Source organism: Poecilia mexicana, unplaced genomic scaffold, assembly GCF_051168715.1.
Source record: "Poecilia mexicana isolate PSO_F unplaced genomic scaffold, ASM5116871v1 scaffold_23, whole genome shotgun sequence".
Taxonomy (NCBI): Eukaryota; Metazoa; Chordata; class Actinopteri; order Cyprinodontiformes; family Poeciliidae; genus Poecilia; species Poecilia mexicana.
Genome location: NW_028263392.1, coordinates 17,660,088 through 17,731,856, shown reverse-complemented (window position 1 = coordinate 17,731,856; position 71,769 = coordinate 17,660,088). Strand labels below are relative to the sequence as shown.

General features: G+C 42.9%; 1 protein-coding gene and 2 long non-coding RNA genes across 10 annotated transcripts; 1 reads left to right on the top strand and 2 right to left on the bottom strand.

The window, feature by feature from the left end:
* Positions 1-38,691: 38,691 nt before the first annotated feature.
* On the bottom strand, positions 38,692-42,161 carry LOC148152552 (uncharacterized). The gene is made up of 2 exons (XR_015762077.1): positions 39,830-42,161; positions 38,692-39,309 (listed from the first exon to the last, which is right to left on the bottom strand). It is a non-coding gene; the product is annotated as an uncharacterized LOC148152552 (long non-coding RNA).
* Positions 42,162-42,519: 358 nt separating this feature from the next.
* On the bottom strand, positions 42,520-47,994 carry LOC148152551 (uncharacterized). The gene is made up of 2 exons (XR_015762078.1): positions 47,718-47,994; positions 42,520-42,969 (listed from the first exon to the last, which is right to left on the bottom strand). It is a non-coding gene; the product is annotated as an uncharacterized LOC148152551 (long non-coding RNA).
* On the top strand, positions 47,287-59,222 carry gata3 (GATA binding protein 3). Of its 8 annotated transcripts, none has more exons than XM_088002983.1 (6): positions 47,287-47,423; positions 51,405-51,786; positions 52,325-52,795; positions 54,580-54,626; positions 55,962-56,087; positions 57,816-59,222. In XM_088002983.1, the coding sequence occupies exons 2-6, from the start codon at positions 51,552-51,554 to the stop codon at positions 58,104-58,106; spliced, it is 1,170 nt and encodes a 389-aa protein (XP_087859109.1). In that variant the 5' UTR covers positions 47,287-47,423; positions 51,405-51,551; the 3' UTR covers positions 58,107-59,222. The 8 variants fall into 8 exon arrangements, with proteins under 8 accessions (XP_087859109.1, XP_087859106.1, XP_087859104.1 ...); XM_088002980.1 differs by lacking the exon at positions 54,580-54,626 and adding an exon at positions 54,355-54,500; XM_088002978.1 differs by having other exon boundaries at positions 54,355-54,626.
* The last annotated feature ends 12,547 nt before the right edge of the window (positions 59,223-71,769 follow it).

Sequence of the window (71,769 nt, the reverse complement as noted above, 5' to 3'; positions counted from 1 at the left end):
ACCAGAACCAGAGCAGAACCTCACCAGAACCACAGCAGAACCTCACCAGAACCAGAGCAGAACCTCACCAGAACCAGAGCAGAACCACAGTAGAACCTCACCAGAACCAGAGCAGAACCTCACAGAACCTCACCAGAACCAGAGCAGAACCTCACCAGAACCACAGCAGAACCACAGCAGAACCTCACCAGAACCACAGCAGAACCTCACCAGAACCTCAGGCTGGAGCCCAGAACTGTAGGAAAATGTTTCTGCTTTAAAAATTAATTTAGTAACTAAATCAGCAACTTGAAGGCTAATTTACATAAATAATAATTTTCTTTATTTAAATCTCAGAAATAATTTTTCTATGCGGAAAATTCACCTGCAGGATTTCAGGTTAAAACAGCCGTGATAATATTTCATTAATGTAGTTCTCTAAATAATTTTATGGTTTTTCTTTTTCCTCTTGAAATATAAAATAAACCTTCATGTCTGACCTCTGACCTCCTGAACTGGTTTCCATGGTGATCATATGCAGCTACTCACCTTTACCTGTGTGTGTGTGTGTGTGTGTGTTTCTATCAGACATCGTTTTTCCGGTCGTGTGTTTTTGCTCCATATTTCATCATCTCTGCAGCTTATCGCCTGTTTTCATGCAGCTGCTCTGACTCCCAGTGTGCAGCTCTGACTGGGGAAGCTGGTTGTTCTGGAGGAAGAGCAGCTTCCAGTGAGTCGGTGATGCTGATGTTGGCGACCGTCAGCGATGAGGAATGAAACCTCTGATCGTTTCTGCAGATTGCTTTGTGTGGAGAGGCAGAGCGTCTCCTCCTGCATGCTCCACATGCTGCTGTTTTGTCTCTGGCGACGCGGCCGCCGTGTTCGCCGTGTTCGCCGTGTTCGCCGTGTTCGCCGTGTTCGTCGTGTTCGCCGTGTTTGGATATTTGTTGCTTGTTTGAGGTCACGGCCGGGTCAGGAAGCTTCAGATCGAACCAGGCAGACGATGCCAACAGGCTGAAACTCTGACCTCAGTCACACTGGGAGAACGGAAGGAAGCCCCCAAAAAATAATCAGGAATACCAGATTTAATCAAATAAGACAAGGAGCTCCATCATTCTGATTATTATTATTATATTATTATTATTATTATTATTATTGATCGGTCCATTTTCACTTTAGCTGATTCTGAGTTGAAAAAACATAAATTATAATCATATTAGTGAGACACAGAAAGTTAACTCATAAATGAAATTATGTTGCATGACAATATTACATACTTTATGTAGAATATTATTATTTTTATTTTAAGCATTTTAAATCAGATTTTTTAAACTTTACTGAGGTTATCTTTAGTTTTAAAGTTCAAATGATTAAAATTAAATGTGACAAAAGAGCAAAGATCTTCTTGGGGAAACATTTTTCACATGAAGTCACTTTTACAGATTTATTGAATTTTGACTTCACTGTAATTTTAGTTAAATCCAGGATGGAATAATTACTAAAACTCTGGGAATCATTTTAGTTTCTGTCTCAAATCTGAATAATTGAGATAAACAAACAGCAAAAACCATGACCAGTGTCTCTGCCGGACAGGAAGTAGCCTTTGCTTCCACTTCCTGTGTCCTCTGCCCCAGCCTGACTCCCTGGAGCTTTTCCTTCCCGTCCTGCAGCTCGGCAGCTGATTGGTCCGTGTTCCTAACCGTGGATATTTCTCAGCGGAGGGGGCGCGGAGTGTGGGGGCGCATAATGGCTTCCGATTCGGAGGAGGAAACGAGATGTAAATGAGGTCATTATGTGTCTTAACCAGGACAAACAGCGTTGACATTCTAGCCTGGAAACAGGCGTATTTATAGCTGCTAATAACCTTAAGTGGGGCCGGCTGGACGGCCGCGCCGCCAGGGGAATAAAGAGCCGACTGACCGCTCTGCTTTCACTGCAGGACGGCCATGTTTGACTTGGATCCCACCGTCAAACCTAAAAACACACCGAAGAGGTTTCTGTGCCTCCAGGTTGTCCAAGTATGAAGAAGTATTTACGCCCTTTGGCTCTGTTTTTGTTCCAACCTCAAAATCTGTTTTTATTGGATCATTTAATGCATGGAGACAAAAAGTTTCTGTCGAGACGAGACGAGGATTCTGGTAAACGATTAAGACAGTGCTGCAGTCGGTCTGCCAGACCAGTTGGTGGCGCTGTAACATCGACAGACGAAACGAAACAAAAAACTCCAGGTGGCGCCATGTTTGTTATTTTAAGGGTTTGCGAGAGGGAGAGAGAGAGATGGATCTGATGTCACATGGAAACATGAAACCTGAAATTTATCCAAAAACGATCGAGTCGCCTGAACGCATCGTTTAAACGAATAAAAACTTTGGAGGATGAATCTAAAATCGTCTCCGTGTGGGCGGAGCCTAAAACTATCAGAGCCAAACAGGCTCTATGTGTGGAGAAGTATTAATTAGTGTTTATTAAACTTATGTATTGAAACACTTTCCAGAACTGAGGAAATGATTTTACTAGAACTGGTCAGGCAACATGAAGTAGGCAGAAAGATCTGAAGCAGAAACTCTTCATGACCTGATCTAAAGAAATTCAGGATGAAGAACAAAGTCTGACATCATCAGATGAAACAGATCATCCATAAAACCCCTCAAACAGCCAATCAGAGCAAGGAGGCGGGACTTAGCACTGCCAATCACTCCCTTTGCTCTCCTCTACTCTGCAGCTAGCATAGCCTGTCATTAATGCTAATGTTAGTTAGCGTAGCCATCAATGACGGCGGATAAACAGTTTTCCTGCAGCAGTGAATTATTTCTCTGCCACTAACATTTAGCAGCGAGTACACAAGAATGATTGACAGCGATAAGCCCCGCCTTCTGGCTCTGATTGGTTGTTTTTGGTGTATTTGAGTTCAATCAGTCCACAGATTACCTGTCTGTAACGACATGGAGACATTTTGAACAAATAAAAACTGATTTGTGTAAAAGTTACTGCGGCTTTAAGGCAAGAATCAGAACCAGAATCAAGACCAGAACCATTCCCGACCCAAAAGAACCCAAAGTCAGTTCCTTTATTTACCAAAAACATCTTGATAAAAAAGTCTGGTGATGTTTTTGCTGATCTGTAGCAGAAACAAAATGGCCTAGTCAAAGTCTGATGTGTCTGATGCTGCTGAGGAGGAATGGGTTTTCCCTGCAGGCTGGTTCGGATTTATGGATTTTTATGGTAAAACATTTTTCCTTCCTCTTCCTCCAGTTGGTCCAGAATAAACCACCAGCCAGAGAAAACACATCCGGCTCAGAACCTGATTGGGTTTCAGTGATTTTTGGCAGAACCGGCTCTGGTCCGGTTCTGGTTCCTTTGTTTTTAAAACACGACGTTAAAATGTTGGATTCTAAACGCTGAGCAGAGGCCGGCGGGGGAATGAAAGCAGCATAAACGGCATTTTTATTTATTTTCTGATGAAGTCGGCAGAACCGCTGTTCACATTCACTCCGTTCAATTTCCTCCTGAAAAGATTAAAAAGCGGATTAGTGGAGGCGTCCAGAGGCAGAGTGGAGGTTCCTGCAGGTGATGCTGGAGGTGTGAGCCGGGCTGAGTCACCTGGACGCTCCCCGCCTCCACCGCCTCCACCCGGCTCTCTTTCCAGCACCACTCAGCCGTTACGTTCTCAAGGGAAGGGCAGACTGCTGGCGCCGCACTGTTTGGGCTGGAGCTACACACACACTCGCAGCCACACACACACCTCTGCAGGTATTCACACAGCAAATTAAGTGTATTGTTGCGTTGCCTCCACCGTCAGGGGTCGGGGGTCATTCAGAGGTTTGGCTCTGAGGCCACCAGGAGTTTACGCTTTGTTCTCAGAAAATGTTTGGTTTGCTCCACAGCGACTCTTCAGACGGTGATGCTGTGGCTGGAAATGGACTCACAATGTTGTGGTGTTATTGTGATTATGACAAAAATACTTTTTCAGGTAACTACGGTACAACGTTCACAATGTCACAAACACAAATAAAATGAAAAATGATTCCCATCTTCAGCAGCAGGCTCTTCAGGACGACACTTAAAACATGATTTATATCAACAAACTGATCAGTTTCAGCATTTAATCACATTTTTGAATTTACTGATATTTATTGATTCTCTCATTCATGGTCAGACTGTCAGTTTATTTAAATTTACCATGACAACAAATCAAATTCTTATGGGCAGAAAACTTTCACCATAAACGATGTGCCTCTAATCTCCAGTAGCAGTCAGTTCTGCAGCTGATCTACAGAGGCCTCTGACTGAAGACTGTTGCTGTCTTCAGTCCTGACATGCTAACAGCTTAGCATCCAGACAGTAGAAACGATATTCCTGGATGACTGTTAGCTGTTCTGCTAATCCTCCTCCTTTGCTTTTGCTACTCCACTTTTACTCTGAAAGACGCTGGAGGAGAGGATGTGGAAGAGATGGTTGAACTTCCTCCTCCTCTGTTTGCTCATTTCTTTTCTTTTTCAACTACAATAAAAAACTAATTTCTTATAGATTAATTGATCTCATCTTTAAAATGATCAATAGAACAGAAGAACATTTTGCTCCAATCAGATTAAAAACAAACATTTTGTATTTTACCTCATATTCAGCAGCAAAAAGGTTTTGATTTGAAAATATTACGTATTTTTAAACGTGTAGTTTTTGATTAAAATGTGATTAATTATGGACCCTGAAATTCAAAAACTACTTTATTATTGACTCCAAAGGGAATTTAAATAATCAACCCAAATGTAAGCGACCGTCAGCCAGGATGCAGGAATCAGAAAAATGTCCTAATTTCTTCTCTTCTTGTTGGATTCCAACAATCAAACACGGAGAGTTTTAGTTTTTTAGTGTTTGTTGCATTTATGCAGCTCTTTCACCAAGGAACTTTATTATATTAATAAAAATAAAACCAGAGAAGAAAAAATGAACTGGAGCAGAAGTGAAAATATTCACTGTTCGGACTGACTGGAGTTAAAATATCTTTTATAAATCCTGTTTCCATTCAGTTTCACACAGTTTCCTTCTTTCTTTTTACACATTTGCATAAAATAAAGTAGATTTTTATCAGAACTAGTCCTAAAAAAGCAAAAACATTAAACATGATGATTAAACTAAAACTGGCTGAGATTATTTACATTGTTAAAATTATTTTTTTATAAAATGCATTAAAAGTTGGACTTTTTCAGCTTTTGAAACTATTAATGCTTTTCTTTTGCTGCTGATTGAAACTTCTTTATGTTTCTTTTTAATGTAAATTATTTAACTTTCTCCTGAGAAAAGCTGCAGGAGATCTGAACATTTACTCTGAGCGCAGCAGGAAAACATTCGAGGTTCTGGATGTGACCCGGCAGCGAGTCGCAGCCGGCCGGCCGCGTCTGCTGGGTTTGTGCAGCTTATTTGACTTCGGACAATAAGTTTAAACGACGATGTTTAGTCGAGGTGAGGATTATTTTTCCAGCCTAATTTGAAGCAGTAGGCTCTCTGCTCCTCCATTTTCCCTCCAATAATCGGCGGCCATCTTGATCAGAGGCAGACACGGAAAATTAAACAAATAAACTCTGATGCCTCGGATAACATTCCCTTCTGATTGACCCGACCCCGTGACCCGGGAGACACTGTGGCTGGGGTCGTGACCCCGCGGTGGCCCTAGCCCTGAGTCACAGGGGCCTCGGCGTGCCGGCTGGGTCTGCGAGTCGTGACCTGCAGGAAAACATGCGATGAAGTAAAGTTCACCTCATTCCACTTTGTGTTCCTGAGAAATTTACATTAAACTCTTTTCTCATCACTTCAGGCTCTGAAATGATTCCTCCTTTAGAGTTTTTTATATTTCATAATCAATCTCAGTCTTTGGCTCTTGTTCCCTTGTGAGAATTACTTTGCATTTCTGCAGCAGAAAACAGATTATAACTTTTATTTTAATGAAATATTTATTCAGCTACTAAATTTGATTTTATCAACTAATTTGTCAAATATATTCCCTCCTCACCAGAACTCAAACCCTCAGTTTGTTTTGATCAAAGTTTCATAAGTTTTCCGGCGTATTTGGGTCTCATCCAGGAAAATCTGAGCCAAATGTTTTGTTCAAAATGTTGCAATTGAATGTCAGGCAGTGAATGTACAATCCTTCAAAACATTAATTTAAAAAATATCACTTTTGACATAAAGCAACAGCAAAATAATAATTATCAAAAATACAAAACTAGTTGAGAAAAATAACATAATTTGCTTTTATGTGTCCCAAAGTTTTATGCATCATGTAACAAAACTTTTATAGTTTCCATGATAAAAAATATTTGATTGAAAATAATTCATTTGCCTTGCAGCTCAACAGCTCAGTCTTTCTTAAAAAAACACGTCACCATAACGTTTCCTGTCAAATTTAAAAGTTTCCTCTCTTTTTGGGGGCTCGTCCGGGACATGACCAGCAGAATGGGAATAACTTCAGTCACAACCCACATCAGTTTTATTCTTCCATAAATAAATATCTGCTGAGAGAAAATAACACATTTATATTTTTAGCTACCTTTAAGTTTCTGTTTCATTTCAAGGAGGTTCATTATTTGAAATGTTAGTTTGTTTTGGAAGAGAAAGTTTTTCAACCTGAACATCAAAACTGAAATCCAATTTTAATTTTCTTATTTGTCATTATCACTTTTATAAATTCAGCAACTGCAAAAAGATGCAAAAATAACTGAAAATATAAATGTATCCTTAGAAAAAATACAATAATAAAAGGTAATGTTTTAAAATAAATTATGCTTTGTTTTCAGTATGATTGTCACAATTTATCTCCAAATGAATCAGTTTTTTAAGATCTCAAACTAAGAAACAACCGTCTCTGAATGAAAAAAATTGTTAGTTATTGAGTTTAAATGAAAGTTTTGATTACAGGGAAGATAAATCTAAAATAACTTCTGTGACGCATGCGGGACTTTTAGCTTCTTCACATACCATCCTGGATGCAGCAGGCATGCATGTCTGCAATGCAGTATTTCAGGATTAGGACTCGGCAGGTAAAGTTCGTGACCTGGACGGAGACCTGAAGAACTCGATCTGACTCGCCGATAAGCGGCATAAAGGAGCAGCAGCGGTGAAAATATGAGCGTCTTCTCGCCTTGCTGTCTGCAAAGATAACACCAGTTTCATCTTTCAACATGTCAGGAATTACGAACCAAAATTTACTCATTCACAAACTGGAGTCAGTCAAATCCGTTTTGCTCTGTTGTAGAAACGTTGTTACTCATCTGAGCTAATGATGGGATTAAAAAGCAGCGATGACTCACCGCAGGTGAAAACAGGGTTAACACTTTTCTACAGAAAATAAGTTCATAAGTGTGTTAAAGTTCAGGAGCATTCTGAAGAAATATAAAAGAAAATACAGATTAAATAATGGGGAACATTAGCCTGAACAGAACAGCTTGATTTTACATTTATTATTTTTTTAGGCCATCAAGTTTTAATCTTAATAAACCAACATTTACATTATCTTAAAAATCAAAGAAAAGTTTTGTTTCAGTTTGTAAGCAGACCAGGTTTCTCTGCTGCTGGGATGCTGCAGTTTTCCGTTTCCGGCTGCAGATCCGTCGCAGAGGGATCGGAGTCGGTGGCGCTCCAGGAAACCTTCTCCCTCAGAAAACAAAGCGAAGGTTGGATGCGATACGTGTTCCCTGCTTATCTTGTTTACGTGACGGAGTTTTTCAAACGCAAACATTTTCTTTAGATGGCACAGTGCGGCTCTGCTGGGAGATAACCATCCAACGCAGCCCTAATGGCCTCAGATAGAAGCTCATTATTCCCATTAAAACGGCGTCCAGGCCTCGCTCCCGGGGTCTGCGCACTGCCAGGGTCTCCGCTGCTTTCATCCCACCTTCCTCCTCCTCCTGCTGCTTGTTGGTCTGTTTGAAGTGAAGATGAAGGGTGGAGGGTTCTGGATCAGTTTGGTGTTAAAGCTAGAGAATCTGGTAACAATTGAAACGTAATTTTAAAGTCTGGACGATCCTGAAGTCACTCAGCATCCAGCTGAACATTTCACCTGCAGGCCAGGCAAAGTTTTCACACCCTTTATTCTGTTTCTGTTCTTAACAGCCAGATTACCATGAGCGGCTTAGGTTCAAACACATTCTTAAGTAAAAAGGGTCTAGTCAAAGTCCAGACCAACTGTGAACCTGTGGTTGGACTTGAAAATGTTCTCCGTCCGTCTAACTCAGTAAAACCTGCAGCCAGAGGTGACAGGCTCAATAAAATGCATATATAAAAGTTGAGTCTGAAAGGTGATAAAATGTGTGGATATTTTGGTATTTTTTCTGTTTCCGTCACTTCAGAGACGTTCAAGTTACTGAACATCAGATTTACGGTAAAAACTTTCTGCTAATTTCACTCATTCTCTGAAATCTTTCCTTCTTTACAGGTTTTATGTTTTACATTCTTTCTATCTGTGTTTCTTCTTTCCTGCAGGAATTATTTTCTCCTTTTAATTTGCATTTCTGCATTTCAGCAAAAACTCTTGTTGCTGAAATATTTCCTCCCACTTCTTCAGCTGTTTTCAAGTTGATGGGGATAAAAACTCCTGATGTTAGCAGAGCTGCTGGTTTATGTTCAGCTTCTTCCTTTTCTTTCTTATCTCCAGTTCTCAGTTGTGACTCCGGGGGTTGAATACGACCGCGGCGCGTCGGGAAAGTTATAGACAGAAAAGAAGAGAGTAAATTTTAGAATAATCTCTTAAATGATCTGGAATTTTTTTATTTCTTGGCTCCAAAAGTAAGAAATTTGTCAGAAAAAAGATCATAAATTGTGGAAATTAATTTCAGATGTTTTCTAGAAAAACAAGAACATTTCTGAGCTCCAAGAGTTGAAAGTTTGCAAGAAAAAAACAGAAAATTTTAGATTGATCTCAAAAACTTTCTAGAAAAAAGCAAATGTCAAAAAATTTGACTGTTGAAACAGAAAAAAAGTTGTTTGTAGAAAATTTCTGCAACTAACCTGAAAATTCTGATGTTTTTGAATTTTTAAGCTCAGAAATGTTTTTGTGTTCTGCAGATTTCTGAGAATTTGAACATTTCTGAGTTTCTCTTACATCTACAAGCTGAATACAAATGCCTGCCACACTTTTCAGATTATTTTTGCATTAAAAGCAGTGCACTAGTTTCTGTTGGTTTGTCCCTGAAGTTTTCAGAAATGGGATCAAAGTTCAGACTGAAAAGTGATAAGTATGAGAACTAGTGAAGTGTTTCTCTGACGTCTGCAGGTTTTTTGCTCCAGTTTTCTGTTGTATCTAAACTGTCCAGTTTTTAACCTCTGCAGGTTTTTTCTCAGTTCTTTCTGACCTCTGCAGGTTTTTTCTCGGCCCTGTCTAACCTCTCCAGTTTCTAACTTCTCCAGTTTTCCTCCGCTCCTCCTTCCTGCCTCTCCTCCCTGACTTCGGCCCTCGGCGCTCTGTGTCTCTGGCGGCGCTTTCCCTCGTCCATCGGCACCGAGCCGGCATTCCTTCATGGGTTCACTGGCAATGCTCAAGTGGCTCCCTCTTAACAGCCCCCCTAATCACTCAGGGACATAATCACAGCCCACTTTGAAGTAATAGTCAATTTGCTGCGAGTCCACCGTTTAACAGAACCGCTGCGACGCAAGCCGGGGCTGCGAGCCGGCCACAGTAGATGTTCAGATAGGACGGCACCATTTAAGGCAGCAGACTCGGTGAAAAACTAGAGAAAATATATATTTGCAGAGTGTTTATGTGCTGCAGAAGCCCTGCAGAGCGGAGCAGGTTGAACTAGACGAGCTGCAGCAAAGCGAGACGCGGGACGTGTGAGTTCTGCTGGAGTTCACGGGAAGTGCGCGGCCCGCCGTTCGTCCTGCATGGTCCATCTGCTGCTCACAATGACGCGCTGTACCTGCCGCGATGAGTGGCGTGAGTCAGGTGTGTGTACGTGTGTGTAGCCGGGCCCTGGCCTCTGTTTATTGTTTACGGAGCTCCGGGTGGCGCCAGGCCCTGAAAAAACAGCAGCTGAAAAACACTTTGTTTTGGTGGGGAGCTGCTCCTGTGGTTCTGTAATCACCATCACTATCAGAGGCCTGATCGCTTTACAAAGAGCCGGGGAGGGAGTGTGTGTGTGTGTGTGTGTGTGTGTGTAGGGGGGAGGTATGTTATTCCACACGGTACACAAAGCCGTGGAATAGAGATGTGGGTACTTGGCAGCGTGTCTGTCTGCCCTTTTCCCTCCTTTCTTCCATTCCCACCAACTTCTTCTTTCATTTGGTCTTCAGCATCCAGTTCACAGCTGAACACTACCTGAGGGGTCAGTGTAGGGGTCAGCTTAGGGGTCAGTTTAGGGGTCAAATCCAGCCAGAAGTCAGTGGTTCAAATATGAGTTTAGTTTCTAACTCCTTGTTTTTCTTTTTTGTTTATTTCTTATAAAACCAGTTTGTTCTGTTTGAACTGGAACTGAACTAGTTCTGTAAATAATCACCTCTGTAAAAATATGAAAAGTGGGTTTAATATTTTGCACAGTGGCACAGCTGGTAGAGCTGTTGCCTTGCAGGAAGAAGGTTCTGGGTTCGATTCCCGGTTTGCATGTTCGCCCTGTGCATGATGGGTTTCTCCGGTTTCCTCCCAATGTCCAAAAACACGACTGTCAGGTTAACTGGTCTCTCCAAATTGTCCCTAGATGTGTGTGTGTGTGTGTGTGTGTGCGTGTCTCTGTGTTGCCCTGCGACAGACTGGTGACCTGTCCAGGTGACCCCGCCTCTCACCCATTAAGGGACCAGGGTGTAAAGAAAATGGATGGATGTAATAAAATAGGAAACAAAGTTATATACAAAGAAATTAAATGTAAAACAAAATGATAACAGTAGTGAAATATATTTATTTCTGTAGAATCATCCAATAAATAATATTCTTTCTGTTTTCTACACAGAAAGCATCATGTAAACATGTTAAACTTCTTCCTAAATCAATTTCCCATAATGCAGTAATATTTGATGACTTCATTAATGGTAACATAAATAACAGCAGTTTGATTTGATTCCACCGGTTTCCGATGAGGGGCGGCCATTTTGCTCCTGTATGATGTCAAACTTTCTGTTTCCAGCCTCTGATTGTTGCTCTCTCTTTTATACTGAGGGCAGTTGTTATGATGCGTAACCGTGGCAACAAGCTGTTGCCTTCACAGCTGGAGGCAGCGACACTCTGTTCAAAACTCAAATACTGCTTGAACTTTGACCCCAGCTCCCAGAGGAGGGGAAAGGAGTAAAGCATTTTACTGCCTGGATGTTGATCTGTTAGCGTCAGAGACGTTAGCATTAGCTCCTGATCCCAGACTGGAAACATCAAGGGTTAAATATCTGAACATCATGGAGACAAAATCAGAACAAAACAAACTTGATGACTTTTATTTTACAAAGTTTTAATCACAACTGCTGATGTAAATTCACTCATTCACAAATATTCACTCTTCCACAAATCTGACCAATCAGCTCAAAGTTTTCTGTTTCCTTCTTTTCTGACTAATCACTGAAACCCAGCTGAATTTTGACCAACCCCCTGACCCTCCTTCTGATGTAACTTCCTGTTACTTGGTGTCTCCTGACAGCTGAACGGTGAAATGATGTGATGCTAAAAGGCAACATTTCCCACATTATGGCAAAAGAAAAGCTGAAAAAATCCACAACTTTTCCAAAACGTTGCTGCAAAATCAGTCATTGTAATTCAGCTGAAAAGTCAATAATTTTCTTGAAAATTTCAGATTTAAGTCTCATCATTTCTGAGATTTTGGCAGATCTTTTGTCTCTCTGTGATGCGTTCAGGTTCTGCTGTGATGCGTTCAGGTTCCGCTGTGATGCGTTCAGGTTCTATGGTGATGGGTTCAGGTTCTGCTGTGATGCATTCAGGTTCTACGGTGATTCGTTCAGGTTCCGCTGTGATGCGTTCAGGTTCCGCTGTGATGCGCTCAGTTTCTGCTGTGATGCGTTCAGGTTCTGCTGTGATGCGTTCAGGTTCCGCTGTGATGCGCTCAGTTTCTGCTGTGATGCGTTCAGGTTCCGCTGTGATGCGCTCAGTTTCTGCTGTGATGCGTTCAGGTTCCGCTGTGATGCGCTCAGTTTCTGCTGTGATGCGTTCAGGTTCCGCTGTGATGCGCTCAGTTTCTGCTGTGATGCGTTCAGGTTCTGCTGTGATGCGTTCAGGTTCCGCTGTGATGCGCTCAGTTTCTGCTGTGATGCGTTCAGGTTCCGCTGTGATGCGTTCAGGTTCCGCTGTGATGCGCTCAGTTTCTGCTGTGATGCGTTCAGGTTCCGCTGTGATGCGTTCAGGTTCCGCTGTGATGCGTTCAGGTTCTGCTGCGTTCAGGTTCCGCTGTGATGGGTTCAGGTTCAGCTGTGATGCGTTCAGGTTCAGCTGTGATGCGCTCAGTTTCCGCTGTGATGCGTTCAGGTTCCGCTGTGATGCGTTCAGGTTCCGCTGTGATGCGTTCAGGTTCTATGGTGATGGGTTCAGGTTCTACGGTGATGCGTTCAGGTTCTGCTGTGATGCGTTCAGGTACTGCTGTGATGCGTTCAGGTTCTGCTATTCTGCGTTCAGGTTCCGCTGTGATGCGTTCAGGTTCAGCTGTGATGCGTTGAGGTTCCGCTGTGATGCGTTCAGGTTCCGCTGTGATGTGTTCAGGTTCCGCTGTGATGCGTTCGGGTTCCGCTGTGATGCGTTCGGGTTCCGCTGTGATGCGTTCGGGTTCCGCTGTGATGCGTTCGGGTTCCGCTGTGAGGCGTTCGGGTTCCGCTGTGATGCGTTCAGGTTCCGCTGTGATGCGTTCAGGTTCCGCTGTGATGCGTTGAGGTTCCGCTGTGATGCGTTGAGGTTCCGCTGTGATGCGTTCAGGATCCGCTGTGATGCGCTCAGTTTCTGCTGTGATGCGTTCAGGTTCCGCTGTGATGCGTTCAGGTTCCGCTGTGATGCGCTCAGTTTCCGCTGTGATGCGTTCAGGTTCCGCTGTGATGCGTTCATGTTCCGCTGTGATGCGTTCAGGTTCTGCTGCGTTCAGGTTCCGCTGTGATGGGTTCAGGTTCAGCTGTGATGCGTTCAGGTTCAGCTGTGATGCGCTCAGTTTCCGCTGTGATGCGTTCAGGTTCCGCTGTGATGCGTTCAGGTTCCGCTGTGATGCGTTGAGGTTCCGCTGTGATGCGTTGAGGTTCCGCTGTGATGCGTTCAGGTTCCGCTGTGATGCGTTCAGGTTCCGCTGTGATGCGTTGAGGTTCCGCTGTGATGCGTTCAGGTTCTGCTGTGATGCGTTCAGGTTCTGCTGCGTTCAGGTTCCGCTGTGATGCGTTCAGGTTCAGCTGTGATGCGTTCAGGTTCCGCTGTGATGCGTTCAGGTTCCGCTGTGAGGCGTTCGGGTTCTGCTGTGAGGCGTTCAGGTTCTGCTGCGTTCAGGTTCCGCTGTGATGCATTCAGGTTCAGCTGTGATGCGTTCAGGTTCTGCTGTGATGCGTTCAGGTTCCGCTGTGATGCGTTCGGGTTCCGCTGTGAGGCGTTCGGGTTCCGCTGTGATGCGTTCAGGTTCCGCTGTGATGCGTTCAGGTGACGGTTGTTGGATAAATAAACTGAATTACAGTTTCGATGTAAACAGCAGATAAATGTTGCTCTTGTGTGACATGAAGAAAACATTTAGTGAAGTCATGAATCATTTAATCATCTCTGATTGTGACGAGGTGGTGAGTTTGGCGGGCGGAGAGCAGAGCATTCTGGGTAAACTGGGCTGGAGCAGCTGGTAACGCTGTTGCCTGGGTCTGAATCCCTGGATGCTTAAAGATGGAAACCTACCTTTATAAAATATCACTGAGACGTTTCCACGACGTCCAACGAGGTTCAGAAAAACAAAAACTGAGCGACAGAAACGGAGTGAGATTCCCATCACGGTTCTCTCTGGGGCACGGTGGAGGAGGTATCATGGGGTGTTGGACCTGTTTATCAGTGATCAGAGGCAGGGAGTCAGTAACGCCTTAGTAACTAAAAGTTATAAAGTTACTCTAATCGACCCCCTTTGTTGTGTAACAGGTAATCTAACACGTTACTAGTTACAGTAATCAGATTACAGTTACTTATTCAACGTGTTACGATTTGTGTAATTTTTCTCATTTATTGTTACGTTTCTGTTCATCTCCATTGACGAAAGCCGCCTAGTGGGAGCTGGAGGCACTACCAGTCGATCCCAGAACAGGATGACCAGCTGACTGACGATGACCACAAGTTCTCTAAAATAAAAGACAAACATATACAACATGAAAAATAACTTTTAAACTATTTTCTTACCGTATCATCATAGTTTTTAGGGTTATGTGTCAACTAACATTAATTCATATTCATGGTAACGTTTTTTTACTGTCAGCTGGTGTAAAATGAAATCATTTTATAATGAATTTAAAGAATCTCTCAGTTCTGTAATGATAGTCTTCTAACCAATAAAAATATGTTGTTTCAAAAATAAAACATGAAATTAGAAGCTGCCAGTGAAACACAGGAAGTCCTCCACCGCCCAGACAGAGAAGAAGAAGAAGACAGGAAGTAGTTTAGGAAATGAAATGCTGCTGACGCGCTCCGGTCGGCTTGCTGATGCCAAATGTAGCCAATAAAGTAACTTGAAATCTAACTCAGGTACTTTTAAAATCAAGTAATCAGAAAAGTAACTAAGTTACTTTTTCAAAGTAACTATTCCATCACAAGCTGAGTTTCCATTCACTGTAAAACTATGCAAATTAGAATTACGAAATAAATTTGCTCAATTAAAACAATTTTGAAAGAAACTAATTTTTGGTGAAAAGTTTTTATGATGAGTTTTTTTCCAGCCATATTTTGATTAGTTTATTTCACAAACCTGCAATGGAAACAATTATCACACATCAAACGAGTCACATGACCAACAGCTGGATGTTGCTACTGGTAGAAACCATGAAGAAGAAGACAGGAAGTGGAGGGGAATCATGTGATTTTTAATGATTTATCAGGTGATGAAACTTATTCGTGTGATTTTAAATAATGTTCCTTAGCTAACGGAACAACCATAATATGAACATTATGATTTATAAAAAATCTTTGATCAGTTTGAGCGTTCAGAGTTTCAACAAAGAATAAAGTTCTGGATCAGTCCGACGTCGATCCAACAGGACACAGGAAGTGTGGTTTGGTGAAGCTGGACTCCATGCAGCTCTGACGGGTGTATGTGTGTGTGTGCGTGTGTGCGTGTGTGTGCGTGTGTGTGTGTGTGTGTGCGTGTGTGTGTGTAATTCACGGGGCCTGCTCCGTCTCTATTCTCGGGGCCACATTAGGGCGTAATGAATCATGAAGCAGCCGTATTGTTCCTGCTGCAGCTCACTTAGCGCGCGCTCCGTCTCTCAGGTGTAGAACATCATTATCGCTCCGGTCCGATTGATGGAGAGCATTATGCCGCCAAATTGATTTTCCCCGTCTCTGCGATCGTCGTGACACCAGAAAGGAGAAGACGGAGAATGAGACGTAATCATCAACAACTTTCTTCTGTGATCAGCACATCTGAGCAGGAAGAAAGAGGAATGAAGGCAGGGCTGGTAAAACGTAGCCATTATCATAAAACATCCAAATTGAATTCTTTCTTTTTAGTAATAACTGATTTGACATTTTGCAGCACTTCAAAGGCGGCTTGGCCTCCAGGCTCTGCAGTAAATTACAGCATAAAGCTGAGGAGACACACACACACACACACACAGCGGTGTGAAACTTTGACTGGGATTTTAGCGGTTTGGGGAGGAAAGATAGAGGCGGTTAGGGGTGGGTGTGTGTGTGTGTGTGTGTGTGTGTGTGTGTGTGTCTGTCATTTTATTGTTACACTAGAAAGGCCCGGTGTGTTTATCAGTAAACTGGTTCTGCTCAGTTCGCCTGCCTCCATTATAACTCTTTGGACTGGTGTGTTGAGTTTCTGTGTTTCTGAAAAGCGAAGCGTCTTTGCAGGGAGCAACAACAGCCAGGAGGTGTTTCATGTGTAAATAGTGTTTTCAGGCCAGGTGCAATCAGCGGAGACACAGGCTGATACTCCACCAGAGCCACACAGCGAGCCTGAAACGCTGTCAGATGTTGTCTTTGCTGGGTTTCTCCACCAGGTTATCTCTGTGCTTAGAAACATGACAGCGGCGGTTATTAAAACCTTTTAACATGCAGAATAAGTTTTATTTCCTGCAGCATCTCCAACGCTGGAAGTTTGTTTAAAACTTTTTGATTCTCTTTTTCTGCCTCACAAAAATCAGCAGAACTGAAATGTTTTAAATGATCAGATGATCTGAAGCAGAACCGAGTGGAGCCGGTCCAGAACCAAAACTCATTTTATGTATTTAACTGTTTTTCTCTCCATGTGAGCCTGAATCGAGTTTTAATCGTAGACTGAAGGATAACAGAGTTATCAAGAGTTTGAAAGGAAGTCTGGCAACTTTTTCTCACCATGTGAACAAAATGTGGGTTTCTTAAATAAATGTTTAGTAAAAGAAATATTTCTAATAAAATATGTTTATTTCTAAAATATACATTTTAAACATTTTTCCCTGTTTACTAGCAAAATGAATGGATGTAATTTGAGAAGTTTATTTGCCTTTAAAACAGTTTAGAACAATATCAACATCTAAGTTCATTTTCTATCTGATGGTGTTGAAATCTCAAACATTTCATGTTGATAGAAAAGATAAAAATCAGCTGATCAATGCAACGATCATAATGAAAGAGAGATTTTGATTTTTAAAACAGATTTCTAACCATTTAAATTTTGTTTACTCTTAAATATTTGTAAAAAAAAAAAGTTTGTATGTGTGATATTTTAATGGCATTCCCTTAAAAAAGAGATTTTTTTCTTCCAACATGCCGTCAGCTGTGAAAGCCGCCGCCCTGATGGAGGAAACAGTCAAAGTTTTGCAAAACAAAAACAGATTTGATTGAAATAAAATGTGATTATCAGCTGATCAGCATAAACCAGTAAACATTCCCAGTGGTTCTCCACGGACCTTCAGGCCGACTGTCACCTGCAGCCGCTCAGCTGGAGGTGACATGCTTTGTCTTCTGGCCTTGAATTACTGTGCCTGTAAATACGTTTCTGCCTGGTTCCTATTTGTTAAGTTATTCATAGAAGAGCTGATTGCAGGCGGCGGCGGAGCCAAATGAGCCCTTTGTTATTGTTGAGTAATTAGGACAGCCATCATGGTGCTCTGAGATGACAGGGTCAGTTAAATAGTTTCTCTCTCAGTAGTCGGTGCTGATTATGGAGCGCAGGCGGGGGGGGGGGGGGGGGCAGACCTTATCTCAGGCAATTAATCAGAGACACTCATATTGCGGGACAATTATTCAAAGCTCACTCCTGCATAGCTCAGCCCAAGGTTCCAGTGGGCTCGCTGTCTCCCCTCCTCCTCCTCCTCCTCATCATCATCATCATCACCCCCCTCCCTCCTGGACTGGAAGGTCAGGAAAGTGAGAGGAAGGTGGAGCTGAGACAGAAACACGTGAAGCAAAGCAGAGTCAAAGTCACTCAAAGTCTCTTTTCTCTGTTGTGTTTACTGCTGGCGGAACAAAATGGCCGCCTGGCTGTGTGTGTGTGTGTGTGTGTGTGTGTCAGCGCTCAGAGCCACGTTAACGACATTCCTCGGTGGCAGCAGGGTGGCTCGGCTGGCACCAAACAAACAGGAACAGGAAATAGTTTGACTTCAGCGCGGTTATCTCCCAGTGCGTGTGTGTGTGTGTGTGTGTGTGTGTGTGTGTGTGTGTGATGCCAAACAGCAGCACATCTATTTGTTAAGAGTCTTCTCCAATATTTGGACTTTTCTTGTTTTTTTAGTGTTTTCTCCAAATTGCGTAATCCCGTCTGTGAGAGTTTCTGGTGTTTTGGTGATTTTGGTTTCCATTATAAGTGAATCAATGAATAAATCACAATAAATCACAAAATGTTATTTCTTTTAGCAAGTCAGACGTGTATTTCATGTAGATTATGACAGAAATTCTTTTACTTGTGGTTCTGGTGCTGAAAACGCCTCGTTGTTTCTCAGAAGCTGCGATTGAGAAATGATTTCTCACGTCGGTTTTCGGCGTCGGGCTGAAGCTTCTCTCACAGCGATTGCTGCATCAATGAACCTGGTTTGGTTCACAACCTTCTCAAGCTGCAGCTACTGCTGGCATTTCAGCTCTTCAGTTTTTCCTTCCACTCACCTTCTCCACCTCCTGTAGTTCAGAAGGTCGTTACCTTTTCCGTGTTTAGCAACGTGTAATAAAAATAAAAATCTCTTTGGTTGCTTCAGGTCAACCTTGTCAGAGGCGCGTTGCGCAGAAAGAGGCGTTGTGCTGAAATCACGTAAATTGACGCTTTAAGTCACCGGACTTTGGATGTTCCACTTATGAAGACATTAATTTAAATGAAATGCAGTAAATGAGACAAATACTTCCTGTTACACCAAACATTTTGAAAATTGTAATTTGCCAATGAAAACCTGAGATTTAAATGTCTTTCTGCCTCGACAGCCCCCCTGGTGGGGCAAACTGGTACTGCAGCCGACCTCTGCCGGCGTTCAGGTCAGGGAAAAACGAATATCTAAAATATACCAAATATACCTCAGAAAATGTTGATTGGTGGTTTTGAGCCTGATATTAGAGTTTGTTCAGATGAATTTCCAGTAAAATCTGAATGTTTTTGTTCACATGGACGCTGACGGTGCTTCATGTTCGGCTTCTGGACCCGGCTGACCTCGGCTTTGTTCTCTGTTCACCTTAAAAACTTTCAGCATTTGGTCTCCTTTCGACCTCCAGTGATTTTATTAGGATTTTATGTGACAAACCAACAAATCATAGCTGGAATAAAAGCTGCACTTGGTTTCTCTGCATTTTTATTTAGCAGCATATGAGACAAACTGCTTCTGTTATAAATCTTTTATTTTACTGAAGGCTGCTGGATTCCCACTGCAAAAATACTAAATCCTACCAAGTATTTTTTATAGTTCCTGGGGAAAATATCTGAAATGAGAGTAAACTAACTAACAATTAACTTCTCAGTTTAATGCCTTAATATTAATTGTAAAAAGTTCTAGTTCCACTAGCAGATTGTTTCCAGTGAAATAATCTGTTAATTTCTGATGAATTATTGACTTGAAACAACCTGAAAAGTTCCTCCTGGGTTAATTTGCATTAAGATAACTTCAAATAGATTTTATGCTTTTGCATTGAGGCTTTATTTTGTAAAAATATGTTAAAAACTCGTTTATCACATCACAGTTTGCTCAGTTAAGATCCAGTGGAGGTCGATACTCAGGGTGTTCAACATGCGGCGCGGGGGCCGTTTGCTGCTCTTTCTCCAAACTTCACTTCAACAGATCAAATTTATCTGCACTAATTTATGGAGCTGCATGTTTTTTTAAAGAATGCATTTATCTTTTATTTGCTTTCATTTTACCAAATCAAAACCTTTATTTATAATTTATAATTTATAATTTATTTATTTCGAACATGATACAAATATAAAAAGTAATATAGTACACAATAAGAAAAGTGAATAGAAAAGAAGAAAAGAAAGAAAAAAAAATACAGATATCTGTTTCAGTTAACATATCATGCTCAAAATGGGTAGGAAGAAGTAAAAACTTATTAACTCCTAGATGGAGTCAGTTAGGAAGTGACTTCTGTCTCATCCAAGGTTAAAGGAAAGTAAAGGTTTTTAATGATTCCTGGCTGCGTTGATTCAAAATAACTTTCCTCCAAACATCAGACTGATTTGTTCATTTTATTAAAATATTTATGGTTATTAAAGATGTTAAAATGTCCCACCGGTTTGGATCCAGAGCCTCGACCAGAACCAGCTGCAGGAAATAAACGACTACTTGGACTTCATCATCCACGACTGTTTACAATTATAAATGATAAATATGAAAGCAAACTGCAACAAACGACAAAGTAAAATCTGCTTTTGGTCTGGACCTACGGAAGACTTTAACTGCCAGAACTGAGAAACAAATTATGGCATGATTTCTTATTATAATGACAGTTTCTCATCAAAACAATGAAACTTTCTCATTATAATGAGACACAAAGCTGGTTATGAAAAACTGAGTTAATATTCTATGAAGTCATTAATTTAATATCTCATATTTGGTTGAGATGAACATTTGCTCCTGACATCACGGCGTCGCTCGCTCCTTCTCTCCCCGTTTCCTGTAAATCCAGAGGTGTTGCTGTTTTCTGCTGCGACTTTTATCATTTCAGACACAAAAGATATTTAGTTTTTAGTCGGATATGAATTGATACATTTTAGGACTTTTTTAACCTGATGGGTTTTGATTTCATTTAACGAGATTCTGCTCCTGATTTATTTCTGACTTCTGGCTGTTAAACTGTCCTGCTGTGAAATTAGTTTTTAATTAATTTAATTAGAAGCAAAAACTGAATTTCTCCAGATTCCTGTGAGACTGATGCTTTCGGCTGTTGCATAAAGTTTGTGCACCCTGATGGTAACAGAGGTGTGAATACTTTTCTGAAACATTCAGTCCTGTGATTTCAGGTGAATTTACATGATTTAAATATTGATATATGATGTTCTTAAGACCAGTAAAGCTCCGTCTCGGCCTGCGGCTCAGGTGTCACCTCCACTCCAGGTGCAGCAGGAGGAAGAGGAGGAGGAAGAGCGCGTCATAAAATGCAAATGCGGCGCCGCGTCCGTTTTTACAAATTAAATGTCAAGACATAAAAATTTGTCAGTTTCATTTTGCCGCCAGAAGGATGACAAATCCATATTCTCCTTTAAATAAAGCTCTTATTGCAGCGGAGGGTAATCATGGCAGAACAAAGCGCCGTGATTAACGATAGCAATTTATTGTATCTGGCGGCCGGCGAGGCCTCGGCTGCACAGAGACATCACGGTTATCATAATTCATATCGTAAATAACAGGTCCCAGCCAATCACAGCGAGCCGCCGATGTCATCCCAAATAACCTTTGATAACAATTACCATAGCAGGCAGAACAAACCGGAGTCACAATGTTATCTTATCCCCATTCTGTGCTTGTAGAATACAACACTATTACCATATAGATTAGACTATTTATAATAGTGCGTGTCACCGCTGTGCGTGTGAAGGTGCAGCGCGGCGCGGAGACGAAGGGACACCGCCGGACCGCCGCGCCTTTATGAGCCTCTCAGCGTCACAATGGAGGCAGAGCGCTGGGAACACTGGGAGCACTGGGAGCACTGGAGGAGATGTTAGCCGCGCTGATAAGGGGGGCGGATCTTGTTGAGCTGTTGTTCCTCCATGTTTCATCAGCTGATAGAAATTTTTCTGATGAAGAGCAGTGATATGAGGATGCCTCTTCCCCCTCCCCAACGCGTTGCTAGCCCACCCTGAGAGGCTTCCCACCCACCATGAACGGCTCCTTCAAACATCCAGCCTGGCTGAGGCGCTGAAACCAGAAGCTAACACCTCCGATCTCCACCGTTCATTTTCCACACAGCGACTAGAATTAAGCTAGCAGGCATCGAATGTAGACCGACTGACAGTAAACGATATTTGTATCAGCCAAGCCCTCCATCCAGCTGCTTAATGCAGCTCCAGTCCGTCTGCCTGGAAAGTCCGCTTCGTTTGGGGAGAAGTGAACCAAAACCGCTAACGCTAGTCTCCTCCAGACCTCAGTCTGGTTCGGTTTGAATGTGAACACCAAGTGGACCGGAGACCGCTCCAAAAACAGGAAGTGGACTGCAGTGCAGGGCATTCTGGGTAAATACAACCAAAGCTAAAGTGCTAGCCTAGCGCTAGCAGCAGAAATGGCTCCTGGTCTTTAGCCTAAAGAGAAATACTCCAACCGCTAAAATCCTCCATCTTGTTTCCATCTGGTGAAGAAGGAAGTTGCTCTCAGTGTCTTCAGAGGTTTTTGTGTCGTTTCCTTCAGTGGTTCTTGGTGCAGCGCCCCCACAGGCCAGGAGGGGAACAGGTTGGTTTGACTCAGAGCCACAGCAGCTGCAGGTGGAGCAGATGATGGAGTTCTGGTTCCAGTGGAACCGGGTCGACTGGACCACCAGGAGGAGAATCAGCCTTAGAAACCTGAACTGCCAGCTGGTTTCTCCAGGTTTACCTCTTCATGCTGCAGGATAATTCAGCCCCTTCATGACCAGCATCTTTAGCAGCTAGCAGAGCGCCGTTAGCTCTACCAGGTTCCTGAGGAACATCTGTTTGGATCCTCCATGTGTTTTTCTCTGGATTTTCTGGAAAACTCTGAGTCGGCCATATTTCTACTGTAGCTCTGGATTTGGGGATTCTAGGGGAACCGGTACCAGCTGGTACCAGCTGCCTGCTCACATGTCTGCTTTACGTTTTCCTCTCAGATCACATTCAGTTTGAGCTGCTAAACATTTAAGGTTACAGTCCTGGGTGGTGTTCCCCAGGGCTCCGTCTTTGCTCCTCTTTAGTTTATCTGTCTTCTTTTTCTAGGTTTCCTTTTTAAACAAACATTAAATATTTTCTCATGCAGTGATGACACTCAGCTCTGTCTGAAGTTTGTCTGGAACACTGCGCCGTCCTTCCCTCACCTGTTGCTGCACGCTTCCTATCAGCTGGCTGAAAGACTGCTCCTAAGACAAGTTTCGATGTTTGGTCATATTTCTGGTTGCACAAAGAATAGAAAAAGATGTAAAAGCTGTTCCAGGCATCATGTTAAATATATATTTATACACTGTAACGATTTTATGGTCTTTATTGTTTTCATTTGATGCCACCAGCTGTAGTTGAGTAATCCGGGTTTATAATTTATAGTTTCCAATAAATCTGAAGACTGAAGATTGTTCAATGTGTCAGTCAGGTTATTTAGCTCTGGATCGACAGGAAGCTGCTGATGTGTCTATAAAAATGTTTCAAAATGATATTTTAGTGTTAATTGGGAACGTGGCTTTAATATTAATTAGAGCTCTGACCCAACAGAGGAGGAAGAACAGCAGATTGATCTCCTTGAAATAAACATGTGAACAAACAGGACCTGTGAGGTGGATTAGAGACGCTGAAGATGTTTAAGGATGAAGCGGCAGCCGCGCCGCCTGGCATGGCTGTCCCTGTGTGGGCTACAACAGCTAATCGCTCTTGACAGGATCTCTAGTTATAAAAAGATTCTGTCAGAGCTGCGTGCTTCAGGTCGCTCAGGCGGAAAACCTGCAGTCGCTTCTGCACGGATCCAAATCGCTCTGACAAATCATGGCGGCGGAGAAAAGAGCGGCGTCCTACCTGAGCTGAGGTAAACATGCCTGCAGGAGGCTCAGCAGCAGGTGATCACAAACCGCCAGATGTTTCAGCAGCTCAACGGGGAAAATGTTCAAACTCAAGCTGCTGGGACTCTGACTGGAACGCTAATGGTCTTACTGGTTCTTATGTAGTGAAGAACTTGGAGGTTAGTTTGAGGAATCTACACAATTCAGGAGCAGCAACTTACATGATAAATCTGGAATTTACTTTCCTGAGATTTACAGATGGATTTCTGGATGTTTACAGTAAATGGAGAAGCAGATTTTACTTTATTTACATTTCTCAGTTTAACTCCCAGTTTCTGACAGTTTACAGGGTGTCATTTCAAATGAAATGTTATTTACCAAACGCTTTAAGAAGACAGTGAAATATGAATATGTGTCATGTTTACGTTCATCGTTAATGATTTATTGGTTTATTGATTTTCATTTCTTATTCAATAGAAACACATTTTCAGGATAGTTTGTTTGACATTTGGAGAAAATGGAAAAAGTTTTCTGTAGATTAATAACTAATGCACAGACTACTTTCCAGAACTACAAAACAGAAATTATATAGAACATCCAGTCTAGAACCTGTTGTCGTCTTCATCATCTGGAAGTTGATCTTTTCCAGGTTCTTTTTCTTGAATTTCTTTGGCCCTTTGAGGCTTCGCCGGTTCCTCTTCAGGGTTTCCTTGGAATGGACCATCTTTGCTTCCAGAACTTGCAGCACATTTCTGGGATGTGAAGGAAATAAGTTTTGGGCAGAAACGTTTTGCAGACTGAAGTTTGTCTTGTTTTTTCAACCTGAGTGAAGCAAGCAGCTTCCTGCTGAAACCCAGAAACTGAATCACTTCGTTTTGCTCTGAAAGATGACAAAGTGCTGTCTGATGATAAAATCTATGTTGGGATGAACCATTCAGATCATTTTTTGTGTTTTTTAGGTCTCTGTGTTTTAATAATTTATAGTTTAATTTCAGGTTAATTTCATGACTAAGTGAGTTTCTACATGTATTTTCTGTGTTTTGGATCAGGGCTCATATCAGCTGCAGCCAGGTGATCGTCAGGCCTTCAGGTTCTAACAGAACCGGTTCTGTGGGTCGTGAACCTGTTCAGAGTCTCATAAATGAATCTGGTTTATTAAATCAGGATGATGCCAAACAGCCACTGAGCACTTTGAGCCTAGAGTAAAATAAAAACATGTCTAAAAATATCTTCAAAGTCATGAAACCTTTTTTATGAAACGTCACCAAAACAACCAGTTTTAAACTGTGAAACTAAGAAGCTCTGATGTTTCTCTGCTGCTCAGATGATTGGAAAGTTTCTGGGAATCAATCAGAAGATACAGAAGCTGATTCCCTTCACAAATCCTGCTTTCTCTCAGCACTTCATCTCCTCTCTTAGATGGGATTCACAAAGCGAATTTTCTCCCCCGTTCCTCTAAATCTCTTGATCACTTTAATTTTTTGCTACGCTGCTTCATCGGTGTCCTGGGAAAGAGAAAAGGAGGAAGAGGAGAAGCCAAAGGGTGAGAGACGGGAAGGCAGGCTGGTTAGAAGTGAGGAAAAAAGCAGGCGAGTGGTATGGAGTTAAGGCTTTATCAGCCGCCCTGAGGTACGCGGGCCGCCGCTGAATCCAGAGAGATTAGGGGAAAACGCAGCACATGGCAGTAAGGGGCTTACGCCACAGCTGGTATTAGTTCAGGTGAAAAGAGTTTTGCTTTTACATAAAACTGGACAAATCCAGCCACAAAGCGCCTCCCGTCCGACCACAATGGGGTTCCTATCTGCGGACCTCACCTCGGCCCCGGGGCCCGGCGCTGCGCCGCCTGAGCAGGTGCAGCAACGGAGAGGAGGAGAAACAGAGAGGATCATGGGAGGAGGAGGTGCTGGCTCCACTGGGTCAGTACCAGAACCGGCCAACAGTAAAAATATTCTGCAGTTTGAGATCATATTCAAACATCAACATCTGGAAAATCTTTACATTAGTTTCACCTAAAAGCTCCAGATGTGGATACAAGTTTTCCATTTGAGGAAAAAGTTCAGACGATACGGCCAGAGGCGCTCCGATACGATATCCGTATCGGTCCTGTCAAAGTTCTACAGCAGATATCCGTGGCTGTGTGTCTGGTCTATTCAGTGTAACTCTACGCTCTTCATGATTTATTTTTTATTTCACATTTTATTTAGGATTCCTAATTTACTGCAGTTTAATTTTTTCTGCTTCAGTTTCTTTATTATTTATTTTTGTTTTAATCCTAATTTTAATCTGACTGAACAGATTAAAGGGAAGTTATTGGTGTATTTCAGTTTACAGTTAGCAAAGACATTCATAATTTATTAAATTTATGCTTCAACAAAACCAACATTTGGATTCAGTTTTGCTGCTTTTCTTCATCAGCCGATAATAAACCTCAGATATCAGAAGGTGAATCCATTAATTTCAAAATACAATTTTATTTATCAAGCACTTAAATTAAACAATTAAATTAAGCAATTAAAATAAAACCAACACAACGCATCAAAGAGAAAACATTTAAAGATTTAAAGTGAATTTGCCTGAAATTGTTTGGTCGCCATGGAAACAGCCAGGAAATAGACCAACGACCACAAAGACGCTGAAATCAAATAAAAGTTCCTTCATGTTTATCCCACATCACTTCAGTCAGATCAAGGTCTGGGCTTTGACTAGACCAAGGACTTTCCCTTTCTGAATTCTCCACTGGTTCTGGTGGGTTTACTGGGATGTTCTGGGTCTCGGCCCGTTTTCCAGCTTCAGCTTCATCATTATTTCTCACATATGGTCTCACATTTTCTTTAATAAAATAAAACATTTTTGAGTGGCCTAGTCAAAGACTAAAGTCTACTTTAAATCATTTCAGTAAAGCGGAGCAGGTCAAAGGTCATCCTGTTAAAATCAGAACCAACTCTTTGGTTTTAAAACTTTAGTTTTATATCAACTTCAGTTTGTGTTAAACTGAACCTGGAGACATTTTGAAGAGAAGCTAACGCAGCTAAATGCTCCTCTTTGGAGTCTCCCGTTACTTTAATTAGGCCTTTTTGATCTGCTGTGTGTTGTATCGTGAAATCGCGGTTCAGGTGAGTTTATCTTGCAGGCAGCTCAGCAGCAGTGCTTTATTCTGCGAGCAGCTCCAGAACCTCTCTGTCCTCCTCCATTGTTGGCAGAACAATGGCCTCAAAAAGCCAAGTTGGTCCCAAAAAAAGAGAGAGGTCCCGTATCTTCAGCAACGCTTAACATCAATTTACGACACGATTAATCAATTTGGAGGCGCTGCGTCTCCGCGCGGCGTCTCGTCATTAAATAAAGGCGGTTCATCTGCTGAATGAGCCGGGCTCATCGCGATACGGCGCAGGTTAAGGAGGAGGCGCATGTTTAGGATGGCGCTGCCTCTTAGCGCCTGATTAGCATAAGCTGATAGCGCTATCAGGAGCGTGCCATTGTGGTGACCCTGAAGCTGCCTCCCCACCCCCCGTCCTGCACCAGCAGCACCCATCCCACCCCAACACCCCACCGCCCCACTTCCTCTGAGGAGTCTTATCTGGGATGTACAGGGCCTCTGCAGCCTCCTGGGGAGAAGATGGAGGGAGGGGGCAGAGGAGGTGTGTGTGTGTGTGTGTGTGTGTGTGTGTGTGTGTGTGTGTGGTGATCCCATTGTTGAACGTTGTGTCTTTGAGTGTGTCCTCTAATGTTTTTACGCCTTTTGAATGATAATGTTTGATGCTAAACTTCAGGAAGACTTTTAAAGAAAAGACTTTGGATCACCTGGTCAAATATATAAAAACATTTCAGAACAAAGTGTTTACGTCATTTTAATGTCAAACACTGGAAAATAGTTTTTCCTTCACGGTTCGATGATGTCATCATTTTAGTTTCTAAAATTTAGAAACTACATATTTCCCTAAACAACCTCTGAAATAAAAATACAGATATAAAATGTACAAATTATTGTTTTAAATTATTTACAGTAACTTCACATCAAATCAGTTCAAGTTGTTTTATAGATTATGGATTTTTCCTGAAACTATTTTACTGTGTTTTTTACAGTGTAACCAATTATGAAACAAACTGACATTAAATTTAGTGAAATTCTAAAATACTCATCAGATGTATTGATCCATGTTTGGTTGACTGACCAGCCTTTGTTTTTCATTTTTCTGGAAGTTTGTTCCAGATCTGTGGTGCATAGAAGCTGAAAGCTGCTTCTCCATGTTTGGTTCTGGATGCAGAACAGAACCAGAACCAGAACCTGAGCGGTCTGCAGGTTGATCCAGCAGCAGATCTTTAATTTATTGGATTTCACTTTTAAAATAATTTCATCTGTTTGTCATATCTGTCCCAGATCTTTTGTCCCACTTGACCTTTGACCTTTAGACTGAGGGTCAGATTTGTTTCCTGTCTTTCCATGAAGAACCGGGTCCGAACTTACAGGAGTAACTGTGTGGAGGATTGGGTCGGTGTAGATGTGATGAACTCTGGAAACGAAACCATTTCAACACGTTTTCTCTGCTTTCAGCCAGGAAACTCGTTAAACCATCCATTAGTTTATTCAACTGGATTAATATGTACAGCATGTCTAAAGGCTTGGCGGTGGCAGCATCATGCTGTGGGGATTCTCACTGCTGGGATCGATGCATAAATTGGATGGAATGAAAAAGAAGGAGGAATATCTGGCCTGAAAGTTGAACCCAGAATCCAGCAGTGCTGCTGCAGATTTGAGAATTTCTTGCTAAATTTAGCAATAATTTCCATTTTACCTGTAAAATGACGATGTTTTCTGAGGCCGTGTGCAACGTTTCACCGTTCTGGGAGAAACCTCCGAAGGAAGCAGCTTTTCTCCAGATTTGTTCCTGCCTGTATCTCCATCACTCCTACGTTACCTCACTGTGACCCAAAGTATGATGAAACCACCAGAACATTTCATGAAGGTAAGCGATTCCATGGAGGTTAGGAGCTTAGCACTATTCATATCAGTTCACATTATGATGCAAATGATAACGGTGCGTCTGGCTGCCGCCTCTCCCTCTGCTCATCCAAGGCTCACCTACATACCGAACAGGAGGAGATGGACCCGGCGCCACTGATCCCTTTGTTGAGCTGATTGGATCTGAGCTGATCACATGTTTACCCTCAGCTCCATCTCTTTGAGAAACCTTCGTCACGGCTAGTGGAGAGCAGCGTTTGGCTCTTTGTGATTCTCCTTTCTTCTGCAGACGGCCACGCTCACACGCTCTTTATGTATATATGCTAATAGGCTGGCTAACACGGTTTCACGCTGTTTGTTTCTGAAAATGATGCAACTTGCCAGACATCCTTTTTTGGTTTTTTTGCTGATGTTCATGTTTCTTTCCCTCTCCTCCCTTTTTCAGGGCGGGCGATTTGGAAAGAGCAAAAGAGAGCGAAGGGGTAAAAGAGCGGGGTGGAGAGGAAATCCACAAAGGTTTTGTAATAAATGCACAGGCGACAATAACAACAAAAACATTCAAGGGAGAAAAAACGTGTTTCTGTGTTAAACAATTAGTGCTGCAGCATTAGAGCTGATCAGGAGGAGACAAAAGCTCAGCAGCAGCAGGGGTTTACCCCAAACACAAAGACGGAGCTCATCAGCTCCGAACCACCGCACCTCTGCTCAGGAACATCTGGAGGCTCAGGAACATTCAGGAACATCTGGATGCTCAGGAACATCTGGAGGCTCAGGAACATTCAGGAACATCTGGAGGCTCAGGAACATCTGGATGCTCAGGAACATCTGGATGCTCAGGAACATTCAGGAACATCTGGAGGCTCAGGAACATCTGGAGGCTCAGGAACATTCAGGAACATCTGGAGGCTCAGGAACATCTGGATGCTCAGGAACATCTGGATGCTCAGGAACATTCAGGAACATCTGGAGGCTCAGGAACATCTGGATGCTCAGGAACATTCAGGAACATCTGGAGGCTCAGGAACATCTGGATGCTCAGGAACATTCAGGAACATCTGGAGGCTCAGGAACATTCAGGAACATCTGGAGGCTCAGGAACATCTGGAGGCTCAGGAACATTCAGGAACATCTGGAGGCTCAGGAACATTCAGGAACATCTGGAGGCTCAGGAACATCTGGATGCTCAGGAACATTCAGGAACATCTGGAGGCTCAGGAACATCTGGATGCTCAGGAACATTCAGGAACATCTGGAGGCTCAGGAACATTCAGGAACATCTGGAGGCTCAGGAACATTCAGGAACATCTGGATGCTCAGGAACATCTGGAGGCTCAGGAACATCTGGAGGCTCAGGAACATTCAGGAACATCTGGAGGCTCAGGAACATTCAGGAACATCTGGAGGCTCAGCTTCCATACCTCCAGCTCTACATATCACTGCTCACACCTAGAAGTTTAGTTTATAGAACCGATTCACAACTTACAAAAATATGTTATTCACAAGAGTATATCTACTCGTGTCAACAGATTCACATTAATTCTAGTTTAATTGCAGGTTTAATAAAAATACATCAAATTCAATTTATTTTGCTTTTTGTAAAAAGTTATTTAACTTTCTATGTCCAGAGATATGAACTAGTGGCAGCAGTTAACCCTTTATTGGAGAGAAATGCAGTTAATATCCAAGACACTAAAAATGTCAGATGTTACTTCTATGAAAGAAAAAAACAGAAATCATAAAGTTAACGTGAACAAAAACAGCAGATAATGCAGAATTGGAGAGTAGTAGGAGAAAGTGGCAGAGTGAGGAAGAGTTGCTCCTCCTCCAGCTGCTGTGGTTCTGAGTCAAACCAGCCTGTTCCCCTCCTGGCCTGTGGGGGCGCTGCACCAAGAACCACTGAAGGAAACGACACAAAAACCTCTGAAGACACTGAGAGCAACTTCCTTCTTCACCAGATGGAAACAAGATGGAGGCGTCAGATTTTAGCGGTTGGAGGATTTCTCTTTAGGCTAAAGACCAGGAGCCATTTCTGCTGCTAGTGCTAGGCTAACACGTTAGCTTTGGTTGTATTTACCCAGAATGCCCTGCTCTGCAGTCCACTTCCTGCTTCTGTAGCGGTCTCCGGTTCCTCATGTTTAGTTTGCTTCCACATTCACTCCTGTGTTTGTTTGACTTTGATTCTAGAAAGTTGGATTAAATTAAACCAGAGTTGGATTAAAACAGACCAAACAGGACTGGTGTGAATGAAGCCTAATCTGCAGGGAAACATCTTGAACTTTGATATTTTCCTCACCATGATTTGACTAAAGTTTCGTTCTAATGTTGCCTGACCTGCAAAAGTTGCTTTTTAAATTTTCCTCTGAAACATCCTCCTCCATTCCTGATCAGTGTTGTGTTGCAGTAGAAAACAGTTTTTCTGCAGGTTGGGCTCCTGTTTCCCAGTGAAGATCTCCTCATTCAACAATGGCTCCAAATCAGAGCAAAATTAAAGGAAGTTGTTTCTAAATCTGCAGCCTGTGTGGCCACTCTCTCCTTTCACCATGAATGTGTCTCAGACGGTGTGGGTGTGTGTGAGGAACCCCCTCCGGTGGCGTCTACTCTGTACATCCGACTCAGTGGCTCCAGTGTGTGTGTGTGTGTGTGTGTGTGTGTGTGTGTGTGTGTGTGTGTGACTGTGGCACTTAACCCTGTGACCAGTGGTGGAATGAGCTCCACAGTAACCATTCGCCCTCTCCCACCCGGCGCTGCACCTCCTCGGTGTGTGTTACCACCCCAGGAGAGGCCAACCAGCTCACACACACACACACACACACATTACGGACACACAAGCCGTCTCCATGTCGTTGGAGGCCGAGGTGGTGATGGCGTAGTGCCTCATGTTTAGACTCTGAGTCTTTGTTCGTCCCTGATGGGCGCCTCCTCTACCTGCATATGAGGGAGGAAGTCTCTGCTGTTTCCACTTTAAAGTCAGGAAGTGTTTGATTCCCTCGGTTTCCTCGGCTACTAAAAGCTCATTTCATCTTTTCCCCGCAAACCACCGATTCACAAAACACTATTATTCCCTCTTTCTGATGCTGCTTGGTTCACGCTGCTGCAGCGTCTGTTGTCCGGACCGGGCGCCACGCAACAGAAACACCTGCTGACGCCTTGAGTCTGAGGCGGAGGAAACATGACCGCCATGTGGGTTCACTGCAGGTTTCTCTCAAAGGAAGTCCTCCCTTTGATTAACTGCTTCCAATTTAAACATTTCTGTACCTAAACAATGGATTCATCCAAAAGTCTTTATATTCTGCTTAAGTTTTTCTTAATCTTTCTCTTTCTGGATAATCTTTCTAATTGCCTGTTTCCAAATATAAACTGAGTAAATATGATTTTACAAGGAGTAAAATTTGGAAAAGTTTAAACTGTTTTTATAATTTTCGATATTTATTCTGATATTTAATCTTAAAGCCATATCAATGATATACATTTGAAATGAACCAAAACATTATTCAGATGCCAAATTTGGAAAAAGAAAACTTTGAAAGTGGAACCGGAACCTTTGTGTTGTGTTTCTGGTACGCCCTTAAATCTGACGCACAAGCAGCATCTGCAAACAGCGATACATGACGAAGCTGCTTCCCGGTGGATCTTCAAACGATCTGATTGGACGCTGGAAAACACTGTTGTTGTGTTGAAGTTGTGCTAACAGGAGCTAGCCTGTCATATATTAGCCTAAAGTAGCATTTCAATGCTAAACATGTAGCTAAGGCTAATGTTAGCATCCTCAGACCAGAATAATCAGTTTCCTGAAACACTTTGCTCCAACCTGATGGATGAAGAACAGATTGAAAACTAGAAATGTTTTTGATGTTTAACACATCCGTTTATTCAGCAAGTTCAACAAAAACCAGGAAAATGTTTTGTTCTAAAATGTCTTGAATGTTTTACAAACCTGTAAAAATATGGAATATAAAATGTGTTTTAACTGCACCGTGGACTTCGGACAGACTAAACTACCTTCTGTCTCCGATCAGGTCAGTCACACCTGGTCCAAACTGCAAAAACACAAAATCCTTTTTCATCTACTCTTAAGTGTGAATATCTTCATACCCTTAAAAAAAACAGATTATTTCATTTATAATGACAATGTCTTATAAGTGAAGTAATCTGTTGGTGGGACTAGTACTTAAAAAAAATCAACATTGTTAGTTTTGTCCTAACTTACCAAGATAGAACTTGGTAATGTTTCCTGTTTCTGCAGATTTATTATGCAGCGTTCCGTTAACAACCTGTGGATTTTAAAAAGGGGTTTTGGAAACATGAAAACACCAAAAACATCATGGACTTGGTTCTGATGTGAAACGGACCATCAGAACCAGCAGCTCCAGAGTTTCTCCTTCCACTAACAAAGTGAGGTCGGCCGGGGGCGGAGCTAACCTCCTGAGGTCGCAAGATTGACACCCGGCGGGCAGACGGCCTCCTCAGACCACAACACCTCTCCTCCAGGGTGGCTGCTTATCTGCTGCTGCAGGTCAAAGGTCAGCCAGCCACGTGAGCCGATGAGGGAACGGCTGGTTTAGAGAAAACCGATACGTTTAGAGGCGGCGTCTGACTGACGTTTATAGAAACTGATCATTTTAACACATTAATGGCCAGCAGAGAACGCAGGATGTGGAGGATTTGACTAGGCCAGAAACAGTCATATTGAACCTGAAGCTAAATTAGTTTGTTTTTACTGGAGCTCCAACTAATAATTAATCCAATTTTATATGTTATAAATAGATTAAAAATACAAATAAACAATTATTCCTTTTCTGAAAAAGAAAATATATATTTTCTCCCTAAGATGCAGCAGCAGCGTTTCTTTAGTGAACGTTGATGAATCTGCAGCTGAAAGTCCTTCTGACATCAACATCATGTTCCAGGACTGATCTGGGATTATTTCTGGGATTAACAGATTAATAACTGGACAGAAAAAGGTTCTAAATGGGAGATTTTTCAACTCAGAATGTGAACCAGGTGAAGCTCAAACTGCCACCAGAGGAGATTTTATCATCTTAGATGTTTTATCTTTATTTATCCAGGTTTTCTCGTTTACAGAATAAACCTGGTTTGATAAAACAAGCAATTAATAAAAAGTTAAATGTTTCTGATTTCTGTACAGTTTTGGTTCATTTGTGGTCTGAATGAAGCCAGAGATCTTCCTGTTCTGTCCTCTGAGTCTCTGCTCCAGTTAAAGATTATTAGTGTTATTTAATTGTCTTCTACTAGACAGAGGTTAAAGTTCAGGAAACTGGACCTTTGACTTTACCTGCAGAAACTCAGCACAGATCAACGCTAACGCTCAGAAACGCAGTAAACAGTTGATCTTCAGATGCAAACAGCCTCTGTGTTTTTGTCTCCTGGGTGATGAAATCCTGAGCTAAAAATGTTAAACCGCAGCAGGAATGTGTCCAATCGCTGCCACAAAGCGACACAGAGAGCCTGAAATGGGCTACCTACAGTGTGACGCCGCGGCTACTGTACACATCCACGGACAGCCCTGGGACCGACGTGTGAAAGGCATTAACATAAACGTTTCTTTTGTTACAGTTGCATAATCTCACACTTGAATTTTAGAAAAATAAAACCAGCCATTACACTGAATTTATTCAGTTTGAGGCTCAGAAGAAATGGTTGTTTTTGACCAAATTTAACATGTTAAATCCTAAAGTCACCTTTTATTCCAGCAGAATAATCTCAACATAAAAATGAGAAAATTCTGCCATCATTTTATGTCATTTATTCCCATTTTAGCTGCACAAAACTTCAGGCAGATTCTCCAGCTAACAGCTTGATGGAGACATCATGTTGAAGCTAAAATCTCATTTTCTGTTTCTTAAACTGTTTTATTTTTAATGCGTTTTAAATCAATTCAACAGAGGAAATGGAAACAGACAAAAAACATAAAATTTGCTCTGGAAAATGACAAAACAGCTTTCATACTTTTCCAGATTTTAAAGATTAAAGATGCAGGAACAGAAAAAGTGATGGATTATTAAAGAACCAACCTCTGAGGAAAGTCTGAGTTTATGAGACTTTTTAGTTTTTATTCCTGATTGATTAATAAATCAAAATGAAATCAGAGAAACAAACTGGTGAAATATTCCATGAATGAGAGAAAAGAGCAGAAACACTTTAATAAACCTTCAAGCAGTAAAAATGTGTCAGAAAATTAAACAAAATGTTGCTTCAGGTTTCAGGAGGAAAACCAGCAGGTTACAGTAGAAACCAGTCTGAGTCTGGAACTGGACCATTTGGACCAGAACATGTTTGGAACAACGACTCAAAACACAGCAGGAACTGTCTAGGTAGGGCCTAGTCAAAGCCCAGGCCTGGATCTCATTAGGATGCCGACTGTCCAAACGTTCAACCATCAAGAGGCACTTCAAAGAGTTTTACACCAGGAAACATAAACACAACATGCAGTCAACATTAACAATAACAGACTTTCTGTTGATCATATTTACTGGTGATTATTATCAATAAACTGGAAATATGTTGATTAATATTCCATTTAGCTTGAAACCCAAAACCCAGAAATCAGATTGTTTGGGACACGAACCAAAACCTGCAGAACCAGATTAACCTACAGTCAGACATGTTCAGCTTTATTCTCCATATTTTTATATTCTCCATGTTTTCCATATTCTCCATATTTTCCATATTTTTACATTCTCCATGTTTTCCATATTCTCCATGTTTTCCATATTCTCCATATTCTCCATATTCTCCATGTCTCCATATTCTCCATATTCTCCACATTTTCCATATTTTCCATATTTTTACATTCTCCATGTTTTCCATATTCTCCATGTTTTCCATGTTCCCCATATTCTCCATATTATCCATATTTTCCATATTTTTACATTCTCCATGTTTTCCATATTCTCCATGTTTTCCATGTTCCCCATATTCTCCATATTATCCATATTTTCCATATTTTTACATTCTCCATGTTTTCCATATTCTCCATGTTTTCCATATTCTCCATATTCTCCACATTTTCCATATTTTTACATTCTCCATGTTTTCCATATTCTCCATGTTTTCCATGTTCCCCATATTCTCCATATTATCCATATTTTCCATATTTTTACATTCTCCATGTTTTCCATATTCTCCATGTCTCCATATTCTCCACATTTTCCATATTTTTACATTCTCCATGTTTTCCATATTCTCCATGTTTTCCATATTTTCCATATTTTTACATTCTCCATGTTTTCCATATTCTCCATGTTTTCCATATTCTCCATATTCTCCATATTTTCCATATTTTTACATTCTCCATGTTTTCCATATTCTCCATGTTTTCCATATTCTCCATGTCTCCATCTTTCTCCGGTTTGGACCGATCCGTCCCCCTTCCTTCTGTCCAGAGGAACCAGACGTTGCTCTGGTGTCTCATGGTGATGAAAAGCCGCCGCCTGCCTGGCAGAGATGTTAACTGTTAACTTTGATCTCACTATTAATTCTCCATGAACGGCTAATAAAACATAATCTCTGTGTATCTGCATGTCAGCGCCGGCGGCTCCCGAAGCCTTCAGCAGATCTGACTGACACTTCCTGGCTGGCGGCTCAAACCGACTGCAGATAAAACAATCGAGCTTCAGGAGTTCAAATCACAGGGAGGATGAGTGGCACATGCCTCTGGCTGCTGCTGCATCTGCAGCTTTAAGTCGATTCCCTGACATCCATGAAGCGGATCCAAACAGAAAGAAAGAAAAGTTAGGAAGGATTTAGTTTTTGTCAGCAGAAAGTTTTTTCTAGGGGAAACGATAAACTGGGAAGTCGGTTCAGTTCGCTTCTGGATTTAAGACAAAACAAAGAAACTGGACAAAGTTCTGCTCTGGTTCTGATCAGCCCAAACCATTCAGACCACATTCAGACATCTGCTGACGTTTCAAACACATTCAGTCAGCAGACACTCCCTTCTCTTCTGTCTTATTGACTACAAAATTATCCCACAGATGAAAATATGATTTTTAATCAAAACCTGGATCAGATTTAAGACACGGATGCAGAACGTCCACAAGTTTCTGAAACCCCCAAATACATTCCTAACAAGTTGGGAGTTTTTCCTTCCACCCAACTTTCCATCACTAAGCAAGCAGCCGGCCCTCTGAGCTGAAACGTTTCCTCCTTAACTTTCTGTTTTAAAATCAGTTTTTATAATTCTGACCTGAGTTTGTCTTATTTATATTTCGCTCTAGTTGTGATAAATATATTTAAATATGAACTTTATTTTCTGAAATGGATGGAAAATATTGACCTTTTAATATTATTCCAGTTTAATTCGATAAATCAATACAGGAACTTTATCGTATCGTTTATAGTGATACTTTTATAATCATCAGAATTTTAAATTAATATTTAAAACCCAACAAAAAACTGTTTTAATTATTTTTTCCACTGTTTGTTTTTCTCATTGAGGTTATCAACAAATATCAATAACTTATGATCAATACTGTCTAGTGATTAATATGAGTTTATGTAACTGTGTCTATAGAAACAGAGCAGTGTTTGTTTTTGCTCATTCAGTCTCATAAAGTTACTTTAAAAATAAGTAATAAAAACGTCTTTTATCATTATAGGACCCAGAATTTCTCCTTTTGCTTCATATCTGAGTCAGTTTTGTTAATTGTCAGAACTTTATTCCTGTTTGTCTAAACTCTCCACTCCTGGCTTCTCTTTTCCTTCTCATTCTTGTGATGGGATCAGAACCGGAGTCTGATCGGAGCGATCGGAGCGCCGGGCAGACGGCAGCGGTTTGCTGCTGCACCATCGATAAGGAATGTTTTCCACATGACTTTCTCTGCTGATTGTGGAAACGTTTCCTCTCATCTCCAGGTTTGCTGCATGTGGAGCAGAAACCTTCAAACAGCAGCAATCAGGAAGGACTCAGTGATGAAGAGAGCAGCTCCAGAGCGGGGGTCAAAGGTCGCCTCTCATTGTGAGCTCTGGAGCTGATTGGAGGAAACGCAGCACAAACATGACGCAGTTTGAGGAAGAGGAGGAGAGGAGGCTCACCTGCTGGGAGGAAGAGGATTTACCTCCTTACCTGATTTATGATTCACTTTTTAAAGTGTCATGAAAAGACTAAAGTTACATTTAATCAAATTAAATTTGTCTGACCATTTACATTAATAACTTAGTAAACTTGGATAACAACTGAAATAGTTTTAAAGTTGAATCAACCTGTTGGTTTTTCAGTGTTTGAACTTTTAACATTTCATCACATCCAAACACTTTAACCTCAGATTCATGTTTTCACATCCACTGGTTCCCATGATCCTCTCTGTCAGTTTAGGTTCAGGAAGTCTGCAGGGGGTTCTGAGACCAGAACCAGAACTGCTGGACTCCAGTCAGACGCCTTCCTCCAGAACCGGGCTGCCCTGGATGGTATCTGGGTCGGCTTGTGGCTGCAGCGAGCGACGAGGGGAAGAGCAGAGAGCAGATCAGAGAGCAGAGAGCAGAGGGACTGAAGGTCCCACCGAAAGCAGGTCAGAGGCTCTGAGCTCACAGCTGCTGACAGGAAGCAGCTGAACTCACCTGAACTCACCTGAACTCACCAGAACTCACCTGAACTCACCTGAACTCACCTGAACTCACCAGAACTCACCTGAACTCACCTGAACTCACCAGAACTCACCTGAACTCACCTGAACTCACCTGAACTCACCAGAACTCACCAGAACTCACCAGAACTCACCTGAACTCACCTGAACTCACCTGAACTCACCAGAACTCACCAGAACTCAACAGCAGAAAAGACACAGAAATACTGAATAAATAAATGAAATGAAACATTGGTTTCTATCTGGTTCTGGTTTCGATCTGGTTCTGGTTTCGATCTGGTTCTGGTTTCGATCTGGTTCTGGTTTCGATCTGGTTCTGGTTTCGATCTGGTTCTGGTTTCTATCTGGTTCTGGTTTCTATCTGGTTCTGGTTTCTATCTGGTTCTGGTTTCGATCTGGTTCTGGTTTCGATCTGGTTCTGGTTTCGATCTGGTTCTGGTTTCGATCTGGTTCTGGTTTCTATCTGGTTCTGGTTTCGATCTGGTTCTGGTTTCTATCTGGTTCTGGTTTCTATCTGGTTCTGGTTTCTATCTGGTTCTGGTTTCGATCTGGTTCTGGTTTCGATCTGGTTCTGGTTTCTATCTGGTTCTGGTTTCTATCTGGTTCTGGTTTCGATCTGGTTCTGGTTTCGATCTGGTTCTGGTTTCTATCTGGTTCTGGTTTCTATCTGGTTCTGGTTTCTATCTGGTTCTGGTTTCGATCTGGTTCTGGTTTCGATCTGGTTCTGGTTTCGATCTGGTTCTGGTTTCGATCTGGTTCTGGTTTCTATCTGGTTCTGGTTTTGATCTGGTTCTGGTTTCTATCTGGTTCTGTAATGTTCTGGAAGAAGAACTCTTTATACTGAGGGTATGTAAATATCTGGACTCAGCTGTGTTTGCTTTGATGTTCTTTAGAAGGAATTTAAAGGGACAGTATCGTGTAAAATTAGCTTCTTTGATGTTTATTTCATGTTTTCATGTTTTTCCTTCATCAGAAACATTCCTGCAGTGTTGCTTTTATTCTTTCATGCATGTTTTAGAAATCCATTAATCTCCATGGCAACCAGCTGCCTAAAACATCCGGATGGACGAAGCCCCGCCTTCAAGGCTTAGCTCCTCCCCACTCAGCTCCTTCAGACTAGCCAGCAGCAATTAGCAAACTCATCATAGGATCTGCTGCTCAGAGGAGCCATGTTGGGATGACTTCCTGGAGGCGGAGCTTCAGAAAGAGCAGGAGCTTCTTAAAGAGACAGAGGCCCAGTTTCAAGAGGTTAAATCTGGAAATAAAATTTCTGTGAAGTCATATTTATATAATTTTCATGCCGGCTGAATGTAACATAGTTGGTTTATTATGTTATAAAATGACACTTAATGACGAATGAATGAATGAATGAATGAATGAATGTGTTTGGTGAGGCCAGCAGTTCTCCTGTGAAGCTGAGACCAGATTCTGCTTGTTGTTCCAGTTTTCATCAGATGTCTTCGCTCAGCCTGCGGTTCTGCTCCCGGTTTTATCGAGGCTTTTTACAGCTTCAGCTCTTCAGACGCTGCTGGCTGTGAAAGGAGGACAGTGACATGAAAACAGGCCTGAAGCTTCTCCTGTAATTACATTACTCTCCATAAAACATGTTTGCATATTCAGAGTTCAGGAGGAAGCAGCGCTGCTGGCTCCTGCAGCAGCAGAACAATGTGCAGCGCAGAGATACTTTATTAGCCTTATTATCAACAGTCCTCCTCATCCAGATTGTTGTCCTTCACCTTTATCACACACACACCTACACACACACACACACACACACACAGCAGGCGCCTGTGGCTCTCTGCATGCTGGGAGGAAAGTTGTGAGAAGTGAGAGCAGGGTTGCCAGGTTGGATGAATTAATGAGCCCAGGTGAGCCAGAGCCAAGACCTGCAGTCTTCATTTCCATCTGGATGATCACATGAAGCTAACGGCTGCTTCATTAAGCTAGCGCAGCCTGGCGGCCTGCAGCATGCAGGTGGAGCAGGAAGTGTTTGAGTGACGGAGGCCGGCCTGCAGCACCGCACGGCCGCTTTGATCAGACGGGACGCCTCACCTTCATCTCAGGATTATGAGGCTGGATGCTGATGATGCTGCGTGTTGGTTTCCCTGGAGACACGCAGGATGGAGGGAAAGGCTCTTTCACTTTCAGGGAATCTAGAGAACAAGCTTCGTTACAACGTTTCTGCAGCAGGAAACTGAATATCCTCCGTTTGATTCGACTGGTGAAGACAAACAAGGAACTGCTTTATGGTTGATGGTTTCATTTTCCACCAGAAGATGAACTTCACTTTATGAATTTATTTACTTCAATAAATCACGTTTTTAACGGTATTATAAATGCTTCAACGTTTATCTGCTGAGGAACGAATAAAAACGAGTCAATAAGGTGTGGATTAACTGTTCCAGTGTAAAAGTTTAAACAAATTTAACTGAATATTTTTCACAAATCAAAACAAACATTCAGAGTTTAAAATATTTCAAATAAAAACAGGAGTGAATTCAAACTCTCTAATTTAATGACTTTTGAGAATATTTGCTGCTTTTATGCACAAACTTATACATTAATTACTGACTGAATTATGACTAGTTAGGTTTTAGTTTTGAATTTATTCTGCATGTTTGCTCTGTAGATATTTTCCTCCTGAGTTTTCTGATGATTTCAGAGACAATAACAAAATCATTTCTGATCTGAATCTGAAGGAATCATCAGAAACATGAACAGAAACAAACACCTGAAACTGATCTGCGAGGAACGGATCCATGTGACGTCACATGCAGGATTTTCACCTGTGAACTGAACGGATGAACTGAACGGGTGAACTGAATGAACTTTTGGATGCTGAGCTGCAGCCGAGAAGAGAAAAGTAATCAGGAATGACTTTGTGACGACCTCTGCCGCAGATTGCCTCCGTTCAGGGAAACGGCCCCGTCAGTCCTATCGCGGTTGCCCCGGCAACCATCTGAGTCCCCATCTCTGCGCGTCCGTGTGCAGAAATGAGTTGTGAACAGGCGGGGATTAAACATGATCCGCAGACAGAGCGTCACTCAGCCACTCCCGCACAGCCTGCGGTTCATCCCGCAGCGTCAGGCGGGAGCGGAGTTAAAGCGTTTCTCTAGCGGGGAAAGTGCGCTCAGTTTGAAAAGTTCCCTCCAATCAGGAGGCGATGGAGGGCGTGTCAATTGATCAGCTGATGATCAATAACAGACAAACTGTGGCTCAGTTATTCATGAAGTTAAAGCCCCGCATTTGTTCCGCATTCAGAGGAAACTGTTCAGTTTTCACTTCACCGGAAGTCCGTCAGAATCCGTTTCTGCTCTCCATCCAATCAGGAAACACCTGAAGAAAAACAAGATTCAGTTTCTGCAAAAATGAGAAAAACAAGTTTAGATCCAACAGAAATATTCTGAGTTCAGCAGCTTCACTTTAACTTTTATTCTCTGAACCACAGTGAAATCAGAGCAAAAGATTTTTACACCAGAATAACAAGAAGCTACATCTAAATGTTAAAATGAATTAACTCTGATTTTAAGAGACTAATTATTATTTTTAAAAGTAGAAAATACTTGGCTGTGAAACTAATGAAAATTTCCTAATTATAATATTATTATCATTTTATGATAACATATTTTAGTCATTTTTTAACCTGACAGTTTTACCTCACTGTGTGTGGGGAAGAGGGGGATGGGAAAATTTACTTCAATAATTTTATTCCTTCTATTAATAAAAATATCTTTCACTTTACTTTAAACCTCAGATTTGGCCTAAATATTGGGTAAAGTTTTCCAGGTATCCTGAACTTTGACCCTGATCCTGATCCGTGTTTCTGTGTATTTATTTTTAGGGTTTTCTGAGTTCAGTTTCTGCCCCGTTGATTGTTCCCAGGTGTGTCTCGTTCCCTTGATTTCCCCCCGTGTGTATTTAGTCCACCTGTTGTCTCTGGTCGGGTCTGATGTCTGCAGCAGAACCGTGAAGTCCTGTCGGCATTAGCTCATCGTGTCAGTTTCTTCCGGTCCTGAGCCTCTGAGTTCCGCTCTGCCTGTAATTTGGACTGTTGATCATTTTCATTAAATTCATAATTTTCATCTACATCCTGGGTACCTGCGTCTCTCCTCACCACCATCACCCCCACTTCATGACGTGGTCATTTCAATCAGAATGCTCCTCTCTGTCTCTGCAGACAGGAAATTATTTTTCATTTTGGATCTGAGTTCAAGAAGTTACCGGAAGTAACCTGGAGTTTGTGGAGGATTTCCTCCTGATCCGGTTCCGGTCCGGTTCCGGCCCTCCTGGTGCCAGCGGGACGCGGAGAGCCCGGCCCGCTGCAACCTGATGTTTGCCTCATTGACAGTTAAAGGGGGCTGAACCCGACACCCCTCCCTGATGCCCCCCTCCCTGATGCCCCCCTCCTCCTCTGCTGCTTGATAAAAGTTCAATCAAATTAAAAAAATCAAAACTGTGTGTGCATCTTCACACGTTTATAGTAAATAACTGTTTATAGTTATGGGAAATTAAATGATCACAACTTATAATATTTTTCTCAGATTTCTAAAGAAGATTCCACACAGTTTAAATATATTTCAGTTAATGTAAATGTCATAGTTTTATCATCCAAGTTTCTTCAGTCGTCGTTTATGACAGGATTTCCAGTAGCAGTCCGTCTTCCAACTCGTCTAAAGAGCTTAACGGATAAATTTACTTCTGCTATTACATCATTTTTCTGTTAGAATAAAAGAATCAAGATGAGTTTCTTTGTTTTAATGAAACAGTTTGAAGAGCAAACAGATTATCCAGAGAACAGGAAGGCTGAGAAAATGTTAGTTACTATAAAATGAGGTGTTAAAACAGCAAGTGTTTTTACAGTGTAATTACATGGACAGTGTTGTATGTTCCAGCAGCACCGCGCTATAATCAGTGTGTCAGTTTTAACCTGAAATTAACAGCATCGATCTGCCATCAGCTGGAGGTGGGCCCCAGATGAGATCCTGCCCAGGGCCTCAGTCAGCCTTAGAGAGCCTCTGTTTCCCTCCGTCCATGAAACTCTCTGGACTCCAACCGGTCCTGGATTATTCTGCTGAGCCAGAAAGATGAAGAGGAAGATGAAGGGGGTTCCTGGATCCCCGACCGAGGGTCCATCCTCGGTTTGTTTGACATGGCAGCTTCCCCGAGTATGAAGAGATAAACATCTGGCGGCGCTGCCAGGAAAGAGAGAGAGAGAGAGAGAGAGAGAGAGAGAGAGAGAGAGAGAGACTGATCATCTAATTACAGCTGCAAATAAAATGCTAATTCCTCCTGGCACCGTGATGGAGTTCAAACATGGCGCCGTCCAGAACCTGAGCGGACCGGGCTCTGCTCCAATCCAACAACAAGGACTCATTATCCAGAAAACTATTGTTATTATTATTTTTAGCGTTCTTGTGAACCATTCAGAATGCGGCACATTCATGACGAGGAGGCTCACAGCCGGCCCAAGGAATAAGCAAATGAAGCTGCTGCTGTGAGGCCGTACAGGCCTGCAGGGGGCGCTAAAGAAGCAACACAGAATCTCAAAACCTCAGATTTCGTTGATAATAAATAAGAAAATGTTCATTTTCCTTTGATCTCAAGAACTTTACATTTTTATTTAATTTCATTGTGATTAAAAGATCAGATCATTTTAAATGCAATAATACAAACAGAAAATTTATTAAAAGGCTTTTAGTTCATTAATAACTATTAGTTATTAATGAACTGAAAGTTATGATTTAGTTCATTTTTTATTACTGTTGTTGTGATTAAGCAAAGAGAGGAGAGCAAATAAACACCAGGGATCATCGCAAGAAAATTAGAAATAAAAACATGTCAGCAGATTTATTTATTTATTTATTTATTTATTTAGTATGTAGTTAGTTAATTTTATGGTGTGGTTATGTTAATTGGGTGCACAATAGAATAATGTGATTATTATTATTATTATTATTATTATTATTATTATTATCATCATCATTAGTAGTAGTAGTAATATCAGTGTAAACATAAATAATGAAACTGAGTCACGTGACCTTTGAGCTGCTTAGGCCTACCAGGCCAGCAGGGGGCCTCAGTAACACTAAATGTCTCCACTGAATCCATGTTGCTGAAAATTCATCTTTTATTTATTTAGGTTTTATTTTGAAAATATTTAAAATCTAAATTTCAGCCAGTATGAAAAATGTAAATGTCTGCATGTAAACATAAAAAATGATAGATAGATAGATAGATAGATAGATAGATAGATAGATAGATAGATAGATAGATAGATAGATAGATAGATAGATAGATAGATAGATAGATAGATAGATTATTTAATATCTATCTATCTATAGATAGATAGATATTAAATAATTTTGTGGCCCCAGTTCAGACTCCGCTCTGGGCCCCATTTAAAGCTGCGCCGCCCCTGCAGCAGTGATTAATGATACGTCACCAGCCGCAGATTAATCACGCAAAATGAACGGACGGTTTGCGGTGTTGAGCCGAACCCGCAGCCTTCAGGTGGGATGAGGAGAAGAAGAAAAACCTGGTTTCATCAAATCTTTTTAGATGCAAATATTCTGTTATCTCCAGCTCGCTGCAGCTGTAGTATTTTCCTCTCCATGTGTTTATGATTAATTATCTGTTCTTGGTGGAAAAATAAATCATGCGAAATGAGGGTGTGCGCGCGCAGAGCGCCGCGCGCTCCGCCAGAGATGGCAGGTCGATGCTGTTAATTTCAGGTTGAAACTGACACACTAATTATAACGCGGTGCTGCTGGAACACTAGCAGGCAAGATTACACCTCTCTGCTTCTATTTTCTGCTGTTTTATTTTTTATTTTATCAGATCCTGCTTATATTTTACCAATTAAAAATCGTAAAGGCATTTCATTGCCCCGGGATAAAATAAAATAAAAAAAGAAAAAGAGGGAAAGAAGCAGCCTCTCTGCTAACACGGCCATCACTTTCCCCCATCAGATTCATTGTGATGTATTAGATGCAATAAATTATCCCATGTAACAAAACATGGCGAGCTGAAAGGCTGATAATCTGCAGAGGGGAGATAAGGATTCATTATTCCAAATCATTATGAATCCAGCGTTGGCTGTGACTTCTTTCTTAATCAGCTTCTGTGATCCTGGATACGTGAAGGCAGCAGATAAGAGCCGAGTCGTTTATAATTCTCCCCACCTCGGCCTAATATTTTAAAATAAAAATCGCAGGCAGAAAGAAGCGGCGCGCGCGCACACGCACGCGCATGCACCGGCTTTGGAGGGTGCACGGAATGTAATAAAACACACTGAGAAAATAAATGAGTAAATAGATTAAACCCGCGCATTGGCTGCTGCTGCTGTTGTTTTTTTGTTTTTTTTGTCTCAAATTAAGGTCATCTCCCTCCACGTTTCCAGAGGAATCCTGCTGAAAAGAGAAAATTGACTCCCTGTTTAGAGGAAAGTGGCTGATCAGCCTGGCTTTTAACGCGTTGATGCGGTGAAACACCGCAGCCTGTTGGGTTAGCGTGAAAAGGTGAGAGACAACATGGCTGCTCAGGTGACTGGGACACAGAACGCCACAGTTCAGCCACAATAAATAACATTTATTCTCTAACATAATAGAAACGTGAATTAAGAACGAGCCACTTCCTGTTTATCTTCCTAATTGATTCCTATTATTTTCCCTCCTAATGAATCTTTTATTGCATCTTTAATGTGAATAAATTCCGCCATAATCTGGTCGTTCCCATCTGTGTTGCTTCACCTTTACATTGAAATCTAATTCCCAGCATCCGCGCTGTGTTTGCATCAAAAGCAGATTAATAAATCATTACGATCTGGATGTGTTATTTTTCTAATTCCATTCAGATGCCGGGATGTTCTAATTCCTCCTAAATGAGGAGCCGCGCAGCGCAGCGCGCTGAATTATTCATCGCTTTAAAAAGACGCGTTTGGCTGCAGAGCCGCATCCGTAAGTTTATACAAGGCGGTTTGCGCCAATTATCTTTAATTTATTACCTTAATTGAATTTCTCCCCACCCTCCGCCACCAAAGCTAGATTTGGGTGTGATCAGTTTACATTCTCCTTCAAAGAGTCGAGGCGCAACATGAGAGACGCCAAGCCTGCAGCATCCTCTTCCTCTCTGCTCCTCCAGCGCGTTTCTCACAGAGGAGGATCGGATTTGCTTGGTGCTCCTTTCAATCAACCGAGCTGTCAATAAGCAGGCCTCTGCGCGCTCCGGGTTACTCAGTCCGCTCGCGCCTTCTTCTTCTTCTCTGGCATCAAAAAAAAAAAATAACCAGCAGACCCAACGTGTTGCTGCGATCACATTATGCTGCATTTCAGCCTGCATCCCCACCCCGCCGCGTTTCTGGCTTTATTTGTCTCCGTGCAGCTGCACTTCTCTGTCCTTTGTGGCGCAGCGGCTCCTTCTGCAGCACAAAGGGACGCGGAGCTCCGTGTCACTGAAGCAGCCGCGGCGCAGATCACTGCTATCAGCACAGTTCAATAATTAATACCGCTTTTTATTCTAAAACTGATATTTATTTAATAAACAAGCAAACAAAAGGCCCTGAAGATCTTACATCTGTTTTCTGTTGGTTAAAACGAATCAAACGGTGGAAAAGTAGATTCAAAATCAACCAGTTTCAGTTTAAAAAGGTTGAAATTCTTATATTATTTTAAAAAGAGGCGTTTCTAAAAGCTTCCAGGCCTTTAATCTTGATTTATTAATGAAAACATCAACAAATAGATGAGAAAATAGATATATAGGTTAATCTGGATACATATTCAATTAAAAACCAAATTATTAAACAAATAAACATTGGAAGAAAAAAATTTTTCAGATTAAAATGAACAGATTTCCCATTAAAATTGGTTCTAAGGTGAATATTTCTTCAGCATGAGAACATTTTAAATACTGGTTTAGATTTACCAGATAAAACAACAGAACACTGTGGAAAAAATCTACTTTTAGTCTAAAATAAATTCTTTACATGAAAAAAGCTTGAATTTATTGAAGAACAGGGAAACATTTAAAACACACCGGGGTGTTATTTTTTGATCAAAAGAAAAACGAATCTATTTTCAATATTCAATCGATAGATTTAGATAAAAATCGTCTCAAATGTTCCTAAAAATGTCAAAGAAACGGAATAATGAGGGAGAACGTGAAGCCTGAGAGTTAACCCTGTGATGCAGGCCTCTTCCCATTGGCTGGAGCCGCATCTAGTTGCTTTCTGAGCCGGAAGCTGCTCATACAGTAGAGGCGAGGCCGCGTGCGCGCGCGCGCCGCCGTGCCCCGGTAGCCTACATGCGTGCGCGCGCGTTTCTTATTTATAATCAGGCTGATGACTCCGGGACCGTGCCAGGGCCTGGCGCGTGCACGAGCGGGAGCGCGCAGTAAGAAGCCTCTGTGTGTGTGTGTGTGTGTGTGTGTGTGTGTGTGTGTGTGTGTGTGTGTGTGTGTGTGTGTGTGTGCTCTTCCCGTCCACAGCTCTCGCCCTCTCAGCCTCTCTCTCCCCGCCTGTCTCTAAATGCCATCGGCGCCTCCATCTGCATGTCAGTCTTTCTTCTCATCTGCAGGGGAGGAAAAAAACAAACCAAAAAAGGAGAAAAGAAAAGAGAAGAAGAAGAAAAGCGGCGCGGCGTCCAGCGGTCAGGTCAGTAGCTTTTCCATGTGCAGCTCGCTTTGCTCGGATCCTGCTGCTGCGGCTCCTCTGAATGATGGAAACTTTTGCCTTGAATCAGAATCAGAAATATTCAGACACAATTTCATTTTTTGGTTTTTCGTTTCGGGTTCGGCGGCCTCTCCATCAGCCTCCATCCGAACCGAGCCAACACTGATTCAGCCCCGCGTTCCGCGCCTCTCTCCGGACCGACCCGCCGCCCATTCCCCCAAATTTCAGCCGCCGCCGCTAAAATAGCGCAGATGAGGAGTTTTAGCGGCATATTACCTGCCGCTCAGGCTGATGACGGCGGTTCCGGCCGGGGAGTCGCTCCAGCCGTGAAATCGATCTGATTACCTTGCCGGCGGCTGTTCTTCCTCCATCTCAGTCCGCTCTCTGCATCGATATGGCGCAGAAATGAGGGCAGCATCACAGAGGAGATGCGGCGCGCATTTCTCTATTTTTTTTTTATTTAATTCTGCCTAAAAAAAATAAATCTCCAAAATTAGATTTAAATTTTTAAATATTTGACGCTGTGAACAGAGCCGCCAGCCGGTCGGATCCCGGCTTTCGTCGCTGCTGGGAGTTTTTTTTTTTTTTTTTTTTTTTTAATTCTATATTTAAATTTGGGGTGAATTTGTAAATGGAAGCCCACCCTCTGAAAACTCAGCAATGAGCTGAATGAAGGTGAAGAGGCCCCGCACGGTGGCTGACAGATTACATCAGCGCGTCTGGCGAGCAGCGATACAGACGCTGATAAGCATCACAACTTGGCCAACCGGCTCACCATTTTCCTTTTTCACATCACTGTAGGAAAGAATGACAGAAAACACTAACTTCTCATTTTTTTCCCTTTTTACACTCGAAGAATATTTTTTTGTTCTCAGTTTAAATCATTCTAGGAACCGGAGTTCTGTTTTCAGGTTTCAGCAGCAGAATTTGACGCCCTCGTTTTGTTCTAAGAAGCAGCCTCGATTCACATGCCGGAGAGAATAACAGCTCCTTTTTCTTGAAAAGAGCAGCGAGGTGACAGATGACTCAGTGATGTAACAAATAGATTACCTGCGGGGAGCTACAGCGGTTTCGACATGCGTGCAGCGCCGGTGCAGCCTGGCAGCCTGACCCGCAGCCTGCAGCCTGCAGCCGGCGGCCGGCTTCACCTGCGGCCCGCTCCGATTCAACGCGCCGCAGCTGAAACATTCCGCAAACAACGCGTTAGCGCCATTTTTCTATTTTTCTAAATTTCGTCCTGCTGTCAGGCTGAAAGCCACATATTAGTCAGGCTGTTCTGCCACTTTGTTTTGGAAGAAATGAGAAAGCAGCAGAAACACACGGAGACCCCGGCAGCACCGAGACGCCCACAGCCTCTCACTTCTCACACCGAACCTCCGAATATTCACACATTTATTTCACTGGCTGCTGAATTTAATTCACACGGTTTATCATTTAATTTATTATCCTTTAGTTGTAATTTAATTTTTATTCATAAGGAAACAGTGATGTTTAGGGATAAACACACTCACACACACACACACGTAGGCGAGACCTAATCTAAAATATTTGATCCTCTCATGGCAGCAGAATAATCTGTTCCCATCTTAAACTCTGAGCCGCAGAGCAAAAAAAAAAAAAAAAAAACTGTTTTGATTTTAATCAGATGTTTGACATAATCAGGCAGAAATAATCTGCGTCATCAGAACCGCGACTGGACCCAGAACTGTGACTGCAGCTCTGCTCACATTCTGCTCAGGGACTCATTTAAAATATTTGTTTTGTTTTGTTATTTATTTATTTTTTTAAATTTATTATGTTTTACAGAAAACAAACAAAACAAAAAAAAACTGGAGATATTTCAGTTTGATTTTAATTTTTAAAAGAGAATCATCCTGGTGGAGAACAGGTCTGGCTCCGGACTGGTTCTGTTCACCCGAACCAAGAGAAATAAAACACAGTCTGCATTATTATTATTATTATTATTATTATTATTGTTGTTGTTGTTGTTGTTGTTATTTTCCCGCTGCTTTGTCCGGTTCGGACTCTGAACCAGATTCAGGTTCCGGTCTGCTCCTCTTCCTCTCCAGGAGGAAGGCTCTCCTCTTTGTCCCCAATATTAAACTAACTGTAGAAACCCTGAAGCAGAGTGAGGCGTTAGGGGGAGACCCTGCAGCCGGAACAGTTCTGACTGGTTCCGTTTGATCCAAATGAGGACTGATCATAGCGGCAGGCCGACTTGTGCAGTTTTTGGTTGGTGTTTTTGGTTGAGCGCATGAAGCTCATGAACTCCCCTGTGCGGCGCCCCGCTGATCCTCCAGCTCATGGATGCTGCAGCAGCTGCAGCAGCTGCTGCTGCTGCTGCTGCTGATTCCGACGCCGCTGCACAGCAAGGGCGTGCGCGCTCCCGACTGCTTTTACCCACCTAGCTGCGCGCCCTGTGCGGGTTCATTTCCTGGCTTTACAGTGACGTCACATCCAGTGGCGTCGATGCACGCACACCCACACACACACACACACACACACACACACACACACACACACACACACACATTTCCACTACTACTACAGTATCGATCTACTAAAACTCATGAGATGATTTTCTGCTTATCACAAATGTAAACAAGAAATTCAGTATCTGAATATTATTTCCATTTAATAAACTGAAATTTCTGTTTAATAGAAAATATATTGAATACCTGCTGAAAGATTATTTATTAACGCAACTTTTAATCTGAAAATTAGCCTAATATTGAATTTATTTTTAAGAGGATAGATAAGATTAGATCATACAAGTTGTGTTTTTTTCTCCAAATGTTTTTTATTTTTATTTTTATTTTTTACTTTTCCTCTTCTGTGTTTAAAATAAAGCCGTGACTGCAGCAGAAATATTAACAGAGCCACAAAATATTCTGTTAATAATTGTTGACGTTTCTTTAACATGTAAAAAATGAAATATGATGAATGGTCCCGGCCGCGCGCTGCTTGCTTTGCGTTTTGGAGCCAACAGTCAGAATAATGAGGCTGTCACCGCGAGAGGACGCACTGTCACAATTTAAAGAGCAGAAACGTCCCGAAAGCCGCTGGTCGCCCCAAGCAACAGGCTGAGCTGCACACACACACACACACACACACACACACACACACACACACACACACACACACACTGCAGCACTTTGAGACATGAATGAAACAAACACTTGTTAATATTCTTGTCTCACCACAAGCTCTTTATTTATTCCTTCTATTTCTGTTTCTTTTAAAATCTGTTCAGTTTTGCGCCTTTTTAAACTTCCGTGTCCTTTGAAAGCCTTTAATAAATAATGTGGAGCTTTATGTTTTTATTTTTTTATCTGAAGTGATTGAAAACTTGCAGTTTTTGCTTCTCTTGCTTTAGTTGGATTCAATTATCAGGCCCCTCCCCTCAGCTGATGACACTGACAGACCCTCCTTAAGTTGCGTCGCGCCACAGCTGTCTGCGAGCATTGAGCTGCCTGGCGCCATCCTGAAAGAATGCCTTCACTGTAAAAAAAAAAAGAAAAGAGAGAGAGAGAGAGAGAGAGAGAGAGAGAGGGAGAGAGAGAGCGGGGTTAATGGAGAAAGCTAGCAGCAGATCTGATCAGTGAGTTGAACTTGCTGGTGCCGCTCAGTGCGCAGCGCAGACTCAGCTCTGCGCTACTTGTTGAACCGGCCTGAAAACTCTCACATCTTTTATTTTTTATATCTGGTCACGTTTTTTCTGAGAGGAAAGAGTTCAGGAACTCTGCGCCGAACTGGATTCCATTTTGGCCGTGTTCGTGCGGCAGCAGCGTTGTTGCATGCGGGGCTTCTGCGGGTATGTTTAAATCTCTCTGCGTTTTCTTTTCTTCTTTTTTCTTTTTCTTTTTATTTATTTTTTTATTTCGTGAATCCAGTGTGCGCCGCTTTGTTTGCATGAAGAACAGAACCAGAAAGTGACACTAACGCTCTGCTCTCTGTCTCCAGGTGATCGGAAGCGGCCGCGGAACCTGTTGGATTTTAAACGCAAACGGATTTGGGACTGATTATTTCTTTGCTCCGTTTTTTTTTCCACATGAACTTTTACTGAAGAACAGAAATAATTAAATCAGGTTCGAAGACAAAGAGCGAGCGATGGAAGTAAGTGCGGACCAGCCTCGATGGATGAGCCATCATCCCGCGGTGCTGAACGAACAGCATCCCGGCTCTCATCACCCGGGCCTCGGCCACTCGTACATGGACCCTTCGCAGTATCCGCTGGCGGAAGATGTGGATGTACTGTTTAATATCGATGGACAGGGGAACCACGTCTCTTCGTACTATGGGAACTCAGTCCGAGCCGTCCAGAGGTACCCTCCTCCTCCACCCGGTGAGTCGACGGCCTCTTTGGGGCCTTTTTATTTTTATTTGTTAATCATAATCCAGCTTTTTCGATGATTGTACGCAAAGGCTCTGCGGCTGGGTTTCACATTATAATTCGATCCGGGACGGGTTTCAGTTTCTGCTCGTAGTTTTCCTCCTTGTGTTCCGTCTAAACACCTGAAACGCGACCTGCCTCGCTAGTGTGAGGACTTGTTGTTTCAGATCAGTTTCTCTGGCCGGCCGCGTGTTTGACGGCGACTCAAAGTTTGTGGAGATTTTTGGGAAAATTGTCCCTCTGATCACATGAACATCTGAGGCAGCAGCGCCGCATGCAGCCGCTTGTGGAGTTTCCTACCGTGTAACTTCCTCTACCGTCAGCTCGCAGTTTGTTCTGAGGCGTTTGGAGAGCAGAGCTGTTGCATCAGGGCCTGTTAGACGGGAAAATGAAGCTTTCTGTTACCTGATATGCTGGAAAATCACATTTTAGATCGTTGATTTGCTGCGGACCGAGCAGGCTGCTGATCTTGTTGTGTCTCCCGCTGCAGGTAGCCAGGTGTGCCGCCCGTCGTTACTGCACAGCTCGCTGCCTTGGCTGGAGGGCAGCAAAGGAATCCCCCCCCACCACAGCAGCTCCCCCTGGAACCTCAGCCCCTTCCCCAAGAACCCGCTGCACCACGGCTCCCCGGCCAGCCTGTCCGTCTACCCCCCGGCCTCCTCCACCTCCCTGTCCACCGGACACTCCAGTCCGCACCTCTTCACCTTCCCCCCGACCCCTCCCAAAGACGTGTCCCCGGACCCGGGCATTTCCACCCCGGGCTCCAGCAGCTCCGGGCGCCAGGAGGACAAAGAGTGCATAAAGTACCAGGTGACCCTGGCCGAGAGCATGAAACTGGAATCAGCTCACAGCCGAAGCGTGGCGTCAATCGGAGCAGGGTCAACCTCTGCCCACCACCCCATCGCCACATACCCACCCTATGAATACGGCCCCGGCCTCTTCCCACCAAGTAGCCTGATAGGTGGGTCATCTTCTAGTTATGGTTCCAAAACGAGACCAAAAACAAGGTCCTGTTCAGGTAGGCGTGCGTTTATTACATTCCCTTTTGCTCTAACGTTTCCCCAGATTTGCAGAGAACCGCAGAGCCATGTTGACCCCGAACCGGAGCCTGAGCTCAGGCAGGCCGACCGGCCCTCTTTCAGCTCCTCATCTAGTAATAATAATAATAATAATAATAATAATAATAATAATAATAATAATAATAATAATAATAATAATAATAATAATTGGAAATATTTTTTCTAACGGAAATTAATCTGATATTTTCCCATTTTAATAAAAATATTTAGAGCTGTATTTTCCTTCCTAAAGAATAAAACCCGCCTGGCTGTGAAGCTGCAGTCATTCCGGAGCAGACAGAGACGGCGGCTCTCTGCTCTGTCTGCCGGTTATATGTTCAGGATAATCCCATTACTGTCAGGCCAGCGCGCGCCACTGTGGCTTTGTTGAGCCAGCGCGAGAACCGGAAGCTGCGCTGAGGCGCAGACCGGGGCCGGAGGGGTCTATTATTATTATTATTATTATTATTATTAGTATTATTATTATTATTATTATTATTATTATTATGAGAACAGATAAAAAGCCCGTTTTCTGTAATGAGATTAAAATCAGCGGTGAAAACAGTGGATTAGTTGATGCCTATCATCGGGATTAAAATGCAAATAAAGATTTTAATTCCAGGATCACTGGAGATAACTGGCATTTACAGAATATTTTCAGATCTTAGGAGTACTTATGAGATTTTTCTGCACATTTTCTCCTTTATTTAAAATTAAATCAGGCAGCGGAGCCTCTCTCTCTCTCAGGCCTGCGTTTGTCTCACATGCCTGGAACCGACGCAGTTCCTGTTTGATTTTTTCTTTCTTTTGTAAAGTCAAAAGAGAAAGAGAGAAACAGTTTCCCAGGTGCCTGTGTGTGTCTGTCACACATCTAAAGCAGTGTGTGTGAGTGTGTGTGTGTGATTTATAAAAAAGGGAAGTTTGGCTGCATGAAAAGGCAGAAAGCTTCTCGCTGATGTTCACAAAGCTTCACTCTCTGCTTTCAAATAACGAGGAGCGGCTGCAGCGTTTCAGTTTCTGTTCACCGTCATCTCAGAACAGACCCGAAAAACTCTCGCATAAAATATTATTTTTGTTATTAGATGGTGAATGAAAGAGAAATGCTAAACTGTGACATTTTTAAAAAATGATCCAAAATGTTTCAGATTGTTCAGAGACGTTAGCTTTGTGGTTTTAAGGACCTTAAGAAAATTAACAATGTTTGATGTGTCATTCTCTGTATTATTATTATTATTATTATTATTATTGTTATTATTATTATTATTATTATTATTATTATTGATAATTGAATTCATGTTTTGTCAGAACATTAACGGATTTTTTTCCTGCCAGCCCTGATTATTACATCAACATGATTTTTATATTTCCGCCTCCGCCTGACCCCGTGTCCGTGTTTTATCTTTTATTTCTGTGTGTGTGTGTTTGTGTGTGTGTGTGATGTTGTGCGCTCTCCCGCACGCAGAAGGCAGAGAGTGCGTGAACTGCGGGGCCACGTCCACCCCGCTGTGGCGGCGGGACGGTACGGGCCACTATCTGTGCAACGCCTGCGGCCTGTACCACAAGATGAACGGGCAGAACCGCCCTCTCATCAAGCCCAAGCGGCGGCTGGTACGTTCCTCCACCGACATTTTCCTCTCTGCTGATGACGTTTCCGTCTCTCTCTGTGTTTGTTTCCCCCTCTATCCAGGAAGAAGTAGGCCTATTAGCTGCAGGAAATTGACTCGGCAAGTGCAGGTCTCTGTTTTCAGATACTACCTTAGAAAAAAAAATTAATGCATTATCTGAAAATAATACAGATTAATAAAAAAAAAGATTGATTTTGCTGTTTGCAAAAAGGACTCATGTGTATTTTTAAGTTGCTTCTTCTGCAGCTGAATGTGGCTGCATGCACTGAGCTCCAGAAAAATAGGTTGAGGTTTCTTCTGTAGGGAAACCCCCTCATGACTTATGAGCTTAAAGGAGTTCCCTAGATTTAGTAAAAATAAAAAGTGTTAGGAAGCAATAGGTGACCAGCCCTGCTCTGCCGGCCTCTGGACTTATTCCTCCGGCCTTAATGTGAAAAGCCGACGTCTCAGGGAAGGAATGGAGAGGAAAGGGCTGCCGGATATCTGCGCGGCGCAGATAACGGCGCAGTCAAAACACTGAGGCTGTCCGGAGCCCCGCACGGCCTGCGCTTGTTTAAACCCGCTAAAATACCTGTGCGATGCGCAGCGTTAGGCACAAGGTTTTAATAATTCAATAAATATTTATTTATTCGTGGAGGCCAGAGCTGCACAAGTCAGATTTCCAGAAAGGAAAGTAAAAAGGAAAACATGTCAAAGGAATAAAAGCCCGCTGCTCTCTGATTGGTTATTCCCAGCACGCAGCGGCTGCAGGGCTTATTAGGCCAACAGCCGTATAATTGGAAATGCCTCCAGGAGATAATGTAGTCGTTCGCTTTTGGCGTGTCCTCTGCGGTCACCCGTAGGTATTGATTGTTTTTAGAGATTATAACATCAATGTCAAGGCGCTGCTGCTGCTCTCTGTCTTCATCGCTGCCAGGCTGCAGCGTTTCTCCTGCATTAACAAACTTTCGCTGTAATTGTTTGACGTTTCAAACATGCAGCTTTTTCCAGAACGGAGGTTGAATCAGATGAACGGCTCTGCGTTTCAAGGCTCTGCTTTTATGTCTTCTGTAAATATTTATTCTCTCTGAGGTATGCGCCCCAGGATGCTATTTTTAGAGCTCCGAGTGAAAGCAGCTCTTTTTCTGCCATTTCTGTCTTTGTGCTCTTTAAACTATGTTCAGCTTGCACTTATATGCATAAAAAGATGGAAAATATATACAGTGAAAATAAAAGCCTTCAGTGTTTTAGAGAGGAAATAACTTGTGCTTTTGATCTGCGATGAAAGGAAATCTGAAGAGTTTCTGCTGCGTCTATTCACATGTATGTAATGATGTAGTTTGGATTTTAAAGGGCAGTAGATTCACCCACAACCTGTAAGCTAGAGGAAGAGCCGCTGCTTTGTGTGAATCTTGAAGCTGATTGGTTTGTCGCTCCGGTCACCTGACTCGTGGTTTTCGTTCAGTCTGCAGCCAGGCGGGCAGGGACGTCCTGCGCAAACTGCCAGACAACGACGACAACGCTGTGGCGGAGAAACGCCAACGGAGACCCGGTGTGCAACGCCTGCGGCCTTTACTTCAAGCTGCACAATGTAAGTAATAAACCTGCTCAGGATCTGCTGCTGTCGCCGCGACACACAGCTCTGCTGAATATTTCATCCCCTCATCTTGGACTCTCCTTCCTGTGAATATTTGATCTGACTTGTCCCTGCAGAGAATTTCCGTAGCACAGAGATAACTCCGATTTATTGGCAGTGGAGCTCAACCTGCAGTCTGCCTGCTTTTAAATAATAATTAAAATTAGATTAATTTCTGGGCGGTTTTTCTCTCTCTGGGTGTTTGTACCCTCTTGGTTTCCCCTCTGAACATCAATCTGCCTGATTCGTTTTGGGTCGCTTGGTGTCTTAGCACAGGATTTCACATCTACAGGACGGACACCCCGGGGACTCGTTTATCTCCCCTCTCCTGCACAAAGCTGTCACTTCCAATCAAACCGCCATTGTAGCTCCAGCTAATAATAATAATAAGCAGACTAACTGCTCTCAGGCCACATGTAGGTAATTTCTTCTCCCTCCTCTTCCTCCCCTCCTGCCTCTCTCACATGACAGAGTTTGCTTATATCCCAATGTGCAGGCAGAGACTCTCCGCCCTGCTTGTCACGCAGGCGCCCTCTCTTAAATCACTTTCCCATGTTTCTCTTGGCCGATGGTTCGCCACTGAAAACAGACTGAGAGTGAGCTTAAACACAAAGAGGAAGATGATTTCCCAGCTACTTATTAGCATCTGAACTGACCCCAACCTCTGAGTCAGTGGCGTAAAAAGTGGCAGTGCGCTATACAGGGGCGCCACGCTAGAGGGGGCGCCAGATGTTGGCGGAGTAATTATTTCTAGTTGGTATTTTCTGTATTTAGCAGCTGATTGCGCATTGAAACCCCCAGAGGGAGAGTCTGTTATATGTCTGCATGCATTTCAGTACTTAGCTGGTTTTGACTCAGTATTTCTCAAATTGGTTGATTTGAGTAAATCTGGATTTCTGTTGGAGCTCGAATCTTATTCCAGATTCTTGGAGTGAATTCTGGATAGATCTGTCAGGATTAGGATTAATTAGGACACAAAACATTAGCATTAAGCTAGCTTGTGTTTGCAGACCCCGCTGAGTGAGGACGGGGTGTAACCGTCTGAGACTTACAGTATGTTTAGTTTTGACACCTCTGTCGCAGGCTGAGGTTTGACAGGAGGGCTGGGTGTGAACGCCTCGCTGTCTTTTCTCAGGTGGTCAACCGTTTCAGATGTTTGAAGTTTCAGGCATCAAAGAGGAAAGGCTCGCCTGGCTTTACGGAGCGTAGCTCAGAGCTGGAGAAAGTTTTCCCCACCTCCACCGTTTGGAGTCACAGTGTAGAGGAAGAAACCGCATCACCAGAGGAGATCTTTGCCCTCCGATAATCATTGACAGTCAGCTGAAAAATGCTCGGCTTTATTCCGAGAAGGAGTCTCATCATCCCAACCTGTAGCTAACCGCAGCTGGAGCCATTTTAGCCAACGCCAAGTGAACAAGGACTTGGCCGGCCGGCATCGTCTCTGCTTGAATAGCTTCCATCCGACCCACTTGCATCTTCTATTTGTCTTCCTCTCTCTGAGGAAACATCACAGCTGCAAATATGTTTCAGTTTAAGATATAAATCTAAATACCAGCCTGAAATGGACGAGTCGAGTTTCTGAAATGCATCAGCTCCAAATTGGTCACAAATGTTTGTTTTTTCCTGCTCATATCTCAAGACAAAGTACTAATCTGCCGTCTTTCTGTCTCCTTTCGAGAGCAGATCAACCGACCTCTGACCATGAAGAAGGAAGGCATCCAGACCCGGAACAGGAAGATGTCCAGTAAGTCCAAGAAGAGCAAAAAGTCCCAAGACAACATGGACGAATTCTCCAAGAGCCTGATGGACAAGAGCAGCTCGTTCAGCCCGGCCGCCCTGTCCCGCCACATGTCCTCCTTCCCCCCCTTCTCGCACTCCAGCCACATGCTCACCACCCCCACACCCATGCACCCCTCCTCCAGCCTCCCCTTCGCCCCCCACCACCCTTCCAGTATGGTGACAGCCATGGGTTAAGGCCCCGGCGCCCTGGGCTCCTCCGTCACCTCCACGCCCTTCGGTACCTCCGCTCCAGACTCTTCGGTTCGACCCAAGCGGGATCCTTTCTCCTCGGTTCTGTCTTATTTTTATAAAACCCAAGTGTACCTCTGCGATGTAAATGCTTTGCAGACTCGAACTGACTGCGGCGCACTGACCTCCAGGGGGAAGGTTTCTGTTTTTCCAGCGGACGTTTCTCCTCCACCCGCCGCAGCCGCAGACTCCGCCCAACATGGAGCTCCATTGTGTATAAAAGCCATTCCTCCACTGCAGCGCCAGTCCCTGACACCCGCATCTCCTCACCTTCTGCCTGTGAAACAGGACCCCATCCCTCTCTGCTTCCTCTCCTTTCCTCTTGTTCAGCTGAAGAAGAGGACAGACTGATCATATTTGTACAAATTGTATGAAATACAGTACATTTAATGAAGACTTTTTAATTAAGTAAGAAAAAAAGGAAACTTGCCCCTGGGCAGCTAACGACTAGAAGGGTACGAGTCGCAGCAGGTGCAGAGACTCCGCCGAGTCCCGGATGAGGAAAAGAAGCGAGAGGGAGAGACTTTGAGACAGGGCAGGCCTCAGATTTTGCCTGCATGAAATGTGTCGCATTAAGTTTGCAGAGATCCGGCGCCTCTGGCCGCCGGCCTCTCTCTTATTTTATTAGATTTTTTTCCTTTTTATTTTATTTTTTGGATGTGCTATACGTCTCGGGCAATTGGTTTGTGTTGAAGCGCTCACACACACACACACACACACACACACACACACACACACACACACACACACACACACACACACACACACACACACACACACACACATTGGATCATCTGAAAGACTTTCTTTCTGCCCACAGATTATATGCATTGTGAAAAAAAAGTTCCTGTATTTGTTATTTGTATGTATAAATCAGAGTACCAAAAATACGAAAGAAACAAAGATGTAGAATTATTTCTTTATGTTATGCAGACTGAATGGTTGTAAAAAATTAATAATAATCACTAGTGTAAAATATGACTGCTTTTTTGTTTCGTAATTTTTTTCTTTTTTTTTGCTCTTTGAAAATAATAAACTAGTTTAATCTCTGTTGACATGTTAGCGCTGTGGTCGAGAGCCGTCTGTTCTGTGTTTCTGTGCTGTGTGATCTCCGGCGCTCTGCACACCCCCACCCACTCACCTGCCCACAAAACCACAACCAGAGACACCCGGCCATATGTATACATACACACACCTCTGTGCTCATATTCAGACATACATGTAGCTGTTCTGCTCCTGTTCTGCTGCTCTGCGTTTGCAGGAACAGCGTCGGGTCAGCTGAGCACAAACAGGAAGACAAGAAATAAACAACAGCGATGGAGGAACAAGTCAAATGGCACGGCTGAAGGTGCTTTTGTCTCATCCTGTTTCTACATAAATACAGATTCATCCATCTTTTCTTGATTTAAAGCTGCACAGTTTCCTAATATTATTCAGAATCAAGCCATGAAATGAAACCTGCGATATCTATGTAGCATGAGATGCTTCGTCTTCAGCTGGGACAGAACAGGGACCTGCATGGATGCAGCTGCAGGTTTTATCAGCAACCCTGCAGCAGAAGGTCCAGTGCATTCAGCATTCACATATGCAAATAAAAACTGTCTCCCTTTCACAATAAAATGTTCTCCTATAAACTACAAACAGACTAAACCACGAGCAACCTGCAGCTGAAGCGCTTTCTCACTTCTGCATGCTTAACCCTTCCTGACGTTTTCGGCCTCCGTTGACTCCAGAGCAGAATTTTAAGTGTTTCAAACCTCTTTAACCTTTCTAACATCATTATCATACCAGGAATTCACAGGCAGCGTCTGCCACAGATTAATGTACAAACAAGTCCGCACAAAACTGCAGCCGTCGCAGTTTCCTGAGTTTTCTCTCTGCTAGGTGCAGGTCAGTCCCCGGCCTCACTGTGAGCCAGCGTTCATGACGCTTCGCTCTGGAAAACAAGCAATCAGGACCAATAAAAACTTTAATGGTGGAATGATTAAAAAATGACTCTTTATCCCATTATGAACCAAGATGACAGTTAAATATTTAAAAATGATGGAATCAGTTCTTCTGTTTTTTGTTCCTTTTTCCTTTAACCTTTTGCAAACATCACAAAACTCTGAATTACTTCTTTCACAGCAGTCTTTATTTTTCAGGTTATATGAGATTCTACAGGAAAACATGTAACTAAACAGTTTTCACTGAAGAGTGAGGCTCAGATTTTAAATATTAAACCTCCAGTTTGGTGTTTTAAAAACTGATGCATTTATAAATAATTTATTTTTCTGTATTTTAATCTATTTTTATTGTTAGGATCTCATCTGACCATCATATTGTTGGTTTTATACTGTAATCCTACTGTTTTATATAAAAAGCACTTTAAAAATGAAAAATGTGAAAATTATAATTGAAAACCTGCTAAGAGCGCCGTTTACTCTGACACCCCTGGATAAAATCTGGTCAAAATCTCAGAAGTTGGTTAGATTAGAGAACAAACAGCTTGAAGAAGAAGGAAAAGTTCAAGAGGTGTGAATACTTTAGAAAGGCAGAAACTTTGACCTTTGATTTATTCAGACATAAAACAGCGGCAAAGAGAGGCAAAACGCCGAGTTGACAGATAAACGACAACCTCAGACTCTTTGTTTCCAGCAGTTTGTCTCAGACAGACAGCTTGTTCACAGTTCTTAACTGAATCTGTAATAATCCCAGAGATAAAACTGATTCTTAAATGTAAAACAGGAATTAAGTTTTAAGGTGATTATTGGCTGAAAACATGGCAAACAGAAGATCAGCTGAAGGATGAAACACCTCAGGTCTTCTTTCTTGTCGGGACGTTCAGGTTCTTCTGCTGCAGGTGGATTTGACCTCACTGTAGATTCAGGGTGAATTTCACACATTTATTCTGTTTTATCATATTACCTCATATTTTATCATGTTGTTTCCTGTTGTGTTACATATTCTGATATTTTTCTTCACATTCCATCATATTGGATCTCTTGTCAGTTTATATTGAATTGCATCACATGGTCTCGCTTCAAATAATATTTCATAACGGCATGCCATAACGTACTTCTTAGTTGACGTCACACTACCGGGAACTTTGTAGCTGACGGCCATCTTGGAAGGCATAATGGCGTTAGACGCGGTGAACAAACTGTTGGGGAATATTTATGTCATTTTAATTTTTTTCATAAAGATTGCGATGGTTATCTCATGCTGGACGAACGGAAAGCGCAGTTTTTACTCATTTGAGCGACTCGGTGAATTTGGCTCGGAACCATCAACCGTCATGATTAGCTCTGGAAAACATCAAGAATCTGCTCCGATCGCTTTTATTCCGGTAAAATCTATATTTCATATCTACCATTTTGTGAGTGTTTACCTGCATGTGTGTTGGAACCATTTGTTCATGATTTGGTACATCTCTGCTGAGGTTAGCTTAGATACGCTAAGCTAAACCTCTACACGGTAACCACTTGCTCGGCCTGCATCCAGCATCGACATGGTAATAATTTTGAAAAAGAAGCGATGGGTAAGATGAATATTAGTGATATTTACTGTTGCACTTACAGCAGACCTAGCAACAATAGCTTAGCTAATGTAGCTTTTGTCTAGAAGCTAGGTGGTCCTACATGCAGTTCAAACGGTCAGTATCAACAGCAGCGGGTTTTCTAGACGTGTCTTTCTCCTGCACTTTGGCATTTTTGTTGGAGTTGATGCCCTGGTTCATCAAGATGGAGGTTCAGTGGCGCGGATCACTTCCGGTTCAGACGTGCGAACAATGCAACTTCCGGTTCAGACCTGCGAACAATGCAACTTCCGGTTCAGACGTGCGAACAATGCATTGCATCTTTTCATGTCTCATCTTACTGTCACATGTATTGTAATCAGCACTTCTGTTCATGTCATATTTGTAAATGTATTTATGAAAGTTCTAGATTCTTATATCTGTTGAAATTCTTGTGATTTCTAACATTTACACCTTAAAGGGACAGTACTGTGTATTTTTGTGCCATTTTCTGGCAGACTGAAGTTACCTTCACGGGTTATAGAAATGCTGTAATATCAAACATATTAGAGCATTTGTGACGACTTGAAATTAGGGTTAGTGTTGATTTGATTAACATTGAAATCAATGTTAATGAGCTGCAGAAGAAGCTCCTGCAGCTCAGAGGAGGAGTTTTATGGAAATGGGCGGAGTTTTATGGAAATGGGCGGAGCTTGGTGACAGCAAGCGTTTAGGCAGGTCTGAATGGTTGCCATGGAGATTAAAGGATCCTCCAACATGCATGAAAGAATCAAAGCAACACTCCTGTGTGACTGGTGAGGGAATTATTACATGACGTGAAGCTAAGAAACCTGATTTTAAATAGCAGCCCTCCTTTAATGCTAACATGATGTTCATGTTTCGTTCCTGCTCTCTGCAACCTGAACGTCTGCATAACTCACAGCAGATCCCCTGCCCCCCGCAAAACTTCCCAGAAACTCAATATGTGTATATGTTGGGATGTGTGTTGGTAGGAATGTGAGCAGCAGTCTCCTCCTCGCTCTGCACAACTTCGGTATTCGGCATCATTTGTTTCTGAGCCGCTGTGACCAATCGGGAGATTTGCTCCTGTGTTTTAATAGTGAGGTCATGGGGGCATGTGAGATGAGAATGGAGCACTGTGTGTGTGTGTGTGTGTGTGTGTGTGTGTGTGTGTGTGTGTGTGTGTGTGTGTGTGTGTGTGTGTGTGTGTGTGTGTGAAGAGATTGAGGAGAGCTTTGCCCTGTGGTGGAACCCCATGACCTCTGGTTGACCTCTCCGGCCGCCATGGGTGACTGGAGGTGCGGCTCCTGCTCAGGTGAGGACGGAGCGCCGTGTGATCTCCTCTTGATCTCGTCTCGGTCGCCCCAAAGCGCTCGGTCTCCCTCTCTTCCTGCGTCTGCCTCTCGTCTTTCAGGTGAGGATGGTGACAGATTTCAGGGCGTAATCGGCTCTCGGGGACAGTCCATCTTCGCCGCCGTCTCCAGGTGGGGTCAGGCACGGGGTCGCGGTCGGGGAGGATTGTAGCAACTTCGGAAAATTAGCTCATCTTTGAAACAAACGTAAATAAATGTTCTGGTTAAAATTTGGGTTATTTTTCAGCAGATTGAGAAATGATGAGCACGCCACAGGAAGCAGGATGTGCTTTTTCACCCCACCTTTTCCTTCTTTTAAATATAGTTGGTCAAACCTCCTCCTCTCTTGCCTCAGATATGATCTGCTTTGTTTTCATTTGAAACAGAAAATATGTTTTGTTGTTCTAGCCATATTGGTTAGTTTGAGGGACCAATATGTGTCAGTGTGGTCAGGTGTGGGGAAGCAGGTTGTGAGCTGTGGGCTAATGATTCTTCCCCCACCCCACAATTCAAACCAGATTCTGTCTGTTCACACCGAGCGCTGCACGTACACTAATCTAGTGAAACCGATAGAAAACCTGGGGAAAACTGACATGAGTTAAACATTTCACAAAGGTTTTAGAAAAGGCAGCAGTTGTGAAACTTGTTTCTTTTCTGTTTAAACTTTACCTTTAATAACATAAAGTTACCTAATTTTTAAAGTGCAATCAGTAATACTTTTATAACAAATTTATATCAGTAATGATTTCGGTAACACTTGATTTGAAGGGGGTGAATAAGACTGTCATGACACTGTAATAAACATGTCATAACACCTGTCATGAACATCAATAAGCCTTCATGAATATTTATGACTGTTGTCATAAAGCGTCATTCGGTAAATTATGACACTTTTAATACAAAGTTGACATTATTCAAAATGTCTTTGTTATGACAACTTGACATTAACCAGGAAATCATTACTGATATAAATTTGTTATAAAAGTATAACTGATTGCACTTTAAAAATTAGGTAACTTTATGTTATTAAAGGTAAAGTTTAAACAGTAATGATTTCTTGGTTAATGTCAAGTTGTCATAAAGACATTTTGAATAATGTCAACTCTGTATTAAAAGTGTCATAATTTACCGAATGACGCTTTATGACAACAGTCATAAATATTCATGAAGGCTTATTGATGTTCATGACAGGTGTTATGACATGTTTATGACAGTGTCATGTCAGTCTTATTCACCCCCCTTCAAATAAAGTGTTACCCATTTTATACACACAATCATTCTTAGATAATGAGAGTACAGTCTGGTCAGCTGTTTTAGGGCCTCTATCACTTTAAATCCAAATGGCCACGCCCCCACCAACTCAATGTTTACTCTCTCACGTAAAAATGGCTGCCAACAGATGTGCAACTATACAACCACACATCTTTGAAAAGCAGAAATGGAGCCTTCTGCACAACCAACATGAACACAGTAAGTGGTTTCTGAATGGCAAGTCGACAACAAAACACTTGTCTTTTCCAGCAGCCATTGTGCAGCAAAGATAAAACTACTGACAAGACATGGTGGAGCTCCTCTTGGGTTGCTAGGTAACGGGGCGGTGCGTGCTGATTTGTTACATTCCAGAGGAGTTTGAAACCATGAACTGACTGTCTAAAGACGTCTGTGAGTTTGTTTTAAACGCTTTAGTTGATTTTAGGAGCAGTAGAAACACAAATGGAAGAACAAAAACATTCAAAATGTGAATTTTATGTAACAGATTTCCATCCCTTTGGGCAGTGAAGCTCCTAACTTTATGCCTGATTGTCTGAAGTTGTTTGAATGCTACGATTTTTAACCCTTTAAAGTCAACACAAGCTTGTTAGTTTTTACAGTGAATATTTTTGTTCTGCTTGTTTTTGTTGCTTCTATCTGTGAAATACATAAAACTTCCTGACGTCAATTAAGCAGAAATCTGAAAAGAAGAGCCGTGCAGGAACCGTTGATCATCTCAGTGACACTTTAAGTGGGTCCGATTTGCACTTTTCACCTGCTGCCTCACTGGGGAGGTCAGAGGTCAGAAAGGTTGGTGCAGGCTGAGGTTTCTGCTTCTAGGGACAAATCTGTGACTTTATTTGTTTTCCCCAGAACTTGATGTTCGGTCGAACATCTCAGTCAGCTCCTTCATGCAGAGACGTGGAGCATTTGGGTTTTTCTGAGGGGATTCTGAGCGTGCTGCTGGACGCTGTGAATGTTTTCCGTCACCTCTCACCTGAAAATGAACCCTTTTAAAATTCCAGTGGAATCTGCCAAACTGACCAGAACCAAAGACTTTCCTGTCGCCACAGGCCAAACCACGAGCCGCGACTCCAAGGTGCCGTCTAAAAACCCAAAGGTCCGTTACTAATCATCTCAGATCTGAAGGTTATATTCTTCATTTTCTGCTTCATTGTTTATCCGTTTCCAGTTTCCAGGGCTGCTGACTCTGGTCCTGTCAGGTCAGGTGTTCAGCTCTGCAGGTGCTGATGCAGCACTTATTTAGCAGAGCAACTTCATTTTCAATCAGAGTTTCTGCATCATATCAACTTTCCTCCAACCTGCAGATGAAAGAGGACAGCTAAGTTTGGTAAATGTAGCTTTTGTCAGTTTAGGTTCAGTTTTGTTGCCTAAACAGAAACAAGAACCAAATAGTTCAGTTATTGTTGTCAAATTAATGCAGAAAAGAAAAGGTCTGGGGTGTGCTGGTCTTAGATGCTCATGTCTCTTGCTTTGTGTCAAAGAAATCATCTTATGGTTATTGCATTTCTGCTGGATTTTTATAGTTTCTCTGGTTTCGTTGGATCAGAGTCACACTAACTAACTTCACCAAATCTTAGTCTGAATGTTCTGGGCTTTTATTTTGAAATGCAGTGTATGATAATGTGTTGTTCATTCATATTCTGATGGTGTTGCCATGTTCAGTTCATTCAGTTTAGTTTATTCAGTCGGGTTTTTCCTCTCTTGTCTGTTTGTTTCTGTTTTCTGCTGCAGCTGTTCCACGTCTCCTCTGATTCGTTCCTCTGGCTCCTTCGTTGTTTCAGGCTCCTGGATTTCACCGTTTCTCTCCGGATCCATTTCTCCTCCTGACCTGCTCTGACTGTCGTCCTGCCAGTAAGTTTTCTTCTTTATTCATTGTTAAAACTCAGTCTCGTTCCTTCCTGCATCCAGCTGCAGTGAAGCTGGTGAAAACCTCTGGAAGAAGCAGGATATTTTATTAATTCAGAAAGCCAACATCACACCACTTTTTACTGATGATATTCCTGAGTTTTGTCATCGGAGCTGGAAAAGTTTCATCTTTAACCCTTAAAATCCCCTTTAGGACCAGATGATCCTAATTCTGGTTGCTCACATCATGATTCTTAAAACTTGGGTCGTTTTCTTTAATATTAAGGGATTATTGACTTAAAACAAAGTTTTATATCTGCTGAAACGTTACTTGTAAGTTATTTTTGGTTTATTCATGTGTATTAAGAGATTTGCAGCAGAAACTGTATTAAAATGCTCAGTAAGATGAATTGTTTTGCAGTGAGTCTCCTGCAGAATGAACTCACAGCTAAGAACAAAATGTTCATTTAGCAACAAATTGGACGTTTGTCTCTGAAATGTTTCCATCCGTTTCTCCTTCAATCCGTCTGAATCCCAAACAAGATCCAGAAAACACAAAATCATTTGATCAAAACATGATTATGGGATTTGGATAATGATTTTTCAGGGTGAAAATCTCCCATTCTCCTTTTGTCAGTGAGGACCTGGAGCGCTGCAGCGTCTGTGAGTTCTCCTCTCATGCCACTTGGAGCTCAGCTGCCTCGTGTTGCATTGTCTCCTTAACAATCGTAAATTTGAACCATAATCTCCCGTCACAACACAGCAGATAAAAGATAATTATCTCTTTTAACTGAGGCACCCTGAGGCCTGTTGGACGGCCTCGCAGACGACATGCCTAAACCCTCATCACACACACACACACACACACACACACACACACACACACACACACACACACACACACACACACACACACACACACACACACACACACACACACACACACACAGCAGAAACATCCATTCTCTCTCCTGCACACATTTGCAGACATGCTTGGTTATTGGCTGCAACTATGTTGGGAATAATCAGCCATTTATTGTTTTTATTCCATGCATTTAAACTATTAGTGAGCTGTCCAACACTGCAGGATTTCCTCGTCTGCAGACCCACATTGGACTTTAAAACCTTCCCAGGTTCAAACTCCTGCAGCATGTTGAGGCGACTAAAGAGCCTCAACATGCTGCAGGAGGAGGAGGATTTGGGCTGAAAAGATCCAGACTGCAGACTGACTGTTTCACAGGAGAACCACATCAAACTTACATGTTTAGTGTAAAATCTCAGCTTTTCTTCTTTTGTTTCTTTGCTGAGTTTATTTTGCTCACTTCATACACAGGAAGTGAATATATATTTACTATATTTCTACCAATCAGAACAATAATTTTCCTTTGGAGATCATTCTGAAAGGAAAGCTGACAACACATTCTGCGTCTCAGTGTTAACCAGTAAACTTGCTGGTTTCATTTTATATTCAAAGGAGAAAATTTGACGTCATTATATTGAAAATCATAGCATTTCTATTCCACCTTGTTTTTTATAAATATGGCTCCCACATGGAGGTTTATTTTCATCAGAAGGGTTGTCGAGGCTGTTGGTGTGGTCAGTATGTTCCAGCTTCTCAGAAATGTTTGCACGGCTGCAGTGGGTCGTTTTCCAGTTGGGCTGATGTGTTTTGATCGATGGAAACAGAACATGTCGGCGCTGTGACGACCTGTCTGCACTGCAAAAACACAACAAGTAGTTTTTCTTAGTCTGTAGTGCAAATATCTCACTACACTTAAAAATAGACAAAGGGAACTTTAGGAATTCAAAGCAGATTGTTTTAAGTCAGAAATGCTATTTCCTCTGGCAGATTAATGAAAAATGTCTTGTTCTAATAATCTTCCAGTAGAACTTTTTCATCCATATTCAGTAATTATTGACCTAAAAAGCTACCATATCCTGCTGAAAAGTTACTTATAAGTTAGCTTTGTCTTATTTGAAGTGCAATAAGATATTGGCACTAGAACATAGACAAAGAGACTTGGTAGGATTTAATGTTTTTGCAGTTTAAGTTTTAAAAGAAGCAGCAGATTCAGTTTTTCTGCAACATTCATGTATTCCCAGTATTCCCAGTCCATTTCCCAGTATTCCCAGTGCTTTCCGTGCTGCGCGGCGCGCCCCAGTCTAACGGACGGCCGCGTCTCCCAGCCTCTGGGCACAACTGAAACCTTCACCTGGTTAAGCCTGTGGCAGCGCCTCATTTGCATGGGCCTGAGTCCAGGAACTGTCGGTGGGGTTTACCCGGCCCGGCCTGAAGTGTTCCCCTTTCCTCTCAGGCAGCTCGCAGGCCGCCTAATCACCTGAGCCGAGCAGCTAGTGACTAACTGGCATCAGAGCGACAGGTGTTATGAACTTGGCACCGTCTGCTGAGCTCTATTTGAGGAGTTTGTTTTGAAAAACGCCCAGTTTGTCTCTGGGCCAAGTCACGTGCCAACAGCCTTTTAATAAACTGCTTGAAGTTGGTATCACAGGACAGACGCAGCAGCTTTAACTGTGAGAGTTTCCTGCTAGCATGCAGTTTCGGTTTGAGGTGACTTCGTTTAAACTCTGCAGTTAAAGTCGGCTCAATGTGCTGCGAGCATCCAGAGCGAAGCTGAGGATCACACGTTTGATTTCAGTTTCCAGATGAGACGTCAGATTATCGAATACGATTCTGACTCAGAAAATAGAGTCAGAAGATGAAAATACATTTTCAGAGTTTTAGTCATCTGTTCTGGAATCCTTCTGGATATTCCTGTTCCTCATCATGGCTGCAGGTGTCCGTCTCTGCTGCACCGTTAATTCACCTGGGTGTTTTTATCCAGCTAACATTCACAGTCGGAGTTGATAGTTTCTATCTCAGAGCCCAGCAGAACATTTTCAGTGTTCCTGGAGAAGCATGCAGCGACAGTGGAGAGGAAAACCTCCAGCAGAACCAGAACCTGGTTCAGTCACTGTGTTTCCATCAGTGTTTTTCTGCACATCTTGAAGTGTTGAAGGTTGGTGGAAATGGCGACATTTGAAATAAAAATGCTTTCATGTTTGCTTGAGGCGGTTTTTGGCTTTTCTAAACGAGTTGTTCATGTTCAGAGTTCTGATGTTGTGACGTTTTGCCTCTTGTGATGATCAGCTGTTCGTAGAGCTGCATTTATTTCTCTACATCTTACAACAACCAGCAAAACATTCTCTGGGCTGTGCGCTTCATGCTAGCTTACAACATCTACTTCCTGTTTACTTCCTGTTTGCTATAGCCACATGTAGCGTCTGATGACGTCACGCTCTGTGCAGCCTGGTGAGCGTCGGCTTCTCTTCTTCTTGAGGAGCAACCATCAACCTTACACTGTAAAAACACAAAGTCCTACCAAGTACCAGTCTGGTTCCTAAGGCAGATATCAGGAATAATAAAGTGTAATTTTTCCATCAGGATGTAAAAACCTGTTAGTCTGATTCCTGTGGCTCATTATTTCACTAATAACTAACACATTTTCATCAATATTAAGGAATTTTTAGCTTAAAAATCTCCTTAAGTTTTTATTCCAAGTGTATTAAGATATTAGTACTAAAAACTAAAGCAAAATATTTCAGATTTCAATGAAACCAAAGAATGAACTGAATCTGCCTCCTTCACCGTTTCATGCTGGAGCTCTGGTGAAAGTTTTCAGCGCTGGGTTTTTGTCTTGACTGAGCATGTTGGATGAGTTCAGGACAGACTTTAAACCGAATACCAGCACAGGTGAGCGGTGCTGGCGGCTCCGCCTCAGGAAGCCTGGATCCGGCTTCCAGCGAGAGTCCAGCGCTGATGAGAACCTGCCAGCAGTTAGACACAGTTAGCCACCTGACTAACAAAGGGACTGCTGTGTCGGTCACTGTCCAGAGCCCCGGGCTGTTTACACGTGCCATTGTCTCCCACGGGCCAATCAGACAAGCCTTATTAGATAAATAAGGCCGTGTGGGCCAATCGCTGGCAGGACGGTGGATCTGGGCCGGTTATCTGCTGCAGAACCTCAGGAAGTGAGGCGAGCGGAGAACTCCTCCCTCAGACGGTTAACTGAGGCTGGACAGCAGAGCTGAGCGAGGCAGGTTGGATGTCTGGTTTGGTTTGGACCCATCAGAGACCTGTCAGGGACCCATCAGAGACGCATCAGGGACCCGTCAGAGACGCATCAGGGACCCGTCAGAGACGCATCAGGGACCCATCAGAGACCCATCAGGGACCCATCAGGGACCCATCAGAGACCCATCAGGGACCCATCAGAGACCCATCAGAGACCCACCTGGGACCCATCAGAGACCCACCTGGGACCCATCAGAGACCCATCTGGGACCTGTCAGGGACCCATCAGAGACCCATCTGGGACCCATCAGAGACCCATCAGGGACCCATCAGAGACCCATCAGGGACCCATCAGAGACCCATTAGGGACCCATCAGAGACCCATTATAGATCCATCAGAGACCCATCTGGGACCCATCAGGGACCCATCAGGGATCCATCAGAGACCCATCAGGGATCCATCAGAGACCCATCAGGGACCCATCAGAGACCCATCAGGGACCCATCAGAGACGCATCAGGGACCCATCTGGGACCCATCAGAGACCCATCAGGGACCCATCAGGCAGAAAGAGTGAATGACACATAATACAAAGTTTTATCTTAAAGACGACTTCACTGCAACTTTTACCAAATGTTTCTGTCTAGTTTCTAGTGCAAATATGTCAGTCGACTAGAAACGAGACAAAACTAACCAAAGACTTTCTGAGCAAGATATGGGAGCAGCGGAGCGGTCCGACCCGCGGCGCAGCGGTCCGACCCGCGGCGGAGCGGAGCGGTCCGACCCTCGGCGGAGCGGTCCGACCCGCGGCGCAGCGGTCCGACCCTCGGCGGAGTGGTCCGACCCTCGGCGGAGCGGTCCGACCCGCGGCGGAGCGGAGCGGTCCGACCCTCGGCGGAGCGGTCCGACCCGCGGCGCAGCGGTCCGACCCTCGGCGGAGTGGTCCGACCCTCGGCGGAGCGGTCCGACCCGCGGCGCAGCGGTCCGACCCGCGGCGGAGCGGAGCGGTCCGACCCTCGGCGCAGCGGTCCGACCCGCGGCGCAGCGGTCCGACCCGCGGCGGAGCGGAGCGGTCCGACCCTCGGCGCAGCGGTCCGACCCGCGGCGCAGCGGTCCGACCCTCGGCGGAGCGGTCCGACCCTCGGCGGGTCCTGCAGCAGGTCATGGCTGCTCCGTGATCCTGCAGCTGCAGCTCATAGTCGACTGTGTAGCAGCTGGTTTTTGCTCCATAGCTGCCCTGCGGCGCCTGCAGCCCACAGCATGCCAGAGAAAAATTAAAAATGTTAAATCATGTGAATAAAATCATTACATTGACTCTGGTAAAGTATCTGCTGCATGTTTCTCTTCTGTCTGCTCGCGTTTCTGAAAATAAAAACTTAATAACTTCGTATTGACAGTTGTTCTTTGATAAAATAATTTATTGATTAATAAGTGAGCAGAGTGTTTGGCAGCGCTCCGTGGATTCCTGCCTGCAGCGTCTCCGTCTGTCGCTCCCACCTTCAGCTCTGGCTCGACTTTCCAGTTCGCTCAGATCTGATATCCATAAAC

Bases quoted from the DNA above. Each gene is read 5' to 3' on its own strand.
- gata3 (XM_015005839.2), top strand. From the start codon at position 51,552: ATGGAAGTAAGTGCGGACCAGCCTCGATGGATGAGCCATCATCCCGCG. The intron at 52,853-54,354 runs GTAGGCGTGCGT...TCCCGCACGCAG, and splicing joins AAAAACAAGGTCCTGTTCAG to AAGGCAGAGAGTGCGTGAAC. The intron at 56,088-57,815 runs GTAAGTAATAAA...TTTCGAGAGCAG, and splicing joins TTTACTTCAAGCTGCACAAT to ATCAACCGACCTCTGACCAT.